Source organism: Chenopodium quinoa, unplaced genomic scaffold (genome assembly GCF_001683475.1).
Source record: "Chenopodium quinoa cultivar QQ74 unplaced genomic scaffold, ASM168347v1, whole genome shotgun sequence".
Classification (NCBI taxonomy): domain Eukaryota; kingdom Viridiplantae; phylum Streptophyta; class Magnoliopsida; order Caryophyllales; family Amaranthaceae; genus Chenopodium; species Chenopodium quinoa.
Window position 1 is genome coordinate 2,895,598 of NW_018745286.1, and position 72,089 is coordinate 2,967,686.

The 72,089-nt window shown below is 37.1% G+C and overlaps 5 protein-coding genes across 6 annotated transcripts; 2 read left to right on the top strand and 3 right to left on the bottom strand.

Moving 5' to 3' along the window:
* Positions 1-1,286: 1,286 nt before the first annotated feature.
* On the bottom strand, positions 1,287-2,486 carry LOC110712039. Its single transcript, XM_021890464.1, has one exon. It carries the CDS (start codon positions 2,484-2,486, stop codon positions 1,287-1,289), a length of 1,200 nt encoding a protein of 399 aa, XP_021746156.1.
* A 1,710-nt stretch (positions 2,487-4,196) lies between these two features.
* On the top strand, positions 4,197-7,853 carry LOC110711858 (mitogen-activated protein kinase 3-like). The gene is made up of 6 exons (XM_021890300.1): positions 4,197-4,581; positions 4,692-4,821; positions 5,399-5,536; positions 6,019-6,351; positions 6,859-7,042; positions 7,339-7,853. The coding sequence occupies exons 1-6, from the start codon at positions 4,400-4,402 to the stop codon at positions 7,506-7,508; spliced, it is 1,137 nt and encodes a 378-aa protein (XP_021745992.1). The 5' UTR covers positions 4,197-4,399; the 3' UTR covers positions 7,509-7,853.
* An 8,258-nt stretch (positions 7,854-16,111) lies between these two features.
* Positions 16,112-40,768, bottom strand: LOC110712113 (DEAD-box ATP-dependent RNA helicase 13-like). Of its 2 annotated transcripts, none has more exons than XR_002509493.1 (15): positions 40,561-40,767; positions 40,082-40,432; positions 39,110-39,282; positions 38,843-39,037; positions 38,088-38,264; positions 34,585-34,973; positions 33,430-33,610; positions 31,208-31,330; positions 31,002-31,118; positions 30,774-30,878; positions 21,090-21,231; positions 20,829-20,894; positions 17,525-17,680; positions 16,649-16,730; positions 16,112-16,531 (listed from the first exon to the last, which is right to left on the bottom strand). XR_002509493.1 is itself a non-coding variant. In XM_021890533.1 (15 exons), exons 1-15 carry the CDS (start codon positions 40,604-40,606, stop codon positions 16,479-16,481), a joined length of 2,361 nt encoding a protein of 786 aa, XP_021746225.1. In that variant the 5' UTR covers positions 40,607-40,768; the 3' UTR covers positions 16,112-16,478. The 2 variants fall into 2 exon arrangements, 1 of the variants encoding a protein (XP_021746225.1); XM_021890533.1 differs by having other exon boundaries at positions 21,085-21,231; positions 40,561-40,768.
* A 19,097-nt stretch (positions 40,769-59,865) lies between these two features.
* LOC110712041 lies at positions 59,866-62,782 on the bottom strand. Its single transcript, XM_021890465.1, has 2 exons — positions 62,447-62,782; positions 59,866-59,895 (listed from the first exon to the last, which is right to left on the bottom strand). Exons 1-2 carry the CDS (start codon positions 62,780-62,782, stop codon positions 59,866-59,868), a joined length of 366 nt encoding a protein of 121 aa, XP_021746157.1.
* A 1,821-nt stretch (positions 62,783-64,603) lies between these two features.
* LOC110712042 lies at positions 64,604-66,076 on the top strand. The gene has a single exon (XM_021890466.1). It carries the CDS (start codon positions 64,604-64,606, stop codon positions 66,074-66,076), a length of 1,473 nt encoding a protein of 490 aa, XP_021746158.1.
* Positions 66,077-72,089: the final 6,013 nt, after the last annotated feature.

Genomic DNA, 72,089 nt, shown 5'->3' on the forward strand with positions numbered 1-72,089 from the left:
AAGTTTTATCACTTTTGCAACTATACATCAATAGAGCTCCATCAATAACAATGCCAAGACATTTAAAATTATTAAGAAGCAGTTCAGAAGCGATGTCATTAGTTTAGAGGTGTTAAACACTTGTATTGAGAGTTTTACAATAATCTCCTCATGCCAAATTTGAGGGGAAAAAAAAACTAATAACTAACCAATGATTAATATATTGCGTGCTTTAGCAAAGATATGCTTAAGAGTCAATCAATAAGGTGCCTCCAAAATCCCAACCTAGCTTCCTTATTCACTCTCACTTTAAAAACTACTCCCTCCTTTTTCTCTAACAAAAAAACTTATCCAATTTAAATTTAAATTTAGAAAAATTTAAAAAACAACACATTGCTATCTATTATATAATTTAAGAGTCATTTTTCCAACTTTGAACTACAGTTACTCCAAACTCTTAATCCTCAACTTCTGTTAACTATACTACTTTTTTTTTAACCCATCATTTTCCATTATAATTTCCTATTCTATAACTTCTACTAAACAAATTCAATAATCCCATAAACATATTTACAAAAATAAATTAATAATACAACAATAATAAAAAAAAACATTGATGATATATACCATTATATATTCCGTGCTTTAGCACAAGTACACTCTAGTATTAGAAATTTAGAATCATCTATAATTTTGAAATTCCTAAAAAATAAAAGAAAATTTTATTCTAATAATCCCACATTTTCGCTGCTAATAATCCCACCTTTTGATTATTATCTAATAATCCCACTCTTAGGGGGCATTATCTTCTAATGGTCCTTTATGACTGGTAACCTATTCTTTGGGTAAGTAAAGGTTTTTTTTTTCTTTTTCTTTTTCTTTTTTTAATTCCTTGGCTACTCACCAGCTTTAGAACGGGAATAGGTTGGGGTAGGGTTTTTCGGGAGTGAGAGTGATGGGCGTTTCACAAGTGATGGACGTTTCACAAGGATGGGCATGGCTGGGATCTGGTGTTTTGGGGTCGTGGGTGTGGGTGGCTAGTTGCAGGGGGGAGGGATGGTCTGCCTAGTCGGGAAGAATGGAGGTAGGAGGAGAAAAGGATAAGGAAGAAGGAAAGGGGAAAAAAATTAAATGAAAAAATATGTTTCGGCGAATTACAAAGTGCCACATGGCATGTTATCCATTCTAGCGGTTACCAACAGGACAGAGACCAGTAGAAGAAAATACACCCCAAAAGTGAAATTATTAGATAATAATCAAAATGTATGATTATTTTTTTTTTTGAAAGGAATGTTAGAGCAATTTTATTAAATTTGTAGATCCATCTCCGCTAAAGATACAATGTTTTGGGGAAAAGAATCAAAGCGTATGAGCTCTGAATGATCCCCTATAAAGTCCCTAGCAATAAGGTGAGCAACAGTGTTGCAACAACGCTTAGCGTGAGAGAAAATACAACTATTAAATCCAGCTCTGCACATCCTAATATCATCAAAAACATTAAAGATTGGGGCATGGCCCTTCGAATTGGGCGAGATGCAAGAAATCACATTGAGGGAATCCGACTCGATCCATATATTTTCGAAACCGAACCTTCTGGCAATGATCATACCATATCTAACAGCAACGGCTTCGGCAATCTCTGGGGACTGCTGGACAATGGATTGAGTAGCAGTCAACACAATAGTTCCATCCTCATTCCTGCCCACAACGCCAACAGCTGCTTTACCTGCACTACCTACATGTGCATCAACATTCAGTTTAAGTACACCTCTTAGGGGAGGAAGCCACACACTGTTACTTTTAATCCCCACCCTTTTCTGAGGATTAAAGACGCACTTTGCATAAGCACCGTAATCAGCCACCCATCTGCAGAGATTCCCAGCCAGCACTGTCGGATTGCTGCGAACTCCTTCAAATAGGAGCAGGTTTCTGCAACGCCAAGCAGCCCATATAAGAGCTGCTATTTGGTAGATACCATCACCCTGCACCTTCTGGTCAAGCCATACCCATCTATCTGCAAAAGATTCCGCAGGCGCCTCATCTACTATCCTCCTGTATTGACTATGTAGCCATATTTCTTTAGCCATGGTACAATCAAACAAAGCGTGTAGGATAGTTTCATTCTCATTCTCGCAGAGTGGGCACTTACTGTCACCAACAATGTGACGTTGCATTAGCCGGCTCTTTACCGCTAGATTACCTTTTGCCGCATTCCACAGGAAGTGTTTAAGTTTTGGTGGACCTTTGTAGCTCCATATTATACACCATAGTTTGTGTAGGCTGTTTGTATCCATAGCCTCAATCGCACCTTTCCTGGCCAGATAATAGCATGATTTGACAGAGAATATACCATTCTTTGATTGCATCCAGAAAGTTGTATCTCTTGTCTCATGAATTGGGAGAGGAAGAGAGAGAACCTGGCTGCATAACTCCTCACCAAGCACCTGCCGAACCTTCATTGCATCCCAAATACGACCATCTTCTGTTAACAATTCACGAACCTTCATCAAACTCCGGAGGTCTTTGTAGGTGAATAGGCCGTCTACTATTTACTAGCCAAATGTCAGTCCAGATATTAATGTCACGACCGTTGCCAATTTTCCATGCCAGACCGTCTCTGAACAACCCCTTGGCTCCCCAAATGCTTCGCCAAATGTAGCTGGGGTCATGCCCTCTGTTTGCCTTCAATACACTCGATTTTTTGAAGTAGCGAGCCTGTAGAACTTTGTACAACAGGGTATTCGGATTTGATTGCAGCCTCCATATCTGTTTAGCAAGAAGCGAGAGGTTGAAACATTTCAAATCTCTAAAGCCTAGGCCCCCAAGAGCCTTTGGACGACACAGAGCATCCCATGACTGCCAGTGGAGCTTCCGTTTATCAACCGTCGTACCCCACCAGAATCTATTTAGGATGGTCTGTATTTCATCGATTAAACCATCCGGGATATGAAACATACTCATCATGTACGTAGGTATTGCTTGGGCCACTGCTTTAATTAGGATTTCTTTCCCCGGCCTCGAAAGAAACAACTCTTTCCACCCATTTAATTTTTTCCATATCCTCTCTTTCAACCCGGCAAATATGGCGTTTTTGGATTTGCCAATAACGGTGGGCAGTCCAAGGTACCTCTCATGCTTATCAACCTCCCTGACCCCCAATGTGCTAACAATAGTAGCCCGTCTCTCCGGAGGAACACATCTACTAAAAGCAATCTCCGTAATTAAAATGTATGATTATTAACAGAAAACCAACTAAAAGTGGGATTATTAGTATCAATTTTTTCCAAAAATAAAACCCAAAGATTGAAAAAGTCACGAGTATGACCTTGGACTTCCTAAGTGAATTGATAATTCACATTTTAGCACTTGACTTATCCAAGAGGTCACACTAATCATACCTTAATAAATCTTTCCTCACATTTTTATTCCAAATCCATTAAAATAAAAAAAGTCCAACCACCCTTAGCAGAAACGGCAATTTTCATGGACCCAAAACAACTACAACCGTTGATCTATGGCGGGCGCTCAATCTCAGCCGTTAGTATTATTTTTATTCCACCAAATACCGCGTCACTTATCCCCCTTCTACCGCGCTTTTCCTCTCTCCTTTCCTCGCATCTGCTAAGCGCTATCAACGTGACTGCTCCCCGTTGTCTCACAATACTTTACCCATTTCATTCGGATATTATACACTTACCAATATACAACTTTGATCATTTATAAATTTACGATATTATTTATTAATTAACAAAATTTATATAAAACAATTAAAATACATCGAGATTAATCCAACAATATTATTACAAGTTTACAACAAAATTTTTTTTAAAAAAAAAAATTACTTTAACATATACACAATTCATATGCTAATTTTTACTATATATTATTATCAATACATAAATGTAATTAACATTAATTAAAATGTCTTCACATTAAGTACAACAACGAGTTTTATGTGCGGTTGTCTACACCATTTTACTGTTTATAAAATAACAAAGTAACCCTTATAATATTGATCGAGTAACTTTTATAACCACTGGCGAAGTAATCCTATAACACATATTAATTAATATATGTAATAAATATCCACATATTAATTTATGTTATTTTTAAATATTTAATTACATTACAGTTAAGATATTAATGATAAAAGAAGTACAATAATGTAAAAACTACCACTATTGCAAATAGGCAAAAACAACTGGGTGAAAATAACGTGAGGGAGGGAGTACTTAAGTAGCATCATCAGACATCAGACTTGGTCTTTCTTCAACGTTATATATATATATATATCACTCACTTCCACCCCACCAAAAATTAGACTAGTCCTCAATCTCATAATCATCATTTCTAAGAATTTTTTTTTTGATTTTTTTTTTAATAAAGAGAGCATTTGAATTTGATCATCATATCATAAGCGATGTCTGAATTTCCGATGGCGGCGGCAGCGGGAGGTGGCGGTCAATTTCCCGAATTTCCGGCAGTTTATACTCATGGTGGACAGTTTATACAGTACAATATTTTTGGTAACTTGTTTGAAGTTACTGCTAAGTATCGTCCTCCGATCATGCCTATTGGTCGTGGTGCTTATGGCATCGTCTGGTAAATTTTTTATCTTGTCCGGAATTAATTGTCATGTTGATATAATAGTGTCGGTTGTTTGGTGATCGATTTTTTTTTCTTATGTTTTTTTTGTGGGTTGTGTTGGGCAGTTCGGTTTTGAATACAGAGACAAAAGAGATGGTTGCGTTGAAGAAGATTGCTAATGCTTTTGATAATTACATGGATGCTAAACGTACTCTTCGTGAGATCAAAATCCTCCGCCATTTTGATCACGAAAATGTCTGTTCTTTGTCTATTTTTTATTTATTTATTCTTTTTTATTTGATCATGGATGCCAAGACTTTTTCAAAAAATTAAAGTTTGCGAAAATAACCCATACATGAGTTGTCCCAACATTAATAAATAACTCATACATGAGTTGTCCCACATTTTTTAATAACCTATACAAGTCACAAAAAAGGTTACTCCGCTTATTTTTATCAGTTGGTTTTAGTGTTAAAATCGCTAGTCATATACTTCGTATATGGAAAAGTTATTAAAATCGCTTGTTTTGTATAGTTCATCCTGTACAAACTCGGGTATAACTAAGAATTTGTGTATGTTTTTTTCTTAACAAAATTTTAATTACTTTAATTTGTGGAATTGGGTTACATGACAGTTGAATGACTTGACAAATTTGCTGGATTATGAATTTAGTAAAAGTTTTACTTGATTAGCATACTTTATTTAAAGTTGACTTTGGAGTATTAAAAAAGGTTCAAAGTTCAAACTTGTTAAGAAAAGTTTGATAATTTTATAGATTTTTTTTTTCTTTTTTAAAGCCAAACTAATAGTTGTTACTGCCTGCTTGAATCAGATCATAGTATTAAGAGATGTTATACCTCCTCCTGTACGAAGAGAATTCACTGATGTATATGTCGCGACTGAGCTTATGGACACTGATCTTCATCAGATAATTAGATCCCATCAGAGTTTATCAGAGGAGCACTGTCAGGTATAATACTCTTTCACTTTTGGACGAAAACTAATTCATTTGTATATACATATGTTTATCATTATAGTGCTAATGGCTTGCTAACAAAGTGGTCATATTGTGCTACTTCTATAAGGCAATGTGAATCACATAGACATGAACACGTAATAGGGCTTGTTCGTTATGATCATTGTATGTAGTACGAGATATATGAAATCTCATACCAAAAGATGTAAACCGAGGATAATAATTGTTGTATATTGACACTTTATGACAAATAATTGGGTACCTTAGAAAGTTAGAAGTACTTTAGGACGTTATTATGTCAATGTACGTTTTGAAGCTTCTTCATTAGACTCTGTGATAAAACAGACAATCACATTATCTAACAGTAAGGTTAACTTGTTTCACCACACCTTTATAAGTATCTTTCAATAAATTCATTTAGTAGTCATATTTGTTGTTTTGGAACTTCACTCACAATATTCCATATATGCTTGCAGTACTTCTTGTACCAGATACTTCGAGGGCTTAAATACATACATTCCGCTAATGTCATACATAGAGATCTGAAGCCAAGCAATCTATTGATAAATGCAAATTGTGATCTCAAGATTTGTGATTTTGGTCTTGCACGACCAACCTCAGAAAATGAACACATGACTGAATATGTTGTCACTAGATGGTACAGAGCACCCGAGCTTTTGCTCAATTCTTCTGATTACACTGCTTCAATTGATTTGTGGTCTGTGGGCTGCATATTCATGGAGCTCATGAACAGAAGGCCTTTGTTTCCTGGCAAGGACCATGTCCACCAAATGCGGCTGTTGACAGAGGTGAGATTTTCGGAGACAAACTAGAATCAATTCATTTTACTCAAAAAGATTGCTTCCTTGCTGTCAATATTATGTCATTTTTCCTCAACTCAGCAAATTGATTCACATTGTTCTAACCTTTCATAATTGAGAATGTGATGTAATTTTAGTAGGAAATCTTCTATAATAACTCATTACTACTCTCTTTTATAAGTATCTTGGAAAGTTTAATCATATTGTTAACTAGGTACGAATATGTGACATTAATTTCAGACAAATCCCGGAATACTATATATCTGTCACTGTCATTTTTGGAGGGACGGAGTATATGAATGCAATATTAAATAGGTTATATACATGCTGTGTTTCGCTGTTTTCTTCCATATGTATTAGAGATCCAGTGATTGTTTTCACTTTGCAGTGATCATTAGACTTTGCGAGTTGCTCACACACCACTAGTTGAGTTTAATTGGTGTAATATTGCCAATGTTAGCTTGAGTACTGATTCAAGTTTCCTCTTCTTTTCAGCTTCTTGGGACACCTACTGAAGCTGATCTAGGTTTTCTTCATAATGAAGATGCAAGAAGATACATACGACAATTGCCACCACAACCTCGTCAACAGTTAAGACAAGTTTTCCCCCATGTCAATCCTTTAGCAATCGATCTTATTGAAAAGATGCTGACATTTGATCCCACAAGGAGAATTACTGGTAAGTTCTTGTCACTTGGGATATTGCATTCTTGAAAGAAATGATCTTTTCCACCATATGTAGAAACCTTGCCTTTTTATATACTCGACATAGCTTGATGATTGTCGTAGTCATTTGGTATTCAACTCTGTTGAAACACCAAAATCGTCGTTCATTGACTCGCATGCACGTGTATAGGGTAATGAAACGAAGAAACTGAGATCTCAGACAATCACATTTATTAGGAGACTTCTCTGATGCTCTTCATTACCTATAATTTTCAGTATGACTAAAATTTTTACTTTTTACTCATGCAGTTGAAGAAGCATTAGCACATCCTTACCTTGCTAGATTACATGATATCGCGGATGAACCTGTATGCCAAGAGCCATTCTCATTTGATTTTGAGAACCAGGCCTTAACTGAGGAACAGATGAAGGACATGATCCATCAAGAAGCTTTAGCACTCAACCCAGGATACATATAGCATGTGCCTTTGAGAATCAACTCTTCTCTTGTATTATATCAGATCATTGCTAATTGACAGCTGCAGGCCTGCAGTAGTGCAGTATGATGGCTTATGATTTTTCTGGTACAGTGATATGTTTGAATTTTTTTATTTAGGCATATGATGTGTAATATAAACATTCAATTTTCGATATCAGCTTCAGTAGTTCAGATTGTTTAAAACTTGCTAGAAGAATATGTAGTGTTGTAATAACTTGAGTCAATGTACCTTTGCTTTTGTTATAACTTGTAAGTTCATCAATAATGGCATTATATTATTTGATTGGCAGCTTATGCTATACAAGGAACTAAATTCAGTTTAAAACAAAGTTCTAAATTCAGTTTCTTATATATTCAATTTCCTAGATACTTCAAGTTTCATTTATTCATATATCTTAAAAGTTATTACATTATATGTTTTTTATTTCCTTTTTATGAAGACGATTTGGCAAACCCTCTAGGTTATTTGTTTTATAGTTTTAATCATCTATATATAGAGTTAAATGAGAATATAATAAAAATGAAAAGGATTTTATATTGAAGGAGCACGACCTATTGAAGGATTTTTTTTATTGAAAGAACACAAACTATCTATAAGCTTATACTCCTTACAAGACTAGAATTAAAAAAGTTAAAATTAAGCTAAGGGCAATAGCAATGTTTGTTCACATGTCACATCAGCATCATACAAACCTATCACCCAACAAACTTATTACCACCATGTGAACACTGCACCAATCAAATGCGTTACTAAACCGACGAATATGATCTACTGTCCAACTTAAATTAATATATGTAACCTTTGACTCCCTGAGAGCTTGAATCGGCGAGATTGAATCCGTGTAAATAGTAACTGCCCTTAAGGAACCCCTGATTGCCCACCAAAGACCTTCCAAACAAGCATTCATCTCAACATGCAGCGTTGATGAGACAGCCTAAATGAAGCTCCGATCCTCCCACAATTCCCAGGTCCCCATGGGTCATATTCTCTGGGCACCACACCATTCCTGACTTATGCGTGTGTTTATTCCAATAACCATTCATCAGTATGACAGTTGGGCAATGTTGAGCACCAGAATCTTGTAGTATAACATGCATAAAACCCCGGAGGCCACTCAACAACCCATTCAAGCATGTGTAAAGAACTCAAATTGTCATTCGACCTTCGTCGAAACAAAACGGACATGTTTAAGGTTAAGGCTTAATAGGTTAGCTTCTCCCATTATTGAATGAATTAAAACTATATTAACACAAGAGATAATCTAGTCAATCTCAATTATTAGGAAACAAGCCTATCAGTTTAGGATTACCTATTAAATAAAACCAAATATCTTGAAGATATTATTCACTAAATCATATATGAAACTAAATAAATGCTCCTAAATATATTATTTTCCTAATACCAGTATGAAATAGGAAAAATGGAAACTAATCATCCCACCTTTGGCTTTTCTGTTCAAAACTATTCCGCTTTTTCAAAATCAGAAAACAATCCCACTTTTGACCCCCCATCTGCTCAAAACAAGCCATTTACCGGTTTGTCAAATTAGTAACCTATTTAAGAAGGTGACTTGACACGTGTCACCTTCTTATTGGTTTTTGTTTTTTTAATAATTTTTTTTACAAAAAGGATAATTATAAAAAGAATTAAATATCCTTTCCCACTTCCCCGACCCCTTCCCTTTCCGGACTGACCCATCTCCCCCTGCCGGGGCTAATTCCTCCCCTTGCCGTAGCAAGACCTCAACCAAACCACAGGCAGCTCCTTTCTCGCCAACAACAACAGCAATTGATGCAAGCAGCATGTCACGTGCTGACTACTTTGCCCTAGTCACGCATCGTGCGCCACTTGCTTACGGTCCATTGTAAGACAAGTCAGGCTTTCTCCCTTGACACTATTCTTTGTGCCCACGTAGCACAACCCTTTGTGCTACTAAAATATATTTGCTAGCACGTCCCCTCGGTGCTAACAAGACCCCTTGGTTGAATAAGCACTCACCCTAAGTGTCTTAGTCCGAATTTACGACTAAGTGTCGTAGACAATTGAGCACACAAGCTATCACCCTTGCTAGTATGCCTGATAACTCACTTGGCACCTTCATGCCTTATTTTCCCTCACACTCTCTAAGTGTTTGAAGGAAAGAGATTGAGTTGCAAGAGAACACAAGTGCTTTTGGAATGCTTTTTGGATTGCTCTCAACTTGAATGTACAAATGAGCCTTGGAGCCTATTTATAGTGCTCCATCCTACTTACAAGGGTTGTCTAGAATATTCCTAACCTTCTCAAATGGAGGGTTCTAGACTACACCAATCTAGAGAGTTCCCACCTCCAAAGGAACATACATGCAAGGAGGTTTCTACACACTTCCTACCTAGAATGCTAAGGACTACCTTAGAACATTCTAGAACTTTACAAGAGTTATGTACATATGTAGAAGAAACTAGAAGACTCCTACTATGTACCAGACCTTCCTTGATTATTCTAGAGTCATCCACTCTAGAATATTCTTCCAAAGAACCTCGTAGATAACTCCGGAACCTTCTAGAAGCATCTCGCGCTTTCCGGACTACCTGCTGCCAAAACTTGTACTTCGGGACCTCAACTCGGAAAACTGTCACCACCACGGTCATCCTCGGCCCAAAATACGATGGACCCCCATATTTGAGCCCATTTGGACTTCGTTTGGGCCCCAAATGGCCCATTATTGTGTTATTGTCACTTGGGTGCTCACTAGGATTTCACTACCTGGGCTAAATAAAGCTCTATAGGGAGAAATACTCAGCTAGGCACCAAGGGCAAGCCCCCTAGCTGCGATTATACCCTGTTGCCTAGTGACCCAAATGACGCCCATGGTTGGCAAGGGAGATGACCCGTGACAAGCAGCTCACATTGCGGAACCTCACACCCATCAATTCACGCCCTGCGCACCTCTCTCCTCAACCATACCCTATGCTACATCTCTGTTCTCCTACCATCTCACCAATTTCACAATCCATCTCCCTTTCTTCTCTCTCTCGCTACCCTCAATTGCAGCAACCCCGCAAATATCATTGCCACACATCAGCCACTGTCAAAGCCGTCCTCGAGCAAACAACAGCCCACATCTCTCCACCATTCCCGCTCAACAACGCAATTAATTAAGATCGAACGGTGGTGGTTTGATGATGCCGATTTTCGATGATGATGAACGGTGGTGATTCAATGATCAAGATTGATGATGGATTTTGATGGTGTTTTGTAATCCCCGTATTTTTAAATAGTTTATAAATGAAATTTTATTTTATTTATAAAATTTATTTGTATTTTTCCAAAATTTAATTTTGAAAGTTTCAAATTATTAATTGGGTCAAAAATTATTTTAGGCTAAATTATTTTATGAATTTATATCCTATCACCGTACCCATTATCATAAAAACAAAGTCTAACCCATTTGTTTATTTAATTGGCTCATTATTTTCATAAGGTCCAATTCTACCCTACAATTCTCTCTTATAAATACTCCATGAATTCCCAAATTTTCCCCATACAAAAAGGTTAGTGTTTATTTCTTTTCCCTTTATTTTCTTTATTTTATTTTCCCTTTATTTTTTTTATTTTCCTTTTCTTTTCCTTTTCTTTTTCTTCTTTCTTTTTCTTTCCTCCTTCCTTACGTGAGATTGGTTCTAACTTTTCCTCACGGCTGCTCTATTTTGCCGCCTGCAACCACGCCGCCTAACTGTCGGCCACCGGCCACCTGACCTTCGGCGACGCTGCCCACAGTCGGCAGCCCCCTTTCCCTCTTCTTCCTTCTTTCTTTCTCTCTTTTTTTAGTTTATTCCAAGCTTTGATCTTTATCAGCTTTGATCTTTAGGGTTTAAAACTTTATTTTTATGGTTTTAGGGCCTAAAAACGTGTTGCTAAAGTTATTTGATTATACTATGTTTAATTTATGTTAAAACTCAAATATTTTGATGATAAATAAATTTTCATATTATTAAAGTTTTAATCTTGGGTTTAAATTGTATTGATTTCATGTGTTTCAAGTCTCTAACTTCATTAAACAAGGGTTGTGGTTATTTTATGATTATAAAGTTTGGAACTTTAAAGTTTAATTGCAAGAATAAATTTTCAGATTTTAGGTTATTGTTTTTGAAGCCTCTAAATGCGTTGAAAAGCCTACTAACTTAATATATAATGTAAGTAGTTTCAAAGATTACTATAATTTTGAGATTTCATGTATAAAATAAATTTTTAGATTTTTAATAAACTTTAAACTTGCTGTAATTTCATATATAAGGGTGTGTTTTAAGGTTTTTATGTAGAAAACTTAAAGAACAATATATAAGCTTTTAATTCTAGCAAAAAGAAAGGTTTTAAAGTATTGTTTAATTAAATTTTGAAGGTTTGTTTGAGTTTTTATGAAACTAATTGAATTCTTATTATATATTTCAAGTTTAGATTGTTGTATTCACACATTCTACTATTAAATTAAATTTTCAGATTTTTAATCTTGATTTTAAAGGTTTTAAATCATGGTTTTATGATGGATTTTTAGGTTTTTAACATACTAACCTGCTACATAATGATTATTTCAGGAAGAGACGACCATAAGGTTGTTTTATAATTTTAAACTAAATTTTCAGATTATGTTCTTACCTTAAAGTTGCTAGAATTTCATGTTATAAGCTATATTTTCATGATTTTAGCATATAAACTTATAGTTGAACTATTAAATTATTAACTTTTGCTATTGGGAACAATTTAAAGGCATTATTTCAATGGTTTATGGGGTTTAAAAGTAGGTTGGTATTGCTGAAAATTATATTGCTTGGGTATTGATTGAATTATTATTGTTTGGTTTAAGAGAGGGCTTTGTAGAAGGCGATTTCTAGTTCCTAAAGTGGTCAACCAACTCGTTTACTCAAGGTACGTACAAGGATACGAAAAACCTTGACTTTAGAAGCATGTTTAAGGACTTGGAAAATTTAGAATCATGTTAGGAAACTTGTAGATTGGTTGGAATTGTATGGTAGTAAGTTTGATTGGTGATTAATGTGATGATTGGTTTTGTTTCATGTATGAGAAATGCGTATTAATTTATCTTGTAAGTATTATTTATGCATTAACTTGCAAGATGAGCTTAGAGGCAAAGGTACGTAAATATATGGTATTGATTTTTTTATTACTCGTTTATGATTATTGAAATGGAATGAATAAAGGGAGAATTAAAGTCTTATAAGACGAGGTTGAGGATTGAGGTGCCTTATGCATTTAAGGTGTTTATACACCGAGGTAGTTAAACGATTCAATACTAAATATTGTTTGTCACTACTAAATCAAAAATTGAATTGGAAATTTGAATTGCTTGAATGATCGATGTATGATTGGTTGTATCATTATGCATTAGAGTCATCACCAATAAACCGGTAAATCACATAAAGTGCAAGAAGGATGAACTATAAAACTCTGGATTTGTGCACATCTAGAGTATTGACAAATAGGGGTTGGGGTACACGGGGTATTAGCCGTGCACTTTTCTAGAGGTCGTCTGATCTACGAGTCTCTTGTTTTCAAATTTTTTAAAACTATAAGGAGTTAGGTGAGATCTCATACTAGTTATGGCCACGGAGTCGTGCCTGCCTGCAATTGGATGTTTATTGATGTTTCCGAAAGGAGGCATGGGGTTTTTCTGTAATTAATGTTCCGAAATGGAGCATGGGGAGATAACCTTGTCTATTGCTTAATTCAATCAATGAATGTAATGAAATGAATTATTTATTGTAATAGCGATGTCTTAGTAATGTTAACAGTTGAGGCATGTGTTTGAGTCAATAATTAAATTGTGTGTGCTGATTGATTTTAGTAACATGATAGGGATTCTTTGCTATATCTCGTAGCTTGTATGTACTCAGCGTTGCTGATTGCGTGCTTTTGTGTGTCTCTTTCCTGGTCATGGCCTTCACCTTTTCAATGACCCTGTAATCCAATTTTTTACAATTGTAATATTGGGGAGCAGATTAATCACAGGTTTTTACATAATCAGAACATGCATCAAGGTGGTGGGATTTTGAGTGGAGTGTTGGATATTTCCACAGTTTATTCCATTTTATAAGTTTGGATTTATCTTAACTCGTTTGATTTATTTACTACTTTTATTGGGTTTTGAATAAGGCCTTAATGGTTCCAACTTATAAGACTAAATTTGGTTTTGATTATTGATTTTGAAACTTATTGATAACTGAGTTAGTTTTTCCGCTACTAAATTCTGAACTAGTCTTAACGTTTGAACACGTGGCGATAGCACGTCAATAATTCTCTTGCAAATTATTAGAGGTATTTATAGGTTTTTAAGAGAGAATTATTGGGGTGTTACATGTTTGAAGCATGGATCAAAGCCCAAGTTGGAGCAGCCAATTCGAATTGAAGAAGAAATAGGGGCGGGGTTTCGTGGGTGGCTGGGTGGTCGGGTTTTCAGGTTGGCTGGGGTGGTCGGGGTGGGTTTCACGGTGGCTGGGGTGGTTGGTGTTAGGGGTTTTGTGGGTGGATGCGGGTGGTCGGGTTTCAGGGTTGTTGGGGTCATGGTTAGTTGTGGTGGGGTGGTTGAGGTTAGGAGAGAGAAAGAATGTGGTGGGGGTGGGGTTAGGTGGTGATGTGGTGGTGCTTATGGAAGGATGGTGGTGGTTAAGGTGTGTAGCCATGATAGAGTGTGCTAAGGTGGGAGATGAGAGATTGAAAAAAATTAAAAAATAAATAAAAAGTAATATATATATATATATATTACCTGTTAAAGAGGTTATAGATTAAAAGGCTCATTTTGAGTAGATGGGGATCAAAGATGAAATTGTTTCCAAATTTAAAAAAGGTTGGATTGTTTTGAGCAGAATAGCCAAAGGTGGGATTCTCATTTTTCATTTTCATACTAAACTTTGCCTTTTCATACTTTTATTTCAAGGAAGATATTGTGAACATAAAAGTATGAAAATAAAGAGGAAGAAAGTTGATTTAGAGTTTTACTTTCATTTTTATTTGGAAAATTTAACAACAACAAATCAACCTTTGCCCCATTCTCCCAAAATGGATCAACCTTTAAATCTTCCCAAAATAAACAAAAGTTTGCATTTTTTTCTCTCAAAATGAACCCAAATGACCAGTAACTTGTACAACCGGTCATTTTTTTTTTAATTTTCCTTTAATTATTTTTTTAATTAAAAAAATTATTAAAAAAAATACAAATAATAATAATAATAAAAAAAGACCACTCTCCCCTCACCCCGCTGCCAGCCGTCCCCCTCCTCCACCTCTCCGACCACCACTCCCCCTCCCCCTTCACGGCTTTCCTTCCCATTTTCGACCATCCCCTTTCCGGCCACCACTCCCCCTCTCCTTTTCCACTGCATTTTCCGACCACACCCCGCTCCCCATGAAACCCCAAACCGACAATCCCTAAATCGAAAAAAAGTGTGAAATTAATGTAAACAGAAAGAAGAATTGGAAGATTGAAAAATTAAGGGTTTCAGTGGGGTGGGTTTCGGATCTTGGTGGTGGTGAGAGGATGGTTATGGCAGGTTTCGGGTAATGGGTTTTTGGATCTTGGTGTTAGTGGGGTGGTTTCGTATGGTGGTTTTGGTGGTTGGTATGGTGTTTTCGGTTGGGTTAGTATGGTGGTTTCAGTGTTTTTACTGGATTGGTATAATGGTTTCGGTATTTTTGGTGGGTTGGTAGGTGGTTTCGGTGTTTTCGGATGGGTTAGTATGGTGGTTTCGTTGGTTGTTATGGTGATTTCGGCGGTTTGGTGGTCGGTATGTTGGTTTCTATGGTGGTTGTTGCTGGTAGTGTACATAGGTGGGGGTGTAGTAAGTGGAAATGATGGTGGTGAAAGTTAAGGGGGTGGCTGGTAGTGGTGGGAAGGGTGGTTTTGGGTTTTTTTTTTTTTTTATATATATATTTCTTTTTTTTTGTAAAAATTATCAAAAAAAAAATTTCTTTACAAAAAAAAAAAAAAAAAAAAAAAAAAAAAACAAAACTTGACCAATGATTCAATGACAAGTGAATTTTTACCTAGTATAACAGGTAAGGTGACCGGCTTGGTTCATTTTGGGAGAAAAAATGCAAATTTCTGTTTATTTTGGAAAGATTTAAAGGTTGGTATATTTTGGGAGAATGGGACAAAAGTTGGTTTGTTGTTAAATTTTCCTTTCTATTTTTCTTTTACCTTTTCTTGTTGTTTTCCTTCTATCCCTTCCCTTCAATGATGCAAAATTGTGGTAAATCAATGCGCGAGTAGTGAGCATTAAGTAGAATTGGATGAGGATTGACTCTTATGTGGAAATTATGGAGAGAATGAGTGTAAATAGGGTTATGCAATCGACACACGCTAGTCAATGCAGAAAAACAGTTGGTAACATCCAAATATTAGGTAAGGTTGTATCTTACGAGAAAATTTTAGTTTAAGATTTAAAATTGCATAAAAATTTAAAAGGTTGTTTTTCACAAAATGATCATTATAAAAGGCTATTTCAGACAAATTTTCCATAATTTTTTGTGCTGAAAATTTTATGCCCAAATATATGTATTAAAAACTGTGCAAAAAGATAAATGAAACATTTAAAAAAATATTTATGCCCTATTATATGCACTGAAAACTATGCAACAAGAATAAAGAATGAAGAAAGTAATAGTAGTAGTTACACAGAACTCAACTTGGACATTCTTGAAGTCCTAACAAACTAAAACATAAACTTCCCTCCATATTTTGGTGAAATTCACCATCTCATGTGTAAGTTGTTGGATCAAAGGTCCAACAGACCACTCTTAAAGGCCCCAATCGCATTGGCTTAATATGACATGAAGATTATAGGATCACTCTATTCCTAAATCCTAACAGAACCAGTACAATGTTAATAAGTTGCAATTACAGTATTAGGCATATATTTTGTACCATCATTAGCTCTTCCTTCCCTTTTTTCTCAATTACAGGCCTTCTTTCCGCCTTTTCTTATCCTGTCTCTTTTGCTCTTTTTGACCTACATGTATGAAACCGACCACCATTAATCTAATATCTTACCGAACAAAAAATGACAATGAAGTAAGCGACCAAAAGGCATCCTAGTTAGCATGTGAGACAGTGAAAGAAATTATACGTTTTTTCGCCTCTTTTCTTTTTCTCCTCAACCTCTCCATGTCTTGTTGCTTCTCTCCAAGCGCATTGAGATCCAGCCGTATCTGCACCATGAAATATTGACATGAAAGGTGTTTAGAATATACATATAATGAGAAAATGCAAGATTTATAGATTTTGACACTATTTAAGTAATGAAGTATGTAAATGATCAAAACTAACAAAGTCAAGGAGTCATTACTAAACAACACCCATTAGAGTAGAACTAAAACCTTACCAAAATTCATATTGACACTCCCAATTTATGATGGTTTAACATTCAACCTTGGATCAATATACTAACCCCATTAACCAAAGACTAGCCAGCTTCAAATGGTACAGCTGTACAAACGCATAAGAGTAAAGGTGGTAGGCGTTTGTTTGGTTTTATATGAGTCACCCTGCATCAATTTACCATAATAGGTCTGGGAATGGCAGTGAAAACATCTACTTGGTCATGGAGATATTTTAACAAAGACATTCACATAAATTGTAACTTGTATTGGTCCATGAGGTACCAAAATTGTAACAACTGAGGATACAGTTACAGGGGTTTAAGGAAAAAAAAAAAAAAAAAAGGTGAGGGTTGAAACTGAATTCCCACGTGCAGAGGGTCTCAACTTATATACTAAGCTAAAATCTGTACAATGTAATAATGACCACTCTCAGCCAATACCACTACAGAATTAGAAATATGAACAAGCTGGAAGGCCTGGAGCACATCAGATTATATAGGAGTTAAAAATTCCAATTAGGTGTGCAAATGGACTTATATCAGCTCATTAGCAAATCAGTCAAATCAATGCACACTAATCTCACAAGATGAGTAGTAGTAAATTATTTTAAATCAGCACATTACCTCAGGACCAGCCCTCCGAAGTGCCTGGAGCGGCTCCACACAATCCTGGCCAATTACAGCTAAATTCTGTTTAGTTTCCCCGTAACTTTTTTCGTTGCTCCAATTCTGCTGAGCTAGCTCTTCTAGTTGATGCTGCAGGAGTGGTGAAATGCCAGCCTGGAAAATAAAAAAGTAGATAGTAAATACACAAGAAATGAAAGAAAAGACACACATACATGATACACAGAGACCTTACAAGAGTAATTAATCAGTATGTTCTTAGTTTCTTCACAAGTCTAGTGTTTGAAAGTGTTAGAACCTTCCCCATCTAGTATGTACTTTATTATAATGTTTTGTAGGCCATAAAGTATTCGTTTGGAAATAGTGATTAATTTTTGTTGTTGTTGTTGATGTTCTAGGTCTTAATGTCATGCTCGTTGTATATTTACGACATGTTGACCTTTGGGAATAGTTAGATTAGATTTTAAAGGTTGTATAAAAATTGTGCTGCTTGTTTTTGCTACCAAAAGGTTGGACTGCCTCAATAGGCTCCACAGTTTTCCAGACCATAACCTATAGAAAATATTCATCAGCTATGTTCCTTTTTTAGGATATTACCTAAAGTAACCCATGTGGGCATTTCAGAAATTTGTCATTCCGACATGGGTATGGAGTATGGACACCCGGACATTAAATTCAAGGAAAAACATGCATAATTCTTGCAAAATAACCAATCTGGAGACTTCTGTGTTGGATAATCATAGTTGAGTAGAGTTTACACAACAGAAAATGTCACATGCAATGGGGTGGTTAGGTAAGGTGCTGTTGGAAAAACAATATCTCGTGCGTACCCAGTGAGCAGTAATTGTCATTGTAAACCTGACCAGTTTTGCATAGGCTACCTTTTATGTTGATTTTGAGTAACCCTTTTGAAGAGTTTCTAAAAACACATGAAAAAAAAGACTTTGACATGGTCACTCATAAAATCAATGAAAGAGTGACTAACAGTTCAAAGCGCAATGAACTTACCTGGTGCATGCCAGACTAGCAGTTTCAGGAAAGGTAAAAGTTAAAATGGCCTTTGGTTCCTTAAGTAGAAATTTGATTAAATAAGAGTTCTATGTATCAGAACATGTCACATGCAATTGGGTGGTTTGCTAAGGTGCTATCAGAAATACAATATCCTGTGTGAACCAAGTGCATAATAACTGTCATTGTACACCAAATCACTTTTGCATAGGCTACCTTATATGTTGTTTTCGAGTTACACTTTTGAAAGAATATTATTGTCACTCAAAACAATCACTAATAAACATATGAAGTTAAGGACTGAGGAGTAACCAAGGCATCCCTACACAATTAATCTATTGCTGTACCAGGTGCATGCAAGATGAGTTGTTCAGGAGTGACCCTAGATTGCCTTAGTTTGATATTTTCCATATTTTACTTTTTGATTACCTATTAACTCCTCAATTCTAATAATCCCTTTTCAATTATTGCCTGAATCTATCTTCATCATCGAGAGAGTTGGCCCCAACTTAATAACCACCATAAATTCCATCCTAACTCCATCTCACCACTTTTTAAAAATCACCACCAACATCATAACGCTCCCATCATTGGCCAAACAACACCTCAACCCTCTGCAAACCAAAACACCTGCACAACACAAACACCACCATCTTCCTCACTTGACAACCACCAATCTGCAGGGTATAAATATAGGTCCTCTTATCAGGGTCATCGCCCGGTGCAATTACAATAAAATTTGGCCCTCTTCTATTTAATGTTTACAAGTAAACGCAAATCAGCAATCATTGCTGATATCATTAACGGAAAATTAGTTTTGTATACTTCATGCTCTTGAGAAATTAACTAAAATACTTATGTTAGATTTAATTTTGTTGATATTAAGTTAAAAACAAGTACATATTTAGTTACTATTCCTTAAAAGAGTACATAACGTCTTTAGAAAAAATAGTATGAAAAAAAAAAGCTAGAATACTTAGTTTAAAATCAATTGAAAATTTTAGAAACAAGTATGTATGTATTAGTCTTTAAAAAGAGTATAAATTTATTTTTTTTAAGAAAAGAGAGATTTTTACCAAAAAGGAAGAAGGATATTCGAACCTTGTATTCTTTTTGTTAGATATTTTTGAGGCCCTTTCAGCTTTTGGGCCCTGGGCAAGTGCATCCGGGTAAGGGTCGAGTCTGCAACCCATAAATTCCACCATCTACATTCATGCAATTGCCGCAAAACATTGAGCAGGACTGACACCCCCATTGCAGCTCTCAACTACCCCCTATTCATCTTCCTCAATTGACTTAACCACCAACCATAGCCTCCATGGCCACAATCTATTGGAGGAAAGAAAGGGTAGGAGATGAAAGCATGACCTCTACCAAGTCGATTGTGAGTTCAGGTAGTGGGATATGACTCAATGCTATAAAGATCGGACGTCAATAGAAATGCTCAAGAATTGGAGCATGGTCCATAACAGCTGATTTAAGAAGGCAACAACTACAGGTAGTTAGCTGTTATTTACACCACTCTAATCCTTTGTTTAACTTCCTTATCCATATCTTTTTTTATGCCTTCTATCTTGTATTAGCATATTTTTACTGTTTTCGTGGTTAAGTTGATATTTGGAAAAGGTATAAAACCTCTAACTGCATTTGACCATTTATATATAGGTAATTAATAATGAAATGTACCTAAGACACCAATTTTTTCCCAGCTCTTACATTTGACATTGAAGTTGGAAACGTTATCATCTGTATTATACATTAAAAGGGCAGTAATTGTCAGTAGCGAACCAAATGCTTGGATGACAGCAGTGGTTTACCTTTTCAAAAACTAGTCGGTAGAAGGAGGGATGGTAGGAAGTCGCTGGGTTGACAAAGGGGGTGGCAAGAGGAGAGGTGGCAAGTCAAAAATGGGAGAGATGGTAGGAGGTGGCAGTGTTGACAAATTGACATTGAAGCAAGGTGACAGAGGAAACATTGATGAGGGTGGCTAAATTGACATTGAGGACTTTATGAGGAGTTGATGGTTTGAAGGAAGACATGTGATGGAGAAACAATATAGTAATATCTTCGTTCATTGGAGAGCCAAGTTGGATAAAAAGGAATCAATATACTTTTTTCAACCAAACAAAAGTAGCTGGAAAAGTATACCACTAATTCACTCAACATATTGACAGCTAGAACAGATGTGTACAAGGACCAGTTGCATGTGGTTTTTTATAATCAAAATCATTCTCATGAAATGCAAAATAGCCAAAGGAAAGTCAGAAAATTAGATTAATTGGCCATAGTATATTACCCCAGCCAAGAAGCGATGTGACAAGGACTTTGGCTGCAATGGACGTGATAGCAACATATTGAGCTCCTGCAATTTCAGAGGAATATGCACACTATGAGCAATCTGCGTATTGTCAATCTTTTTAACAAAAAGAAAAAAAAAATGTCGCCTTAGATGTGAAGTCCATTGGGAGCCGACATCAAGGGCTAATATCCTACAACCAGGACTGCCAACATTTCTGAAGATTGCATGCCCAATTTTACGGATATTTGTAAACTCTACCTGCTGAAGTTTTTTTCATTTGTAAGGAGGATGTTTTCATTTTCCTACATTTATTTACTCTTTCTTCTTCACTGTCATTTTCCTCCACATCCAGCCCTATTGCCTCAGCATTGCGCTTGATCCAGGTCTTATTTGCTTTTTCCTACAACAAAGATTATCAACAGATGAGGTTGTAATAAAATGAAAGCCTCAAATACTAAGCACAAGGTACTTAAGGAACTGACTGCCTTTGCTACTCAGCAATCAATGAATCAAACTACAAGTCCAATTGGAGAAGAGACAAGTTTAATGTGACATTAGCTTACCTACACTATAAAATGCAGCAGATATGTCACAACTGCAATCACCACTTAACAATAAAACAAAGGAACATGTGTATTTAACATAAATTCGCTTGACAAAAAAAAAAAAAAAAAACCAGCAATGTCGCACAGTAGCCAACACAAAATAATGAAGGCATAATCTCAAATATCAAAATTTTAATCCCCCATGATTTTGTGTCAATTTATAATTATATATTATTATAATACGAATAGTTAACCATGATTATATTATATAAATAATTTTTTATAAGAAAATTAATTTGAACTTTATAAAACTATTAAGTACTACTTAAATAAGGAATTTATTTTGTAATAAATATATTTTGACAAGGGTATTATGATAATAGTAGTCTAACTCTAAGTGAACTAAGTCTACCTACTTCTAACCCATTATATTGGAGCCCAACTATGAGTCCTAGTCCCATTTAGACTAGGAAAAGAACCCTTAAGGCATTGTTATTTAAAAGCCTTCACTCCTTTTCCCCCCTAATCTTACGTACTAAACTACTGTTGTTGCCTCTTGTTTCTCCTATTTCACGAACTGCACAACCAGAAAAAAAAAAATCAAAAAAAAAAAAAATTCCTTTGCTAAATCTGCCGTTGCTGCACCCGATGTGTCTGACCAGACCACCGCCACCGCCACCTGCCGCTATCGCCCAGCTAGCCGGACCATCACCTTGTTTTTTTTACCCTCCTCTCCTCCTTTCTTTCTTTCAATATTCTGCTTTGAATTAGTACAGATATAAATTTTTTATGATTATATATATATATATATATATATATATATATATATATACTCCCTCCGTCCCATATTTAAGTTCATGTTTTTCTATTTTAGAGACCCAAAATGTTGTTCCTGTTTCTATTTTTGGATAGTATGTAAAGACCATTATACCCTCATTTTTGTAATTTTATTCATTGAATTTCCTAATTTACCCTTAAATTATCCACTTGCCTTGTACTTTTTTTCACTTTCTCTCTCTAACTTTTGTCTATAATTGTACTTTTCACTTTTTCCCCTATAAATTATCCACTTGACCTGTACTTTTGTCTAACTTTTGTCTAGCTTTTTTCCACTTTTAATGTACTTCGTTCACTTTCTCCTCCCATTTCTTAAATACCGTGAAAAAACACAAATAAGAACTATATATTGGGACGGAGGGAGTATATATATATAAGTTTTATAGTATTCACAACAAGTAAGAAATTTTCAGATTTTATTAATTTTGAAAATTAGGGTTTAAACCTTAATTTTGTATGATTTATGGGTTAACATGCGATTAATTAGTTCAACTAATTACTTTGAGTTTATATAACGTTTTGAGTTTAATTTTCAGATTATTAAAAGTATAGATTTTAGGGTTTAAACCATTCTAAATCATATTTTTAAAGCTTAAACATGTTTATTAATTATATTGTTCATACTATGTTTATGTAAAGTTGAAATTCTATTACTTATAATTCAAAATAATTTTCAGATTTATATTTTATTGTTTTGAGGCTTTAAATCATGAAGTTTGATGGATTTTCGGGTCTTAAGCTCACTAACTTGTTACCTTATGTAATTAATGAGAAAATATTACTATAACTTTGAAATCTTGCATAAACTAAATTTTCAGATTTCGTTAGTATCTTAAGTATGCTGTAATTGTATGAGTAAAGGTGTATTTTAAGGTTTTTAAGATGATAACTTGAAGAACTATTTCTAAGCTAGTGAGTTTAATTAAAGGGAAGGTTTAAAAGTGTTGTTTAAATGGATTTTGAAGGTTTTTAAGTTGTTTAGTATTGCTGTAAATTTGGTTGTTAGTGTATTGATTGAGATCTTGTTGTTTGGTTTAGGTGAAGTCTTAGTATAGGGTGATTTCTAGTTGGTAAAGTGGCCTAACAATTCGTTTACTCAAGATACGTACAAGATTATGAAAAACCTAGAGTTTAGAAGCATGACTAAGTACTTGAAAGAACTTAGAATCATGTTAGGGAACTTGCGTTTGATTTAGATTAGTTTCATCGGTGATTATTATGATCTTTGGTGAGATTTATGAATGATAGGTCTTGATACATGTATGACATGTAAGTTGTATGACATGTAAGTATGTTGGTGTTGAAAGTGTGTTGATTTACCGTGTAAACGTTTATGTACTAACTTGCAAGGTGAACTTAGAAGCAAAAGGGTATGTGAAATATGTGAGATGAACTATTTCACAATTTTGAATATTTATTACTCGTTCATGACTTGTGGTGTGAAATGAGTAAAGGGAAGTTATTAAAGTCTTAAGTGATGAGGTTAGTTAACTTGGTACAACATGTGACTTTCTACAATAAGATATTAAATTAAATAGACGTCTTGGTGACAACTATTGTTTAATTAAGATAAAATGAATTGTATGTGAATTGTTGTATAGTAAGTTCGTTGTGAGAGTTATGTGATGTTTGGTTTAATGAGTTTCAATCTGCACATCTAGAGTACCGACAAACATGGGTTCGTGTTCAGTCGCACTCGTCTACCATCTGAATTTGTGATTTGATGTTTTCCTAAAGGAAATATGGGGTTTTATTTAATTTGTTGTTCCTAATTGGAGCATGGGAGAGACAACCTTGTTTATTATTTGATCTAATATATTAAATCAAAATTAATTAAGGGTCTTAGAGTTATAAAATAGTTTGAATCCTATGATTAATTAGTTATAAATTGAGGGGGCGTTTGGCTGGGGGTAATCATCAAAGGATAAGGGAATGAAATAGGTTGATTCCCTTTGTTGTTGTTGTTTGTTAAGCTATTTTTGTCATTCCCTTTACCCTTTTTTCTATTTCACTTTACCCCAAAGTCTTCCAGCCTGATTTGTTTTCCGACCACATCTATTTGTTTTCCGTTTTTTCCCCTTAGAATCGACCACCACCACTCCATGTCTACGATTGCCGAACCATCACCACGACCTCCTTGCAGCCGTTGATCTACCATACCATCAGGTCCATCCCCTCCTTGCAGCCGTGGATCCACCACCTCTCTTGTAGCCGCTTAACCTTTTGCTTGGTCTTTTTTGTTTTTTATTTTTTTTGTCAAATTTTGTGTTATTTAATTTTCATCATTCTTTTAATTGGTAATATTAAATAGATAATCCTAAATTTGTACTATGTAAACTTTGAGATTTATGTACTTGGAATTAATTTTGTTGATATGAACTTGTTGTTTGCCTTACATTGTTTGATTCTGTACTGTGTACCAAACAATTTCAATGGGATTTAATGACCATTTCATTCCGTTTGTGGAATAGAAACAAACAAGTATAGGAAATTAGGGTCATTCCTTTACTTTCTCCATGTTTCTCTTTCTCGATTCCATTCAGTATACCCTATGCGAACCAAAAGCTCCCTAATTGTGATGATTGATTGTAGTAGCATGCTAGGAATATTTTGTATCTTTGTTTTTGTAGCATACGTGCTTGGTATGTGTGTTTCTTGGTCATGGTCCTTTCCTTTTAATGACCCTATTATGATCCAATTTCTACACTTGTTATATTTACATATACTTGAATAGCTTAGACATGCATCAAGATGGTGGGAACTGACTCGAGAGTTGGTTGTCACTCATAATTCGTTTTATTCCTTAAACATTGGACTTTCTTAAGCTTTGGTTGGATTGATTTACTCTACTTTGAATAATGGCCTTAATAGTTCTAGCTTGTTAGACAAAATTTGAATTTTCATTTTGGGTTTGAAACTTTATTTTGGTTAAATTATTTTTCTGCTTCTAAATTTTGATTATTGCCTTAACGTTTGGACACGTGGAGGTAGCACGTCGGTAATTCTCTTCATTTCAATTAAGATATTTCCACCATTCCCTTGCTGATTACTAACATTCAAACTCCCTATACCCCTTTTTATTGTTGACCTACGAGTCAACAAATTCTCGTCATAGTCTCTCCAAAAGTGGTTCCTCCTACACCCCTTGCAAAAGTAATTTTACTCCCCATTGTTAGGGGTGAAACAAATTTGGGTTAAAACCGAACCGAATAAGAAATATGGTTCGGTTTTTTTTTCGAAAGTGGTTCGGTTTGGTTTTGAAAAAAAAATATTTCGGTTTTCGGTTTGGTTTCGGTTTTAGAAATTGAAAAACCAAAAAAACTGAACAAAACCAAAATTTTAGGCCCAAAAGCCCCAACACTGATTTTAGTCATTTTACCCTAAGTATATAAAGGAAAAAAAAAAAAAAAAAAAACCCTAATCTAACTTCCTCCCGTCTCTCACCTCTCCTTTCCTCTTCTTCACTGTTCTCTCCGCCCTTTCTCTCTCCTTTTCTCAGTTCTTAGTTTCTCACTCTCTCTCCTTTCCTCTTCTCTACTCCGCCCTTCCTCTCTCCTCTTTGATCTCTTCTCCACTATCTATCTTCTCCTCTTTTCCCCACCAGCCCGCATCTACAACAGCGAACATTTCGAGGTTTTTCGAACGCCATCAACTGAGTAGCTAAAGGAAGGCTCATTTCAAACACCATCAACCAAAGGTTTCCATGTCAAATCCGACGATGAAAACACTAGATCTAGAGTTTTCATGGTCGAATTTGACCTTTAAAACCCTAATTCGAGGTTTTTCCGTGGAATGTGAGGTATGTCCTCTTTTTCATAATTTTAATTTGGTTTGAATTTTTTTTTCCTACTTTATTTTTATGGTGGTGTAGATTGAATTGCGGTGGTGGTAGGTAGTTTTCGGTCGATCTATGGTTAGGGTTTGGGTGGAAGGGATGAAGGGTGGTGAAATAAGGTGGGTTGTGGTGGTGTTAGGTAAGGGAAGTAGTACGCGATAGTGGTGGTTGGGTAAGGGAGGCAGTGGGCGTTGCTGTGGGTGGTTAATGGTGGTAGTTTCGGTGGTTAGGGTGGGTGGTGGGCGGGTTTTAGGTGGTCAGGGTGGTGGGTGGGTGTTGTTGGTGATAAGGTGGGATGGTAATAATTAATACCCTCTTAAATTCTAAATTATTTGCCTCATATTTTAATTAACTTGTTTAATTATGTTTGTATGGATTGGTTTGGTTTGGTTCGGTTTTAATTGGTGTGGTTTGGTTCGGTTTTTTTTAGCAAAATTTGATGTTTATGAAGCTTGATAGGAAAATTCGGTGCGGTTTGGTTTTTTTTAAGAAAACAGAAATTTAGGTGGTTTGGTTTGGTTCGGTTTCAAAGCTAAAGTGGTGCGGTGTGGTTTGCAAAATCAAGAAACCGAAATATGGTGGTTCGGTTTCGATTTGGGCAAAAAACCGAACTTTCACCCCTACCCATTGTTGGTATTGGATGAACCACTAATGTTTTTGTTACTCTTCTCGAGTTCCCAATTCTAAGCCTCTTAAAGTTATCAGAACTCCCGGAATCCTTTCTCTTCCCTCTCGCCTGCATTTCTAGCATTTAGATGGTGCATGTGTGCAGCTCTTTCATATACCTTATCCAAAGTCTTAAAAACTTTTCCGGCTAGATCCTTTTGCAGTTGTTCGATCAACCCCGTTCAAACCTTTGAGCCTTCAACTCTCAATCGGAACCTCTAGGGCAAACCTAGCTAGAGTCATAAACTTATTGTATTACTTCGAGATTGACATTTGACGCATCTCTAGATTTATGAACTCTTGGGCTTTTTCTTTCTTCAAAAAGGGGGGGGGGGGCGTAAAATTTATCCTAAGTGCAGTTTTACAAACATCCCACCCAAAATTTTGTTTAGCTCTAACTGTAGCAGAATGGCCACTCCACCTAATATGAGCTTCGCTTAATTGACTTTCATACCCTCATATCACTGCAGCAAATATCTTGTCAAACTCTCGTATCCAGTTTTCTAGAAAGGTAAGGTAACACCGGTGGCCTTACTTGGGCTAACTTCTTCAACATTTCAGCGTGAGGGTCAGCGCTAAAATCTAGTTTAAATTATCAGCTAACATTCTTATAGTATCATCTAGAGCAACGTTCTGTGTCATTCTAGTATCCTAGTTCTACGCCTGAAAGAAAGTAAGTACTCACTAATGTTAGACACATAAAGACACTTAGTCATAAAATTACCTTCCTAAAACTACCCAAATCTCACCGAAATAAATTAAACTTCAAACTTATTTTACAAAGAAATAACACAAATACGCTTTAAACCCAATTTATTTCAAAAATACTAAAGTAATTTACGAAAACAATTTTCTAACTCTTAATTTAGTAATTTATATCCAAAATACTTAGCAAATAAGTTAGGCACCTAAAAAAAGAAAGTATTGGCTTAAATTAAATTTAATTACCACTAAAGCCAATTAATTATTTTTAGGCGCTTGCTAAGGATTATGGATATAAATTACTTAATTTAAAGTTGAAAATTATTTTCGAAAATCACTTTAGTATGTTTGAAATAAATTGCTTTTAAAGCATATTTGAATTATTTCTTTATAAAATAGATTTGAAGTTAAATTTATTTCGATGAAATCTGGGTAGTTTTAGGAAGGGAATATATGATAGACCATAGACCTTATCTATGTGATTTGTAGCTACTTTTTGTATTTTGTCTTACTACCAATGATTATGCAAGTTGTTTATTTTATAAATTTAACATATTGCATGACGTCGTTCTAATTGTAATTCTTTTATGGTGTGCATTTGTGCTTGCCCTCTTTTGAATGCTTGTTTTGTTGGGAGTACGAAAAGAAGGGTGAGTGTTGTTCCACGTATGGCTAATAAGGAAGCTAACAGCCGGATACACTTTGGTGACCATGGAGAGGATCTTATCTTGCGATAAGTCTGAGAAAGGATTGCGAGGACATGTTTGAATTTAAGATAGCTAAGAATAGGGAGCGAAAAATTAAAACCTATAAGCGGATTTTTCATGAAATGCCTCGAATTTTGCCCTCTAATGACGAATACAATCTAGAATGGATGATGGGAGGACCTATGAACCCAAATGCTGGGAAAAGAGCTACTAGGAATCAAAACCCAATTTACAAAGCTATAATTATTGAAGACTTTTAAGATGAAAAAGGACCCTGATTTCGACGTAAACACTTATAATGAGAAAAAGGACAAGAACTGTAATGTTATCCCTTGAAAATTATACTTATTAGGATGGAGATTTAGTATTAATAATTCATTTATTATAAATAGTGGTTATTAGAACTTTTATTATAAATAATAAAATAGTTTATTGGATTTTAATAAGTAACTAGAGCTACCGAATTATTGATTGGGATTAGAATTTCCACTTGAATTATACTTCTTCCATATTTTTAATACTTGCAACACTTCCCTAAAATGGAAATGTCACAATATTTACAACACACTATAAATAGAAAGTTTTTTTACTAAAAGTTGTACAATTACCCTTTATTTTAATCTCATGGCTCACTAAATTATACTCTTAACCATCTCTCACCTTCATTTTAAGTGTACTAAATCATATGAGCCCCACTTTTCTTAAATACCATCAAAAAGTTTGTGTTACAAGTATTAAAAAACAGAGGAAGTAATAAAGAAGTCATTATTATTATTATTGTTATTGTTATTATTCTGGTTATTATTATGTTGTCTTATCAATACCAAGTATATTCTTGGTTATTACCAATTATTCCTTTTGACATATTTTTCTTTTTGCAACCAAATTAAGTGAGAATTACGCAGGACGTGAAATTATTTTCTTATACTCTATTTTATTGAATTGCTTCATCTAAGTGTTGAATTGTGTTCTTGTTTGATTGAACTTTGCTTGGGACAAAAGGGTGCATTGAATAAAATGCCCTATTGAACTAATTTATGTGATATAAATGTAATTTGTAACTAAGTGTCTATATGTGATTAGCATTTTGTGGTTGAGTAAATACTTACTTTCTTTCAGGGGTAGAGCTAGAAAGGCACAAAACACTGCCTAAGTTGAGGCTATAAGAATGTTAGGCAAGAATTTAAACCATAATTGGGCAGAGTAAGGCCAACTGGTGTTCAAAGGTGGTGCTGAACCTACCTTTCTAGAAAACTGGATACGAGAGTTTGACAAGATATTTCCAAGGGGTATGAAAGTCGATCAAGTTGTCATGTACCTAAAGGATGAAGCTGATATTTGGTGGAGAGACAATTCGGCTATGGTTAGAGCTAAACCAAATTTTGGGTGGGAGGTTTTTAAAACTGTTAGAGGGGTAAATTTTAACCCCCATTTTTGAAGAAATAAAAAGCCCAATAATTCATAAATCTGTAGATGGGTCGAACGTCAATCTTAGAGTATTACAATAAGTTTATGACTCTAGGAGTTGAATGCTCAAAGGTTTGAGCACAGGTTGAAAAGTTTTAAGACTCTGGATAAGGTATATGAAAGAGCTGCACACATAGGCAAGAGTAGGGTTGGGGAGAAGAGAAAGGACATCGGGAAGGTAACTTTAAGAGGTTTAGAAATGGGAACTCTGAGAAGAGTTACCAAAATGTTAGTGGTTCATCCAATGCCAACAACGGGGAGAGAAAATACTTCCACCCTGGGAGAGACTATGACGGAAATTTGGTAACCTGCAGTGTAATAAGAAGGGGTACAGGGAGTTTGAATGTTACTCTAAGCAGAATTAGAAGGGGAATGGTGGAAATGCTTAACAAAGGCCAAAATATTTCTACAATCAGGGAGGCAAGGGTAATGGACTAAACAAGGAGAATGGAAAGTCTGGGAGTCGTAACAAACAACACTAGCAATAATCGCACTAGCAATGGCAACAATGGCATCAAGATGGTGGGAATTAAGTGGAGAGTTGGTTCCTTGGTTGTCACTCGTAGTTTGCTTTATTACTTAAACATTAGATTTTCTTAAGCTTTGGTTTGTATGATTAACTCTAATTATTATTTGGATATTGAATAAGGACCTTAATGGTTCCAACTTGTTAGACTTAATTTGAATTTACATTTTGGGTTTGAAACCTTTATTTTGATTAAATTAGTTTTCTGCTGCTAAATTATATTTAATGCCTTAACGTTTGAACACGTGGTGGTAGCACGACGGTAATTCTCTTCATTTATTCAAGATATTTCTAGGTAAAAAAAGAGAGAATTATTGAGGGTTTACAAAAATGATCTTGTTAACACTAAGAGGCAACAAAACAGTCCTAACCAACCACAAAAACCTCCACGGTGATGTATACTAACTTAAATAAAATATTGGTTCCATTGAAATTCTTAAAAATGCATTAAAACAATGCCATTCTCTAGTAAACCATCATAATCTATACCAGCATTAGAAACATACACAATAAAAGTATAAAATTCATTGTTTAAACAAAACCCTTCATTTAAGAGGCGGAACACAATCAGGAAACTCAATTTAATTGTAAACCATCCAAAATTCCAAACTATAATCATCAAGCAAGTAAAAACATAACAGTAGATGAATAGTTTACCTTTGAGTCTCTCCGCGAAATCTTATCTATTTGGCAAGCAAGAGATAAACGCTTCTGAACTTCAGGCATGTAGGAGTTTTGGATAGGAAAACGTTTAAGTGATTCCTGCATTTACGGAAAAGACTCAGTAAGGAAAATCAATCTAAAATCTGAAAGTCAAATAAACTTTCCAAAAAAAAATATGCATCTATCTTCCATTCACTGCCATAAATATTGAAAGATCCAGACCTTGCCAAAAGATTTGCACAAAGAGGAGAACTTTGCTCTATCATTTGATGAGACTAGTAACACACTGCATCCATCAGTATTAGCTCTAGCAGTTCTTCCACTTCTGTGCACATAAACCTAAGACAGAAAGAATAACCCAGTTTTGTAAATGTAATTGAATTTAAATTTGTTTTGCAATTGAAGCAAGAGAAGAATGTTCCAATTACTTCTGCTGCATGTGGAAGCTGATAGTGGATAACAGTACGAACTCCGGGTATGTCCAGTCCTCTAGCAGCACCATCACTAGCAACAAGTATTCCATTCTTATTCTCACGGAAGCGATCAAGTGCCTGTGTGAACAGCTCAAAGGAAGCACTTATCAACAGCAAATTTTTTGAATTCATAAGATATCCATGAAGTATCCGTCTATTTTTTTTATCTATCAATCAGTCTCCACAGTGTTACCATGAACCAATCTCCCACCCCACCTTCTTCCCTAGAAAAAGGAAACCTAAAGAGGGGAAAACACTATGTCCAAACATACAAAAAGGTAAGAAAATAAGAAAAGATATCTGTACATGTATTCTATAATTACGATCAGCAATGTGTCCAAACATATAGCATCTCTCAAGGGTCAGTTAATTTACAAAGTATGATTAGCAAAGTCAAATTAGTTCAGTAAAACAAAAGGCACAAAAGAGAGGAAACAGTGAAACCACCCCCCTCTCACCAGTCACTACGCAGAATAAGAAATTATTAGTAACAAACATTTCCTCAGTTCTTTTTAATTGAAACGTAATCCTTCTTGGATATTTGAAATTAATTGCAACATTACTTTAAAAGTACACTGATTTTCTCTATTCGTCTACTCATCACACTGGTACCATATTTCTCAATCTATCTCTCATAAAATACCATGCATCCCCCCACAAATAGAACAGAGGAAGCATCCTAATGAAGCTATACAACAGGCAACAAATACAAGTATCGAGGATTACCACAAATATAAAGACCATCAGTAAACAGAATAGTTACACTAAGCCCCTAGCTAGTTCAGGGTTTTTAAAAAAATGCCGTCCAAGGCCACATTTACCAAAATTTTACAGTGTAAGCCACCATATATTGGCATGCACATCAACACAACCTGCCAGTATCGACTTCCAGGTCACTCTGAATCTAGCTGCGGTCAGGCCGGTCACTGATCCCTAATCTTCAACAACTTTTGGTTGAGTATTTAGGCACTCTGGAAAATACACCTCCAATATTTCACACTAAGCAGTAATCTTGTTAACCATTCCCATGTATTATCAGGAGACAAACTTGCCATCACCTGTTTAGTGGTGCTACCTACATCCCCCTCCCTCCCCCAATCCTCGTCTCCTTCATGGGTAACTCAGTGATATGAACAGAATCCAGCACCAAAATAATCATCAAAGATAATCTGTGAATCCTATGATGACTTCACCTCCATACATATACCACATTTTTACAGAGTAAGCTACCATGCAACAGCTAACATCATCCCCAAATGATGAATTTTGGAAATCTGTCTTGCCAATCAAAGCATAGCAAACCATAGGACAGCTAATAGGGATAAAAAGTTCCACAACAATCATAAATTTATATTTTATCAACTAGTGCCATTATCAAACACCACAAGATATTCAAATCTTGATTACCAATGAGTAACAATTATTAAAGCAATTCCCTTTTGTGAACAATCACAGCTTCCAATCTCCCAAACCCACGAAACATCCACCAAGTCCGTCAAAACACTATTTTCATAACAAAGGATTCAGCAATAATTTTCTTGTGTAGTAGAAAGTTCAGCAAACAAGGGACTTTTTTAAATAAGCCTCACTACCAACTAATCAAAGTTTCAACAGAATTGATTTAATATCACATTCTAGAATACAATTTTATAAGGTTTAAGACACCATCGGCCAAGCTGTAAAATCCAGTAGCAAATGTTATGACCGGGACCTCGAAACTATCATACAACTTCAATTGCTGACAATGTCTACCAGATTATTAAGAGAGCTTCATACATCAACAGCCCTTTTGTGGCTTGATCATATATTTGTGGAGAGCATTAACTAGTATGAGTATCACCCATATATGCAAGTTGAAATTCATTTAGAGACAAATGCGGCAATAAGGACTTAAATCTCAATTCGAAGATACTAAGAGTACCAAACCCTTCACCCAGAAAAGAAAAAAGGTTGGATAGGATAACAGGTACCCTTGGCGTTAAGAAAAGAGAACCTCACTGCACTAGCCCCTTGAGCCAAGGGAAAAAAAAAAAAAGCATCCTCTATAAAATATTGACAGTAATACTTACTGTGACGGTGGTCACTACCAAAAATGTCACAAAAATGACAGAACCTATTATTTATTATAATAAAACTTAAAAAAAAAAAAAAAAAACAAAGCACGGCATGAGACTGACCTTTAACCGAGCTCGCTGCTGCATCTCACCATGAAGGATACAAATGTTGATTTGAAGGGTGCGTAAAAGAGCAGCAACATGGCGTAATGCAGTGATTGATGAGCAGAAAACAATCGTTTGGCCTCGACCATGAACACACAAAATGTAATACAAGTAGGCATCCTTGTCTTCTTCACTACACCTGAAATTAAATACTTTGCGAATCAGTCTAACAAAACGACAATAACTAAAAACAATGGTTAAAATCAAGATTATTACAAAATAAGCAGCACACATACAATTTATTAGAAACCAATTCAAAGGGTACTGGGTATTTCACAATCACCAACATAATAGACAAGGAGCTAAGTGAGCATGAAAGATGAAACACATATACATTATACCAGTATTGGACATCCATCTGTCCGAAATCATATGAATTTGATATGATGAGTCTCAAGTTTAATATTCAGTTGGATATGGAGCTAACTAAATATGGGAGATGTTGCACCACCCCATTGCAATTAGTCATCCACAGGATATTTTATATTAATCTTTTCTTAAAATTATTAATAGGTTATATTTGTGGACATTTATAAGCTAATACTCCATAAAGCTAAATATAATAATTATAATTGATGAATTGTTCCATGTTACTATGAATACAAGTTTCCAGAGTTACACCAATTGAGAGCTTCAATTAGCACACCACAAAAGTCTTTGTGCACTCCCACTCGAGAGTCGAGACAGCATGATTTCCATCAAGACTTTCTTTCAGAAGGAAGCATAATAGTAATTTGTAGAAAATGCATAATAGTAATCTGTTCTCAAATTTTAAATTCTTTACATACTTTTTTTGAGGTGGGCTTAAAATTTAGATTCTACATTATTTGATATGTTAGTTATATCTACTAGGTTAAACACTAAATTATACAATTACTATCAGTGAAGGTACAAAAAAATAAAATTAAAATAAAAAAGCTTCCACATGGTTCAGAGGTTTTCAGTTAAAAAGTTTTTAAATATCCATTGGGTCACCCATAGGATATGGATGTGTGGATAGATGAAATAAAGCTCATGGTAATAAATATGGAAAAAACAAATATAGCTCCGCTTAATCCATATCCAATCCACTGCCATCACTAATTACTCAAGCACATGAGAAAGACAACATACTCAAGGAAGCACTCCACAAGATTACTGGTCATTATCGATTCACTGGTCAAATCAAATATTGCAGCATCGGGTTTCATTCCTGCTCTTTCTGATAGAGCTTCTAAAGAGGACAATCCATCAGTAGCTGGCTGTTTTAATTTAAGGGTTCCACGTTTTAGCTTTTTGCGAAAGTCACGAGATAATGCAATTGTTGCAGAAAACACAAATGTTTGACGTTTCTTCCTCTGGAAATTTGAAATAGTTGTGCAATTCTCCACATCCTGGGAGTACTTTTCATTAGCTCCAATAGATCCAGGAAGCATGTCAATTATTGACTGTAGTTCTTGAAAATGCCCATTCTCAATCATTCGATCTGCTTCATCCAGAACAAAGAAAGATAACGAATGTAACTGCAAATACAGGATCAAATATCTGGTTAATTAAGTGTAACTGCAAATACAGGATCAAATATCTGGTTAATTTAAGGAAAGACCATATTTTGCAAGACTAATTAATTTATAGCATCAGGAAAACACATCTATATCTATACTTGTAATTTTTTTTTAAAAAACCAAAAAATGTGCCACGTGACTCCCATTAAGCACTACAAACGTGCCACATCACCTCTGTAATATGTATTAGATGTGAGTGACAAACCAAAAAAATGCTTATACAAAGGCTTTGAACTTGAGACCAACTTAGCCCATTTGATATGCTTTCATACCCAATAAAAATATAGTTACTATGAAAAAATGAGTGCTTAATTGTACCTATTTTCTATTTTGTAATGATCATAATTCATAAAGCAATATAGCAACTTTTAGTTTTGAGGTAATGCAAAGTAGTATCTTTTTTTTTTCTTTTTTTTTTTTAATTTGATGAAATATAATAATTTTATTTTTTTGTTAAATAGTCAATGTCATACAAAACATTGAACACAGTTCTCCTAATACAAACAACCCAAAAACATATAGAACAAAAGTACTCAAAAAGATACACCAAATAAGTCTAATTTCAAAATAAGAAACTTTCAAGATAAAAAAAAATAAAAAATAAAAAAATTATAAATAAATAAATAAACTAAGAAAAACAATCAAACGTGCTTATGAAACTAAACAAGTACAAAGTAGTAAGTCGAGGCTTTACTCGAGCTACACACTAGTTGAGCTATCAATACTCTACCAAACAAAGGCATGAGGGAGAAGGATTCTACATAAACCTACCAACAATTAGGAAGAAGGGGAAAGTTCCAAGTGGAGCAAACATGCCATGTCATACTCTCCGAGAAAGAAAAGCTCTAAATTTATATAATATATAAGCTTCAACCCCCTCGACATCTCTTCCCTTCATTTATCCTAGTAAACTCTAGGACAACAAATTTTGAAAATTTAGCCAATTTAACTTTAAAATAACAATTGCTTCATCACTAGAAATATAGCTTCTGCTCACATGCAATTTTTTTTTTAATTGAGCATTGATACATTAAAAAATTTATTGAAGCAATATTTTTGCATTTTCAAATTATCCTCGTCTTCTTGCCTATCTATCAAAACCACAATATTTTCCTTAAACAAATCCTGTTTTAGTTAACTAAGCTTTTAAAATCTTTCACTAGGCAATAACACTTTGTTTGGATAGAAGGAAATGGAAGGAAAGAATGGAAGAGAAAGGGAGGGGAACAAACTCTCTTGTTTGGGTAAAGGATTGGGGAAAGGAAGGGAAAGGAGAGGGAGGCATCCTTTTCCCTCTCTGTTAAATTAGCAAAATCCCTACAAAATTAGAAAGATTTGGAGGGAAATTGAAGCTCACCTTCCCTCCCTTTCTTTTCCCTTCCCTTCCTCCTCTCCCCCCCCCCCAACTTCCTTTCCTTTCCTATTTGCTATGCAAACAAAGCGTAAATATTCTTAAACTTCTTTATCACTATCTATTTTAAAGCAATTCTACCAGTGTGCCACCCATGTTACCTGAATATGGGTTTGAGTACCTAATACAGGTGCAGATCCAAGTGTCCAATACTCCAATACAAAAAAATTAATATATGGGGACACTGTCCTAAATTTGGACACGGTTTTGGGGGTAAGGCAAGTTTGATTTTTTTTTTTTTTGGTTTTAATAATATAATTTTGTGTTGGTTGAGTCTCATAAAAGAAGGCATCAAAGACTTATAATATTAGCTCCCAGACCCATTAATATAAGTTATAAATTTAAAAGGCACAAGTGCCCAACATAAAGCCCAAACTAATGACTGACCTCAAAATCTTAAACCTTAAATCTGAAGCATTAATCAACACCCATAAAGGTTGTAATTCAAGCTAACGTTGTTAATTTACCAGCCGTGCGGAGAGTAGACAAGAGAGAACCATCGAGCACTACACAGGTGAAGACAGTCAGAACTCTGACAATCTCAACTGACTCGCCTCTCTCCATCAAACAAAACCCCTAATGTCTTTTAGCTTGTTATGTTGGATTTCTTCTTCAATGACAGGTATATGGACAGTACTGAAAAGCTCCAATTATTAACTAGATCTCCCTCCCTTCTCACTGTTCTTCTGGGGGGGGGGGGTTGTTATTCTGCTGATTTATGGTTAGAGTAGGCAACCGTATCCGATTGCAAACTGGCTTACCCCCTAAAGTCTGTAGCATATCCAGCAGCTCTTCTGATATGATTCACCCTGTCCTACAACTCTACAATGCAACAAGGAACATGCTATCTATTTGTCTAAAGTTCCGAAGGAACTACTATTATTAGTTCTATATCACAATGATTTTCAATTCCTTAATTTATTATTAAACAATTGGATATGTTTATTCCGAGACATGAGGTTTGCTAAATGAAGTATTCTAAAAGACACAGCAGCAGGGCAAGGTTTGTGCAAACGGACATCCATTCCATTAATAAAATACATAATAACAAACGTACACTCCAACAGGCAAAAAAATTGAAATGCAAACACAGAAAACACAAATTATGACTCACAAAAGGATCTAGACTTCTAGAGATTGCAGTTATATTGCCCAATTCCCAAATTAACAGCATTATGAATGTAGTTCCTCTGTATATTTAGTTGCAATCTGGGAAAGAGGCATAGGGTTTCAGAAGACCTTTGTGATGAGGAGATAGGTACAGATGGTAAGTGCCATGTGATAAGAGAGAAAATAAGAAACCAAAAGCTAGAAGTTATGTTGCAACTAATTCCCAAAAAAGAATGATGCAACTAAAAAACGGATCAAGAAGTATATTTTCGGAATAAGTTAACATGTCTGTGCTTTCTTCAATAATCTTCTTTTGAATATATTACACTCCAAAATATTCAGGCAGATTTGCAGGTTTAAAATGTGCAATGAAGCCAGTAAAGTGTCTACTAGGACTGTGAACAAGGGAGAGGAACATTTCCAGATCCCGAGAGCAAGACTTCAGCAGACCACTTGTGTAGTTTATGTGGAAATTATTTCTATGTATATATCTTGAGGTGGTTCTATTGACTTCTATATGTGTACCATGTACATCATAACTGCAAACATACCTCAGCTAGGTGCTTTTCTCCCCCTGACATAAGTTCCCACAGCCTCCCAGGAGTGCCAACTATAATTTCAGGCCTAGCTTTTAAAAGCCTCTCTTGCTTCTCTGTTGACATTCCACCGACAATAGCAACCACCCGGAAATTGGTAGATGTTGCTGCTGCTTTAAGATGATCAGTCACCTGTAAAAGAAACAGTCAAACACATATAAAAGTAAAACAAATAAGGTCAGCAATAACTGCAGAGCAACTATCAGTCTATCACTACTTCAAATTATATTGTATATAGATTTTAATATTTGACCTTGACTAGCTAAAACTAAGATTATATATAGATGTTGATTGTTTCTCATTATATATAGATGTTGATTGTTTCTCTTGGGAGAGACCTGCCATCCAGAATAGTTGATGGAAAAATTTTCATAGTTGGTAATTGGTGCTAGGAGTCAAGATGTTTATCTTTTACAATGAAGAAGATAACTTGATAGGAATAAGGGGTAGAATTCATACATGCTAGGAATCTTCTCCAAAAGAGCAAGCCCACAAGAATCATACAGCCAAGACATGAAATCATCACAACTCAAAATGCCCACATCTTCTATATTTAGTATTTACAGCTATAATACCACAAGATTCAGAATTTTAATTACAAAAGTTCTCTGTTTCGAACAAAGTACTTCGTATAGTGCATGCAATAGGAGGAGAGGGCAAGATTTGAGAAGTGAATAATGGCAATGATCACAAATATTATAATGAAGCACCTGAAGGGCAAGTTCCCTTGTAGGAGTTATTATCAAAGCTCGGATGAAGCCTCTTGGTGCGATTATCTCAGCAGCATCTGCATCATCTAACATCAGCTTATCCACCTTCTCTTGCTCATCAAGAAGGCGTTGTAAGATTGGCAAGCCAAAGGCAAGTGTTTTCCCGGATCCAGTCTCTGCAGCACCAATTACATCCTACAATCCACAATAAAAATTAGTAACAAGATCCACATCTACTCTACAGTACCCTCACAAAAAAGCACAAACCTTTCCCTGATGTGCAGCAGCAGGTATACAGGCCTTTTGAATTGGCGTCGGATGTTCAAATCCAAGCTTGTATATTGCTTTCATGAGAAGTGGATGAAGCCTGAGCTCATTCCATTCATTAAATTTATCTTCATCGACCAACTCTTCATCATTTTCAGTGTTGGTTTCGGTAACTAAGATCAAGAGAAATGAATTAGCAATTAATCGCTAACCTTTTCTTTTTTTATTTGTTTATTTTATTTTTTTTTGATAAATAGAAGCAACTAATCCTTTGTCAACTCAATCAATTTGAAACAAACAAACTGATGATAATCATCTTAAGTTTCCATTCATTGAGGTGATGACCCAAATTTCGGAATATCAAGGTTAATATTTCCAAAAATAAATGAACTATATATTAACAGACAATTACCACACATTTATCTACTCGTAGTATTATTTTTCCACATTTTTCCCAAGTGAACTATAATAAGATCATACATTTTTTACCCTTCTACATGATTTTCCTCTGTAATTTAAGATCCCAAACACTACATCACTGACATCCAAGCTTCTATAATTGAGGCACAAACAACCTCCACCCAAATGTACTTATGTACCATGTACTGCCAATGGTTTAGCGAGGTTAAAGACATAGAAAGCCCAAACACTACATCACTGACATCCAAGCTTCTAACCAGTGAGCACTAACACTGAAGCTGATTACAAGATATCCTAGCAAAGCTGCTAAATTGGTCCAATCAATTAAATCTCACCCTAAAGTATGGCTTCAAGCATTTGAACTGCCATTATTACTAAATAACAAATCAAAGCTCGGAAAATCCGATAGGCATACACTTATATAAAAACAATGATATAATTAACACCCTAATCATGGTTACATGTTTAGCAAATTCAGCATAACAAAATGCCAAATAAATTAATAAGACTGCTCGAATGCAATAGAATTAACATAGCATAGCGCATATGCACCTTGTGTTTGCACTTGCTTCGCCTTCTTTTTCTTCTTCTTCAGTTTTACATTAGACTCTTTCGTATCTTTCTCAGCCGCGATTTCAACATCGCCATCGTTAGCTTGCGTTGGCACTTGTTTCGCCTTCTTTTTCTTAAAAATTTTCTTCTTTTTCACATTACCAGCTTCCACCACTTTATCAGCCTCAACTTCAACATTATCAACATCTTTCACTCCAACTTTCTCCACTCGTTTCCTCTTCTTTGTCTTCTGAGACGGCGTCTCCGGTTTTTCCTCAACATTACCTTTTCTGAATTCCGGAATTGCAAAATCATACTCGCAATCATCAATCTCTTCTAACGACACAAATCCTACACCAAATTTCCAAATTCAATCCAAGCTAAAAGAATTTCCGATGAAATTTTTCATATAATTAATCAACAATAACCTAATTATAATATACCATAGGTTATACACTACTGTAAATAGTTCAACGTACCATATATTTCATCATTGGCGGAAGCGCCCGCGCGAGCGCGGGGCATGGTGAAGATGGTCGGAGTTTGGTCGGAGGTTGTCGGAGTGTGATCGGAGATGGTGGGAATTGGCGGTGGGCGAAGTTCGGAGAGAAGGGCGGCTGTTGGGGTTTAAGAGGAGAGTGAAGAAAGGAGGATGAATTTTACGTAGTATTGCAGGGTTTAGCAGGAGTGTGCAAGTGTGCACGGTAGCACAGGGTACAATGGTAATTTCACTTGTCTGAGCTATTATAATTTGAATTTTAAAAAAATATTAAAAGAAAGAGAAAAACAGAATATGAAGGTCCTTTTCACGAGAATGTTGTAATTAAAAATAATGGAGAGCGAAAGAGCTGTCGAGTGAAGAAACCGATCTAATGCGTAGGTCGAATAAGAAATTCAAACACACACAGGAGAATCTCCTAAAAAAATTCTCAATTAGTCTGGTCAGGATGTCGACACTGAAATGGTGCAGAGAAATGAGGAGGATCCATCTGAGGTTCCTCCCCCCAATCCGAAAATGTCATATAGCAATATGGCTAGAGGAACGAATGGTGTTGGCCTTTTGGGTGCCAATAATGTGAATTTGGATGCTGAATGGGATTCAGATGATGATATCCCATTAGAATATGAATCAGATGATGAAGCGTGCCCCAATTTTCTTCTAACAAAAGAAGAAAAGAGACGTCTAAGGCTGCCATGGCAGAATGCATTAATCATTAAGTTATTTGATAGAAAACTCAGCTATGAGGTTTTTATCAAACGCCTGAGATTGAAGTGGTCATTAAAAGGGGATATCACTTTAACTGATGTGGGATTTGCTTACTATGTGGTTCGATTCACTAATATGGAGGACTACCATTATGTCCTCACTCAAGGTCCTTGGATCATTGGTGATAGTTATTTAACTATTAGAAAATGGGTGCTGAATTTGTAGCTGATGAAACTCCTATCAAGTTCTTGACAGCATGGGTTAGAATTCTTCAATTATCCGTAGAGTATTTTGACAAGAAGTTCCTGCATAGGATCGGGTCAAAGATTGGCAGGGTTATCAATATAGATAAGAATACAGAGTCCATGAGTAGGGTCAGTTCGTTCGCTTTAGCATTGAAGTTGACTTATCAAAGCCCTTGCTCTCCAAATGTAGGCTTAATGAGAGGGTATGGAGGATTCAATATGAAGGACTGAAGCAGATTTGCTAAATGTGGTAAGCTAGGCCACAAGGACAATGATTTTTCGATGGAGATTAAAGTGGATGATAATGGAGAAAGAAAAGTTGTCAAGATTGGAGAGGCAAGTCCATCGCAACAAAATAAACCAAGGCCAAAGGAATGTGACCAGTATAGATCATGGATGCTCGGCTAGAGAAACACTCGCAAGTATATCCCTAGGAACAAAGGGGAGGAGGCTAAGAAAGTAGCAGATGATTCGAAGTCTAAGGAGAATGGGTTGTCGAGTTTAGACAAAGGTAACCAAAAGACTAAGAATCAGACTTAGTAAGATGCTAACTAGAAGGACAATGGTGCGATGGCTAGTGCTGGCCCAAGTGGGTCTAGATTTCAAATTTTAAACCAAGGTGAGGATATGGTAAGCTCAGACGAAATATTTGAGAAGAATAATTCAGTGATAATCAAGGAAGGTGAAGTCAAATCTTTGACTTTTGATAACTGTCATGTGCTAGAGGGGGTCGTTAATTTAGGAGAAGATAATTCTATGGGCAGAAAAGATAATTCTTTGGAAATTATTATACCGAATGAGATGGAAGTGGATATCTCAGAAGAATCACCAATTGATTTAGGCCAATCTCTTCAAAAGATAGACAACATTATTAAAGGCAAAAATATTAGACAAGGAGAAAGTCGGGCGTATTTAATGGGAAACTTGAGTAATTCAAAACTAACTTCCTCTTCTAATGGAAATTTGAGCCTAGGGGCAAATAAGGAAAATATAGACCCAGGAGTTGTAGATTTGGTAGGAAAGATATTATTGCTCCTCCTAATATTCAAAAAGATTTGCACAACAAGGGTACGAGCATTCAGTATTCAATTGCGACTCATACACCCTCTGCTCTCAAGGATTCTTTCAATTCGAGTGTGAGAATCGATGAATCCCCTCAGACCTCCGATCACTTTGGTGACAAAAATTCCCCCATCTTACTCAGCCCTAGTGGACTATCCGATGGATGGTCCGACTCTAGTAATGGTGCATCCCGTAGTGAACAAAGCGGAAATCCAAGTGAATTCATTCCTGCCACCGGCGCATTGTCCCCCGGATATGTTGATAACAGTAGCAATTCCAATTGAAGTAGATGGTCCAATAGAGGCGTTAAGAGACGCCTTTCTAAAGACAAGGTCTAACGTTCCGTTGAACGTGTATGATAGATTTCCCCATTTTCGAATTTTAATATGTCTTTAAAGATTATGATTTGGAATGTTTAAGGAGTGGGCAATAAGTTAGCTGCTATTCGCGAGCTGATTAGAATAAATGATCCGACAATTTTAGCGTTGGTTGAAACTCAAATTAGTGGTGATCAAGCTCAGAAAATGTTGACATGCTCAAGGCTTTAGTGGAGGGATATGGCTTTTCTAGAGAAGAAATATGATGACCCTTGGATGTTCTCTACTATCTATGCTAGTCCGGATCGGAGTCATCTTTGCGTCGTGATTTGTGGAGGGAATTGGAGAATATAGGAAGGTCTTACTCGGGACCTTGGCTCTTAGCAGGTGACTTTAATGATACCACTAGTATGTCAGAGAGAGTTGGGAATGGTGGTTCGGAAATGGTTCGGCGTTGCAAGGAATTTTTCAGATTGGATAAATTCGAATCACCTTATTGACTTGGGGTGCTCTGGTCTGGAACATACATGGAGTGGGGGTCTTTCTCAAGCGACTTATAAGGCTACTAGATTGGATAGGGGCCTTGCTGATGAAGATTGGAGGCTTAAATTTGCTGAAGGTGCTGTTAAAAATCTCACCAAACTAGTGTCAGATCACTGTCCATTGCTTATTGATACTAATGGGTTTGCACCTCTTCCGATGGCCCTTAAATCATTTCAGTTCCAAGCGGCTTGGTTAAAGCATGATAAGTTTGAAGATTATGTAGGGGCTGCATGGAATAATAATGTTCCTCTTATTCCTTTCCTAAAGGAGTTTGTTGAGAAGTTAAAGATGTGGAATAGGGATCACTTCCACAACATATTTCTTAAGAAGGTGGAGCTTTGGGCTAGCCTTGAGGGTATTCAAAAATCTAGAGCTAGAGGAGCCCCGACCCGTATCTTGAAATTGGAGGACAAACTTGAAAAAAACAAATGAATGAAATTCTTGAGCAAGAAGAGCTGCTGTGGTTTCAGAAATTGAGGGCCCAAGTAATTGTTGATGGTGATCGTAATACACGGTTTTTTCATCTTTCTACAATTATTAGAAGAAGAAGAAGAAGAAGAAGAAATCATATTGAAATGTTGCAAGACAATGTGGGGAATTGGATCTCTGATTCAACCCAAGTGAAAAGGTTGTGGTGGAGTATTGGCACTCTCTTTTCTCGGAAGAAACTAGTGGGCCGGCCCATAGTCAATTGTTATTGGACTACTTTCCCCAATTGAGGACTGATTGGGAGAATTTGAACCGCCCTTTTGCTAAATATGAGATTCAAGCAGCGCTAATGAGTATGGACCCATATAAGGCCCCGGGCCTAGACGGCTTCCAACCCATATTTTATCAAAAGTTTTGGAACCTTGTCAACCCAAGCATCACGAGAGCATTACTGGATATTTTGGAAGGGCGTAGCTTCCCAGAGGGTTTATCTGAGGCATATTTGGTTTTAATCCCTAAAATCGAAGTGCCCCAAGAACCTAAACATTTTAGGCTGATAGGTTTGTGTAATATTATTTACAAGGTGGTGACTAAAGTGCTTGTGAATCGGCTGAAACTGCTTCTTCCTACCCTTATCTCTCCAACTCAATGCAGCTTCATGCCTAGAAGACAAATCACTGATAACATTATCATTGTTCAAGAAATGCTACATACGATGCGTAGAAAACAAGGGAGAGTTGGGTACATGGTGGTGAAAATAGACTTCGAAAAAGCCTACTCTAGGTTGAGGTGGCCCTTCATTCGTGAATCTTACTTGAACTAAGGCTTCCGGAAAAATATAGTAGATTTGGCGATGATGTGCATTAATTCTGCGAAGTTGAGTATTTTGTGGAATGGAGAACCGACTGAGTATTTTGTCTCTTCTCGTGGTATAAGACAAGTAGATCCGTTATCTCCTTACATTTATGTGATATGTATGGAGAGATTAGCCCATCTCATTAATAAAGAGTGTAGGTTGGGTGCTTGGAAACCCATGAGAGCTAGTGTTGGTGGGCGCTTATTTCCAACTCAGCTTTCGCCGACGATTTGATTTTGTTTTGTGAAGCAAGCCCGGGTCAAGCAAAAGTCATGAAGCAGTGCTTAGATGAATTCTGCCGATCCTCTGGGAGTAAAGTGAGTGTTGATAAAAGTCGTATTTATTTCTCAAGTAATACGAACTTAGACTTTAGGGATGCTATTTGCCAAGAACTTGGGATGGAAGCAACGGAAGACTTTGGTAAATACCTTGGTGTCCTAACCACTAATGGAAGGGTTACCAAGGAGAATTATGAGTTTTTGGTGGATAGGGTGAATGCAAAGTTACCAGGTGGAAGTCGAAAGTCTTATCGATGGCTTGAAGAGAAACCTTGATTCAATCTTCACTCTCGTCGATACCATATTAAGCAATGCAGACTACCCAAATTCCGAAGGGAATTTGTGACAAAATCGATGCTAAAACAAGATGATTTTTATGGGGTAGCATCTTGTGTCTTGGGACAAAATTACTTCTCCAAAATCTGATGGTGGGTTGGGTTTGAGGTCCATGAGACAAGTTAATGCCGCATTTCTTGCAAAGTTGGGATAGAGAGCTCTTGCGGAGCCCAATTCCTTGTGGCCGCGTGTTATTCGACACAAGTACTGTAAAGGGCTATGTGATGCTAAGATGTTCGAGCACAAGAGTGAATCCTCCAATGCATGGAGAGGAATTGTAGAGAATATGGATATTCTTCGCAAAGGAATTGATATAACTGTTGGCAATGGAAAATCGACTCTTTTTGGAGACAAAAATGGGCCACGAAAGCTCTATTGATCAACTTGGTTACTGCTAGTCCTCCTACTGCTTCATTGGATCGTACAGTCAATGAAATGAGGGATATGAATCGAGGGTGGATTTTCGAGTACTTTGCGGATTACTTGCCCTTCGATGTGCTTCAGCAAATTCAATCGCATGAGCTAGTAGAAGATGATGAAGCTGCGGATAACATCTTCTAGAATGGTTCCCCGTCGGGGGGATTTACCATCAATTCAGCATTGCATATCCTGAGAATAGGTGGAGATGGTGATGTGATTTACAGTGGGATAGAATCTGGAAATTGAAGGCTCCACAAAGAATTCGTTTCTTCCTATAGCTTGCTTGTAGTGAAAAACTCATGACAAATGCAAATAGATTTCTAAGGCACCTGACCTATGACTCTAGGTGCTTGTTGTGTGGATGGGTGGAAGAGAACATTAACCATGTTCTAAGGGAGTGCCCTGTTGCTAGGTTGGTTTAGTGTAAACTAGGGAAGGGTTTAGATTTGGATTGGAACAACACTTCATTCCAGACTTGGATTATGAGCAATTTGAAGACTTCGGATACTCAAGACCAGGAAAATTGGTCGTTGATTTTTGCTACCACTTGCTGGTGATTGTGGAGATGGCGTAATGAAAGGAGTTTTGAGAGACAACCGGCCATTCCAGTTGAGCAACTGAGCTTCACTATGGCTTCGGGGGGTGATATCCGCAGGGCTTATGAAGATAATCTGCTTTCTAATTAGGTTAAGAAGCACAAGAGGGTGGAGGTTCCTATTAGGTGGAGCTATCCTCGTGAAGGTTGGGTATGTTTAAACACTGACGGGGCTTCAAGAGGTAATCCGGGCCCTTCTGGAGCAAGGGGTGTGACCCGTGGTTATCGAAGTGAGCTGTACCAAATGTTTGCTATGAATTATGGGATTTGCTCAAATACGAAGGCTGAATTGTTAGCTATTTTGCATGGGCTTGCTATTGCTTGGAGCGGTGGTCGCCGCAAGGTTCAAGTCACAATTGACTCTGAAGCTATTGTTCGAATGTTGGTTGATCCTACTCTAGCCAAATCTCCTTTTATTCATCTCATTAATAAATATAAGGCTCTCATTGATCGTCACGGTTGGGAACTTATAATTGGACATTGCTACAGAGAAGCTAATCGTGTGGCAGATTGGCTAGCTAACTTTGGAGTGACGTCGGTGGAAAAAATTGTCTTCTTTGAGGCGGTCCCGAAGGATCTTCGAATCGTTTTATTGGAGGACTTGAGGGGAGTTTCGAGGATGCGGTTGGTTCCCTCTGATCCTTATCGTAGTAGTGTGTGTGTCAATAAAGAGCTGTTGCTCTAGGCTTTGTTTTTTGTTAGTTTTTCTTTGTTTTTCTGCTTTTTTCGTTTGTTTAGTTGTTTTTCTCTCCTTCTAGTTTGTAGTTCTTCTTTTTTTGGGGCTTGCCCCTCGAGTTCACAAAAAAAAGGTCTTTTTCACGAGGAGAATTCTTACACGATGTTTGGTTTGCGTAGGGGAAACAGAATGAAACTCTTACAGGGAATCACGGTGAAAGGAAATGAATGACCTTAAACCCGCATAGTTGTATGGGTTTGTTCTTGAAACGGAATGAAGAGTGTTCTTACATTCCTATTGTAACTGTTTGTTTGAATTAAAGGATTAATTTAGAGGTCGTTTGGTTTGCACGGGGTAAACATAATGAAATGAATAAAGGGAAAGAAAGAAAATAGAATGAAAACCCTTACATTTAATATGTTATTTGTTTTAAAAAAACAAAAGGAAACAAGTAACTTGTCCCACTACCACATGACCCCATATTTCCTTCAATTTCACACCTTCTCTTGCCACCAACCAGCCACCCCACCACCACTTGACGCTCCTCGGTGCACCTCCTGCCCCCCCTCCCTTCCCCCACCCCCGCAAAAACCTAAAAAAACCCTCCCCCTATCCCCGTAAAACCATCAATCTGCCCTCCCCCCACCCTCAAAACCTTAGGCACTAGCCCCACCCCACCCTCAAAACCCTCCCCCCCTCCCTGTAAAATCACTGGTAGCCTTTGTGAAGTATTCATTCACCATATTTCTTAGGTTGATCAACTTTATTCCACGTCCACTACAACATGTTTGCAAGGAATATCACTCACTTTCCATGCATTTCATCTTCATGTTCTTTTCTTATAGGTTGAACACAAACGTTTCTTGTGTTGTCTCTTGTCTAATGACCCCGAAGCCAAAAACCCTACCACTATTTCCATGGTAGTGACAAATATAAAAAGATGTAGCTAAATGTGTCACATACAAAATACAACCATCCCATGACAACAATAAGTTCTTTAAATAGCTTAAATTTCAACTAAACTAAAGCTTCAAAAAAGTAGCTAATTTACAAACATATGCTAGCTATTCACAGTCCCCCTAAGCTCATAACCCCCTACTCTTCCTTGAATAAAGTTAATCATCCTGAGCAATATGGTGAATGAATTTGTTTATTTGCATATAGCCCTATTTAATGTGGTCATCTAACCTCATTTTGCCAATTAACAACCGTGCTCAAAGAGCCTTCTCTACAAAAATAATGAATAAAGGTGATCAAACAATGTACTCTTTTAGTCAAGAGTATCCTTTCTCAAGCCAACAAACCCAACAAAGTCAAATGCAATATCAAGCCAAGCACTGCATGTATGTTACTAATGGACTTTGTTTTTTATAGATTAAACATAATATTTTTAAATTAAATGTTGAATATCTTACATATTCATAATATAAGATCTAGCCAGGATAAGGAGGAATGACAAGTATTAAAGTAAACTACTAAACTTCAATTCATTACAGTCAATTCATTAAAATCATTTCTTGAATGCAAACCAACAAAAACTACACACAGTACCAAAATAATGTTCCAAAGTTCACAATTAAACCCAAAATTAATCCTTGCAGCCCTTTTTCATCTTAAGCAATAAGTAATCTCTCAACGTACGTTTCTTGTATACAAGTTAGATTTCTTTAGTTCCTTCCTCATCCTCTTATAACTTCATGCTTCAATTCTTGCTTCTCCTCCATCAACCCCAAAATCACCCCAGTTTGCTAGTATTTAAGATCTCTTACATCCACTCATCTAAAGAACTTGCAACCCCACATTTCAATATTTACATCATAGTCATGACATGCATAAAACCTTCTTTTAGGGTTGTCTTTGTCCATATCCTACTCTTTGACACTAAAATCCCACAATAATGACACTTATTAACACTTGTGTTCATTCAGAACTAGTCCAAGCCATTTCGCTCTCAGATTAAATTTTAATAAACAAATCAGAATCATAATTCTTTGAGTAATTTTTTCTCTAATTTTATTGCAGAATTGGTGTTGTTGATGTTTCATAGGACTATATATAATGTAGATGTTAGATTTTCAAATTTTTAATAAACAGAAAAGTTGTAATGGTAGTGCATTAACAGTCAATATTGCAAAGTTTAGTACTCTGCAGTAATTATGTCAGAAATTTAGTGCCATGCTTTGTTAATGAGTTGGAGCGAGTTGCTACCTATTTGAGTACCCTATTAGCAATTTGCAAAAAATTGTATCTCATATGCAACTTTGGCAAAGTTTAGGGCATCTCTTTTACGTTAACTTGTTAGAGGAAAAGATAAAGGGAGTGGAGAAAGAGAATGGAAATACGTAGGGGGTGTGGGGAGTCAGTGATATTAAGTATGGTGATCAATTGATACCAATTAACAACATCGATCATGTTTATTATATCTACTCAAGCATAGATATAATGTTATTGTTATTGATATGTTGGAGTAGATATAAAAATCGATATATTGGAGTAGAACTATGTATATTATTTCTAAGTTTATTATATCATTAATACTTATACTATATTTATATATATATATCAATTCCAATTAACATCATCAGTTGCTAAATTTAAATCTAGAACTATATGTATATTTAAATGGAAAATTTTACAACAATAATCCCACCTTTGAGCTATCTTCTTAAAATGATCCTGTAGACACCTGATTGTGTCTCCCCAAAACCAAACCCAGTGATGAGTACCTTTCACGCCTTTGATTATCGAGTAAGGTGAAAGAGTTGAAGATTCTCGTGAATTCCCTTAAGCCTTGACCATTTCTAACCTTTCTTTAAATGTTTTAATCCAAAATCATTATTTTGTGTCTTTAAATCATTCATTTTGTGTCCTTAAAATCATCCATATCGTGTCTTCTTTATAAACGTCTAAACCAGTCTATTATGGTTCATAATACTGGTCCACTTATTGTGTAGTTGGATGGGGTTTGAAAAGAGTTTTCCAACGATATACTATAAGCCCAAATCCGACTTATAACGAAGAAGTTATGGCCAAAATACTAAATCGAGCCCAAACGAGCCTAACCTGCGACCCAATGACCATGTGGAGGGTCCATTGACCTTAACCTCATTCCTAATCCAATTAGGATTTATTACAAGTTTCTAGAATTCTCTACAAGGCAGTTTTCGATTCTAAATCCCTTAGGGTTTATTGTTATCTTCTGGAATCATCTAGAAGGTTCTAATTTATCCGGTTTTCGAAAAGATAGATAATGATTTAAGAATTTTACTTTGGGTAAAACATTTATTTTTTTTAATGATTTAATCCCGGTCAAACTAGAATATGTATGGGAATTTGATTAATCCAATTCCATTTGAAGTCAGATTCCGTAGGAATTCAATCTTTTCAAAAACCATAGTTGAGCGATAGCGCCATCGCGCAGCGACAGGGTTGTCGCGCTGCGATAAGCCTACGGCGCCGCGACAAGGCTATCATGTCGCGATGGAACCTGTTTTACTTTGATTTGATTTTTGACTCTTTTTTTATCGCTTTGATCCTCTTTTTTCCTTATAAATAGAGGTTGTTTCACCCCATTTTCATTCACCAACAGTCATCATCTAATCCTCTCTCTAAGCTAAGAGCTTATTCTCTCTCTCTTTCTCTCTCTCTCTCTCTCTCTCTTTCTTTCTAGCCTTAACCTAAACACATCCTAACACCTTCTTAATATTCTCTTCAATCACGCATCATACTTCCATCACGAGCTTCGAACACTCCTAGCCAATCTCGAAGTTGCCTTCGACCTCGACGTGAAAGGTTGATAGTTATGAGGGTTCGGTCCCAACTCTATATTTTAATTATTATTTGATTTATTTATTTTGATTTAATCTTTCTTGAAGTTACTAACGTGTGTATTGTTTTGATAGAAAGAGGTACGAGGCATCACAGTAAGTAATTCGATTACTTAATTATTCTTTTGATATATAAATCATGTTTAAGATGTTGATTTTGATTCCTAGTATCATGTTTAGGTTGTTTCTAATATCATGCTTTCTAGTATCATGTTTAGACTAAAGCTTTTATCTTTTATTTAGTGACATGCTAGGGTTTGTTATTAATTCGTTTAGTATCATGCCTAGGATCTTGCTAATCATGTTTTAATGATGTTATTATGATGATATTGTTGTGTCAATTATGCATTGCTTGATTATTCATGATTTATTGCTATTGCTTGATCACGCCCTTTCCTTCAGGTTTAAAGGGAATTTGTACTTGAAATCACGCTTAATAAGATAATTAATAATTTGGTTTTAGGCTTAATATGAATTCAATTCAAGTGATCACCAATATTAGATTTGTTAGTGTATTAAACTTCAACCAACATAGATTAAACAGGTTTAGGGCTATTTTGTTGTATGAATGTTGATCGGAAAGCGCACATGAATATCATAAGAATTGAGTAGAGGCTGATTTAGGGCAGGTTCAATCTCGTTTAGGTTGGATTCGTACCATCATCCCCAAATATCCAGTCATGATTCCGGACCACTATGGAGTTAGCGATCTCCGTGATCGTGAATGGGGTGTAACCTTCACACCCGTGAATGTTTACAAGTTCCTAAAACTTGTTGGCGACTCTTTTATCTCTAGCTTCCTTCACTTTGGACGCCACCATGCCTAAAATCATGATCACAATGGGGCTCAAAGTTGATGTTTGAAAAGTTCCATACAGTTTTTGGCGACTCCACTGGGGAGGATTACTATTTTGATTCCTAAAATTTATTTTGGCAGTCGACTTAGAATGAGTGGATGAGACTTGAATGATTCTAGATATTCATGTGCGCAATTTTGATTAACATTGTGGCATAAGCATAAAAAGGTCCGCGTTGGAATGACCATTCGAAATGCGTCAAAAACAAAGGATTTTTACACGTAGGAAAAGCTGGAAATATCTTTCACAACTAGAACCGAAAAGATACTGCAAAAATCGAAAAATCGTAGAACACAGAAAACTAACGCGATGCACAAGAACTGTCACGAGACGGTAGGGTCCATCGCCAAGCGACAACTTTATCGCGGCGCGATAGAGTTGTCTCCGTGTGACAGACCCTATCTTCTCATGCCGAGTTCTCGCGACATCGAGCTAGGAGTCTGCCTTCTTGTTTTGACCACTCGACGATTCTACTTCCTGATTGAGTTTTTCCTTCTTTTCTGAACCCATATGTGTTCTACATATGGCCTTAGCCCCTGGGAATTCATGCTCCATCCACCCTAACGAACGTTCCGTGCAACGGTGGGTGCATCTGAGATTGTGAATTCACGAAACCATGCAAGCAAGTCTAACTTGCGTGGTCCCATCCATTGTGCCAATCCTTCCAAAGGTAAGGCTTCCGCACGATGCATCCGGACTCATAACCATGGACCCTTTTTGACTACCATAATCCTTGAACTTTAGAGAACTAAAGCCATGGTTAGGTTGCAAACTCATTGCATCATGTTGTGACTACTTGACTACTTGTGCATTCCTTACTTGTGCGTATCTTACTTGTGATTAAACTAACCTTTTATGTTGGCTTGTTTTTGTAAATAAAGTCTTAACCAACTAACCAATGACTAAAAATGGACTTTGCTTAATTAATTGGTTAATTAATTTGAACTTATAAAGTCTAAACATACTTGACTCAGCAAGACTATAGGCTTATACCTTCGAGAGAATTACCGAAAACAAATTAAATTAATGCTCCGATCACATAATTAGTCCAGGGTAATTACACGAGTCTTGAACATGTCACTTTCACTCACGAGTCAATGCACACACTTTGTATAAGTCTTTCACCATGACCATGTCTAGAGTCTTGTGTGCGTTTTTTCCTGTCATTTTTTAGGGGGGTAAGTCGGATATTATCCTCCTAACATAAACCATGTTTGCTAAAAAACTTGATCCCCATACTTGATTCCCAAAATATGTACCCATTTTTTGCTTTTTCAACCTAAAGAGTCAATTTGAGTCAAGTCATTAAAAGAGTCAATGGCTTAATTTTACAATGCTTGGTCAAGGAGAGAAGGGCGTTTAATCAAGGACAACACTTTTGTTCAAGTATTACTCTTTGATAAACTGATTCGGCGCAGAAAAAAGTTCGTAATAATGGTCAGTCAAGAAGAATTCGAGAAGCTTCAAGACACCATGAATGGACTTGCTGAGATGCTTAAGGGACTCACCACTCGAGTCGACGACCCTAACAATCAAGTACCCGTCAAAACCATCAAGCGCATGGAAGATAGCTTGAGTCAAATCTCTAATGACTACAAGTATTTTGGAATAAGTTCTAAGAGAGTCTCAGTGGATAAGGAACTTCTTCCGCAGAAGTTCTCTGCCAACAACATTCCTAAGTCAAAAGCTACTGACAACCCATACTTCCACTTGAGGGCCTTTGAGACAAGTTACGTACTACATAGTGAAGCATATATATATATACACTAGCGTAAACTAGGTTAGCGTAAAGCATACATGCAAATACATTCACGTGTAAACAATTGAGAAATTATTTTATTCTTTGCTTATCAATACATTTAAGAATTACAGTATAGTAGTTCAGTAAAACTTTGAGTCATTTTTAATTTTTCATATTCTTTGCTTATCACTTTACTCAAGAATTAACCACTAAGGTTGAGCAGCTTAGTTATCAATTTGCTTTCTCTTTAATTAATTACTTTATACTTGTTCCTCGATTTACACGTTGGGGCCATCACTAGAATATTGGTTGATCAATGTTCTAAGTCTTTTTTTCTCCGTTTTGTAATAATCGTAACAATTATGACTATTATATTATTCATATGCTTAAAAATAATGGTTGCTGTTTAGGGGATTCTTCCCCGCCACGTGGTCTAATCAGCACCTGCCACGTGTCAGCTACGTGGACCAATCAAGGGCTGCCACGTGTCATATTCCAAGAGGTCCAACATGGGCCAACCAGGCCACGCCATGTGGCACATAAGGTTGCTAACTTGGAAAACGGCCAACAAGACCCGAATCCCGAGGCAAGCCCAATCAGTCTTAGGTTTCCCATTTAACCTAGTATTGGGAACGTACTTTGAGGCTATATAAACAGATAATTAGCCTCCATTAAACAATGAATTCAACTAATCCAGAGATTACCCCACGCGCATACTTCTTGCTAGACCTTACTTAGCATTAATTGCACACCTTCCAAGGTTGCCCACTGCAACTAGCCTGATCTCTCCTCTCCTAGGAGGAACCAGGTCACCTTTACTTCCCGCACCTTTTACTCCTAAACACGTTCTAACTTGATTGTCGGAGGCGGAGCTCCCACCAACCGGAGTTTCCGTTGTTTTGCAGGTACCGGCGCACGGATCCAGTCCCGGAATTGTAACTCTCCCGCAGGACATCAAAAAACCCCAAAACCTTTTGGCGCCGTCTGTGGGAAGAGTACTTTCGAGATTGCATCACAGTTTGTACCGTTTCTAAGTGAGAAGTGTCCCATAGACGACCCCTTGGTCTACTTAGGACAATGAAACTGAGGTCGAGACTCGCACGGCCCCTGACGGGACCCTCAGAGCTCGACGCACCCGTCCCACCGAAAGGAGGGAACAGGAGGACTTCCCGGCTATATCCAGTAAACCAGCCGGTCCGCCGCTTGATCATCAACAGGCGGCCGAGGGATCTGCCCCTATCACCAGAAACGAACTCATGACCTTCATGAATAGTTTCAAAGGGGAGATCTAAGAGCTTATCAACAAGAGGACGCCTATTCCACCAAAGGAACAGTCGGCCAGAAGACCCTCCCAATCTGGGAGGAAGAAGCTTGTAAAGGATCGGGAGGCGACTCCTTACCCTAGGCCGAGGGAGAGGGAGGCGCTAGTGATCGACTTGACTAAGTACCGCTTCCCCTCACCAGGGAAGAGGAAGCCCTTCCATCATGTTCAGCCGGACGGGTCAAAGAAAACATACTCCGATGCTCGAATGCTGCTCGAGCAGAAGAAGAATGACCGATTGTCAGAGTCGGCCTCCACGTCTGATTTTCAAGACAGTCTACTTAATACCTCCATGAGATATTCAAAATCAAACTATGAGAGCCAGATGGGCGGCACCTCCTCTCGTTCTGGTTCCCAAAAGCATCATGCGGTACCGTATGTGCCTCCCCAGCCATACGTTCCGCAATCTCAATATTTCTTGCAGCCTACTCCCTTTGGAGGACAGGCGGCAAGGAATGTCCAGCCCTTGGACTGGCAGCTTCGGCTGCTCAAGCTAGGAGAACAACCATCTGCCTTCTCCAAGGAAATAACAGAGGACGCCCAGCCGGCCAAAGTAAAGAATGCGTTGTTAGGGGCCTATGACGGCACTGCCAACCTTGAAGACCATTTGATGGCGTACACCAACCTTATGTACCTCCAAGGGTTGGATGACGCCACATGGTGTAAGTGTTTCCCAGCCACATTGAAGGGCATCGCCAAGCAGTGGTTCGGCAACTTGCCGACCAAGTGCATTAATAATTTCAAGACCCTCGCCTACCTGTTCACTTCAAACTTTTCAATGAACATCCCTGCTAAAAAGACCACCCTTGACTTGGGGGCCATACAGCAGGGAGTGAAGGAAGGGCTGCGCTCCTACATCAAGAGGTTCAATCTAATGAGAATTCAGATATAGGGACTACTTGATGAAGTAGCTTACACGGACTTTTTCAAAGGTCTGAAGGACGGGTCGAACTTCAAATTCGACCTCGTCAGAAAGAGGTGACCACCCTCCAAGAAGCAATGATGGAGGCGGACGCCTACATTCAGGCGATCGATCTCTGCAATGTTGGAAATCAGTCGGACCACAAGAAGTCCGACAAAAAAGAGAGTCGGCCAAAGCAGTCGGCCAATAAAGAAGATAGAAAAAGGAAAGAAGTCTGGGTGGCTGACTTCTCCGAACAGCCGTCCTAGAAGAAGAAGAAGGAATTCAAACCATACTCCCCCAAGTATGAGTTTAACAAAGATAGCTATGCCATCCTCAAGGAAATCAAGAATCGGATCTCAATTGAGAAACCGGTTGCCATGAAGAGTTCCGTCAACAATCAGAACAAAGATAAATATTGCTATTACCATGAGGACATTTGTAACACCCTAGTAATTCTCTCTTTAAAACCTGTAATCACCTGTAATAACCTGTAAATACTTTTAATAACCTGTAATAACCTGTAAGAGAATTACTGACGTGTTACCGCCACGTGTTCAAACGTTAAGGCTAGTTTCAGAAATCAGCAGCGGAAAACTAACTTAGTTAAAAGAATTAAGTTTCAAAACTAATAATCAAAACCAAACTTAGTCTTACAAGTTGGAACCATAACGACCCTTATTCAAAACCCAATAAAATGGAAAGTAAATAGAATTAGTGTCAAAATAAAATCAATTTGTGAAATGAAATAAGCTAAGAGATTAACCAACGCTCCACTCAAAATCCCATCACCTTGATGCAAGTTCAGTTTGTGTAAAAACCGGTGATTAATATGCTCCCCAATTTTACAAGTGTAAGAATTGGATTATTACAGGGTCATTGAAGGGCGAAGGCCATGACCAAGAAGAAACATACAAAAGCACGCAATCAGCAACGCTGAGTACATACAAGCTACGAAATATAGTAAAGAGCCCTAGCATGTTACTAACAAGCATTCTGTACACTCATAATATAATCATTGACTCGAACACATGACTCAATTGTTAATCATTACTAAGTTTTCCCTAAATAGCATTGCTCATTTCATTAATTTGATTGGATTAAGCAATTGACCGGGTTGTCCCCCTATGCCCCATTTCAGAACATTAATAAAAGAAAACCCTATGCCTCCTTTCGGAAGACATTAATAAACATCCAATGGCAGACGGGCGCGACTCCGTGACCATAGCTAGTATGAGATCTCATCTAACTCATTATAATTTTAAAAGTATTTGAAAACAAGAGACTCGTAGATCAGACGGCCTCTGAAAAGTACACGGCTAATACCCCGTGAACCCAACCCCTGTTTGTCATTACTCTAGATGTGCACAAATCCAGAGTTTTATTGCTCATCCTTCTTGCACTTAACGTGATTTACCAATTTAAACTTGGTGATGACTCAAATGCAAAACAACACAACCAATCATACATCAATCATTCAAACCATTCAAGTTTCCAATTTAATTCTTAATTTATTAGTGACAAACAGTATTTATTAATGAATCCTTTAGCTACCTCGGTGTATAAACACCTTACACTAGACGAAAAAGGTAAAAAGGCACCGGTTCAAACCCCCCCTTTGGCACCGGTTTTGAACCGTTGGGGATTTGAGGGGTGCCAAATCTATCAACTAAACCATTTAGCACCGGTTAACCGGTGCTAACTACTTGATTTTGATTGCCGCGCTTTTTTATTTTTTGGTTTTAATTACAATTGGCACCGATTAACCGGTGCCTATTCTGCCCTTAAAAATAAAAAAAATTTGCAATATTTTACACTTCAAAATCAGCAGAAACATACACCAAAATTGTTTCCCTCAAAAAAAAAAAAAACCAGAATCGTATCAGCATTAATCACCAATGAACACCAAAATCGTAATATACATGAATATATATATCAAATAAATTGTTATTTTACAATTTATAAAAAAAAAAAACGTAACAATGAACAACAACACACAAAAATCCTTGAATCTTGAATCCTTCGTCTATGAGAAATCGCTGCAGTTGTAATACTATCTGCATCAATTAAATTAAAACAGCAAAAATCAGAAAAAATTAAATTAAAAAACCAACAAAAAACTACAAACAAAAAACCCAGAAAAAACCAAGGAATTCGAACCTAGAAAACCCAAAAAAAATCGAAAAAAATTCGAACCCAGAATCCCTGAAATTTAAACACAGAAAAAAACAAAAAAATTCAAGAAACTAAGAAACCGAGAAAAAACAAAAAAAAAACCAGGAATTCGAACCTAGGAAAAACCCAAAAAAATCGAAAAAATTCGAACCCAAAAACCCAGAAATTTAAACACAGAAAAAACCAAAAAAATTCAAGAAACTAAGAAACACAGAAAAAACAAAAAAAAAACTATGGAATTCGAACCTAGCAAACCCAAAAAAATCGAAAAAAGTCGAACGCAGAAACCCAGAAATTTAAACACAGAAAAACCAAAAAAATTCAAGAAACTAAGAACGAAGAAAAAACCGAGAAAAAACAAAAAAAAAACCAGGAATTCGAACCTAGAAAAACCCGAAAAAATCGAAAAAATTCAAACCCAGAAATTTAAACACAGGAAAAACAATAAAAATTCAAGAAACTAAGAAACCAAGAAAAAACCGAGAAAAAATTCAAGAAAATACCTTGCATGGTAGTTATAATTGAAGACGGCGTTATAATTCAAGAAAAATTCGAACCCAGAAACCCAGAAATTGTTGTGTTGTTGTCGTTGATGAACGAACAGAAAAGATGAGAGAGAAGATTAAAAGAAAAAAAAAGAGAAGAGAGTGCGAATAAGAGAAAGAACAGAGATAAGAGAAGAACAGAAAGAGAAGGAGGAGATAGAAAACTAAAGGCGGATGAGAGAGAAAGAGGGGTAGCTTAGGTTATAAGGATTTATAAAACTAAATGGACACCGGTTAACCGGTGCGAATCCAATATTTTTTTTTGTTTTTTTGTCTTTTTAATTCGCACCGGTTTGAACCGGTGCCAATTACAGGAGTTGGCACCGATTTTAGTTCGAACCGGTGCCAACTCTCAATTTTTCAATCCCGCCCATTTTTTTGGCACCGGTTTTCAAGAACCGGTGCTAAAGGGGGGTGCCTATTTCATTTTTTCTACTAGTGTTAAGTGCATAAGGCACCTCAAATTCTTAACCTCGTCTTATAAGACTTTAATTCTTCCTTTACTCATTCCATTTCAATATAAATGAACAAGTAAGCAAAATAATTCATTCCATATATCCTTGTATCTTTGCCTCTAAGCTCACTTTGCAAATTATTGCATAAAAAAATGCTCATAAGGAAAATCAATGCAAATTTCTCGTACATAAATAAAAACCAATCATCACATTTATCATCAATCAACTCATTACCAAACAATTTCAACCAATCCACAAGCTCCCTAGCATGATTCTAGGTTTTTCCAAGTCCCTAAACATGCTCCTAAAATCAAGATTCCTCGTATTCTTATACGTACCTTGAGTACACGAATTGGTTGGCCACCTTAAGATTAGAAGTCACCTTCTACGGAGTCCTCTCTAAAACAAAACAACAATAGTTCAATTAATACCCAAGCAATACAATTTTACAGCAATATCAAACTACTTTAGAACCCCTTAAACTATTGAAATAATAATGCCTTTAAATTGCTCACAATACTTAAAGTTAATAATTCAAAGTTCAATTACAAGTTTGTATGTTAAAATCATGAAAATATAGCTTATAGCATAAAATTTCAGCAACTTTAAAGTAGGATTATGATCTGAAAATTTATTTATAACATCAATCCTTCGTTAAAAATCTAAAACTGCCCAAAAATCATATTTAGAGGCTGAATTTGGCCACGAGAAGGTGGTGCTCACTACTAAAGGTAGTGAGTTTTGATTAGAGCGTCGTTTACACACGAAAAACATTATTTTTTTTTTTGCAAAAATCAGACGAGTCAGAGTCAAGACGTGATTAAAACGTGATTAAGAGAAATTACGAACGAAATTCAGAAATTAATTACAAAAAATTTAGAACTTGCTGTTGAATTAAACATCATCATATTCATAGCAAAATCACAACAAAATCATGCTTAAATTGAATCACTTTAGCAACACATTTTTAAACCCTAAAAATCATGAAAAATCAACATTTAAACCTTCAATTCTCGCATAAACCAAATCTGAAATTATATTCCATAAATAAAATAAAGTATAATTCATAAATTTGCAATCTTTTATAACTCATAACATAATCAAACCATAATAATTATTAATCATTGAAAAATTCATATAAATATCAAAGCTTTAAAGAAATTAAACAAGAAAAGAGAAAGATAGAAGAGAAGGGGAAGTGGAAGAAACCGGTTGGGCAGCGGTTTAGGGTAGCAGTGAAGGGTCGCCGGTGGTGGAGCGGCGACGGTGTACGGGGCAGCAGCAGCGCAGAAGGAGAAGCTCTCTCTTTGTGTGTGTGTGTGTGTGTGTGTGTGTGTGTGTGTGTGTGTGTGTGTGTGTGTGTGTATCGTGAATGGAGAAGGGGAAGCAAGGGAAAAGGGAGTAGAGGAAGTAGTAGATGGGTTTATATGAGGGTTTTGAGAGAAGAATTAAGAAGTTTACTTATTTAAAATGAGGGTATGGGCTTAGGGTTTCTTGGTTTTTTTTTTTTTTTTTAAATAGTAGTGAAGCAATATTGCTATTAAAATATATGTTATCGTTTTTATTTTGTCAATTCTTTCCAAAATATTTATATAAGTATAAAATTATTATAAAATATTCGTATACATGAAAATATATAATTATTATTTATTAAGAAAAATATGGGGGATTACAATCTACCCCTCTTAAAAGAAGTTTCGTCCCCGAAACTTAACCCAAAATCCATAATTTCTCAAAAGTATTACGTTTTTGTATTGCTGTAAATTGCTTGTTTCTCAATCATATATATCTAACAAACTGAGCTCATACTCGATGAACTCATACTTGGCTAAAGTTTAAGTACTTTATTAGCATGCAAACACAACAATACTTTCCAATAATAAGCAAAATCATGCAAACTTAAGTCAATAAATAGCATAAATGGGGTAAAAATGCGAAATCACACTGCATTTCTGATGGGCGTTAGAATGGTCGTACATTCCACACTCAATCAAACACATTTATTAACAAACACCTTACAAACCAAGCATAATGACAAGTAAGAGTTCGGTCCACAAGGAACGGGATATGATTGCCAAAGATCTTTACACTTAAGCTAACTCGAAGTCAATTGATGAATTGGGGTTCGTCAAGAAGACAAACAAACTATGGTTCTAAATCAATGAATTAAAGATACTAGGGAATGAGATCCACTCAACCAAGGCAAATAGGTAAACGGGGAGTAAAATAGACAAGATATAGCAAGGACTATATGTAAAATCAACCTCATGCAATTAGAAAACAACTCACACTACTAAACTTAGATTCCTCATTAGTTTAGCAATAGACGATACATAATCAAATTACAATAAGTAATGACGTACTCAATTTACACTTCCATGTCAAATTAGGCATATCATACTATCAAGCTCCTTAGTCAAGGGTAGCTAAACCTATCATGAGGAACTAACAAGCAATCTCATATAATCAATTTAATTGCAATTCAAACATCAATGCTTCTCCCACATTTGCATAGTTAACCCAAAAGGTCGAGCTTCACCCAACCCCTAGCAAGAAGACTACTCACAACTCATGTTTATCAACATGCAATCAAGAATTAGGGTTCTAAATACTTCAATAATTGGGGAAAAGTGGTTAACAATTGAAATAACTATCATCCAATAACAAATTACCAAGAACTAGGAAGATTTAAATAACATGCAAATACCAAATAAAATCTGAAATTAAAAGGAAGAAGGTTGGAGAAATTACTAATTGAAGCTTCAAATGTTGAATACAAATTGCCAAACTTTGAGAATAATTCTTGAATTTCACTAATACAATGATTTGATTTGATGAAAACTAAGCTAAATTAATCCTAAGGAATGTTTCAAACTAAGGGAGGTTTCTGAAAACTAGGCTACTGTCCTGCTTCTCCCGTCCTTTTAAACGATCACAAAAGGACCTTAAATAGTCCGTACAAAATTGGCTGAGATCGGGAAAAGGTCCGACCGAACTCTGGGTAAGTTCGGTCGGACTCAGGGTAGGTTCGGTCGAACCCTGTGTAGGTTCGGTCGAACCTCCCTGATCCTTGTTTGGTCGAACTTTTGAGGTTCGACCTCTCCTGCAAAATTGCTGAAAACAGGTTTGACACTGCCTTCACTGCACCCTGGAGGTTCGGTCGAACTTTTGAAAAGTTTGACCACACCAAGGTTCGACCGGACCTTCCAGAGGTTCGGCCACACCTCCTCTTGCACTTCCTTTTCTTGCTTCCTCTCCTTCCCTTTTGCTCCTCTTGCCTTTGTCCATGGCTTCCATGCTTGGCCAAGGGGCCTCCCACCGTGCATAGGACCGTCACGGAACCTGCAGAAGATACCAAAGTTCACGAGAGCATGGGGATGATAAAATAATGCATAAAGATTATCAAAATAAGCATTACTTTTCATCAACACAAAAAGAAGCCATAAGAGGACAATGAGGTGAAAACCTAAGAAAAACAAAGAGGAAAAAGACCTAAATACTACCCCTACGAGTGACATAAATGTCACTCATCAATTTCTACCCCTCTTAAAAGGAAAGAGTTACGCCCTCGTAACTCACCTCATCAAATAACTCGGGGTATTTCTTTCTCATCTCTTCTTCGGCCTCCCAAGTAGCCTCTTTGTACTCATGGTTAGACCAAAGGACCTTCACTATCTTCACATCTTTATTCCTAGTACTTGGCACTTTGTGATCTAGGATTTTCACTGGTCTTTCTTCATATGTCAATGATTCATCTAGTTGAATCGTCTCTGGTTGCAACACATGGGTTTCACTAGGCACATACTTCTTCAATTGGGAAATGTGGAATATATCATGCATTTTCTCGAACTCCATCGGCAAAGCCAACTTATAAGCCACTTTTCCCACACGTTGTAGAATCTCATATGGCCCCATATACTTAGCACTTAGTTTCCCTTTCTTGCCAAATTACATCACGCCTTTTGTTGGTGAGACCTTTAGAAAGACCTTATCCCCAACATTAAACTCATCATTTCTTCTCTTCAAGTCGGCATAACTTTTTTGCCTATCTTGTGCTGCTTTAATTCTTGACTGAATCAATCTCACCTTACTCACCATATCCTCAATGAAATCTGATATGTTGTGTTTTGTGTATATTATTTGACTTGTTCTTAGTTAGTTTTGCTAGTTTAGTTGAGTATTTGAGTCCGTTTTGGCGTATTTTGCTCTAGTTTGGATAATCCGATGCTTTTATGGGTAGTTTTGTTGTTTTTGATGATTTTCAGGAATAATGGAGCTAATTTGGATGAATTATAGATCCAAGAAGTAAGTCAAAGCCCATGGAGTTTGGAGATTGAAGAAAAGTCAAGAAAATGGCGTTTTAGAGGTAGGCACGGCCGTGCCTCCCCATTAGGCACGTCCGTGCCTCTGTGTTTGAAGCTGCGCCAAAGGAAGACCCTGGGCACGTCCGTGCCTAGCAGAAGAGGCACGTCCGTGCCTAGGTAAAGAAGCAGGCATGCCCGTGCTTAACAAGGAGACACGCCCATGCCTAGAGAAAGAAGCAGGCACGTCCGTGCCCAACAGTCAGGCACGTCCGTGCCTGGAAGACAGAAGCTAGATGAATTTTGCTACGCCCAGAGGCATGTCCGTGCCTAGCAAGGGGCACGTCCCTGCCTCCTGGGATTCTTGTGCGTCAAGGCTTAGCCGTTTTTCTTATCTTTTTAGGCTCATATAAATACTTTTTAGCCTTGTTTTTCTTGATTATTAATTAAGCCTTATTTTATTTTTCTATTCTCTCCTTAAGATCTAGTTCTCCATTATTATTTTCTAAGTTTTTGTAATTCAAGATTCAAGATTCAAGCCTTCTACTTTCAATTTTATTCAAGATTTGGTATTTATTTTTCACCCTTTGTTATTTAATTATGTTTTCATTATTTATTATTGTTTTTGTTTCTTTAATTCAAGATCTAGTGTAGCCCTATTATTATTGATGTATGAATTAAATCTTTAAATTCTTTAACAACTTTAACAATTGAATTGCTAAATTGATTGTGATTATGCCAATGCTATGTTAGACGTAACTATAGTATTGCGATTATTCCATTGTTTTTATCACAGCGAGAGTTGGGTATAAACGGATTTGAGTAAATCAATTTAGGGTTTGATTCTCAACACGAGAGTAGTTGGGTTTGATAATTGGGAAGTGAGAGTAATGTGTTTAATGTCTCTAATATGCATGATACCATGAGAATAGGATTGATTGTATGTTAGGGAAACCATTGATACTCGAGAGAGATCCTTGGTAATTATTAGGGTTTACTTTTCCCCGTTCAATTGAAATCGTATGTTAAGGTAGAATTTCAATTACATCGATAATAGTTGTGGTGAAGCTAGATCTTGGATGTTTTTAATTGCTTGATTTAATCATCTTAATTAGTTTATTTTCGAATTTTTCCTATATTTTAGACCCTTAGTTATCGATTATACTTGATTTTTGCTTAGTAAAGATTCGAGTCTAATTAATTGTTTCTGAACTTTAGTCTATTGGGATCCGACCCTTACTTGCCAGTCTACATTAGTATTGATCTGTTAGGTTATTTTTGATAGGTACGCGACACGCCTACCAAATTTTGGCGCCGTTGCCGGGGACTAACGGTTTCATTAGAATTATTTGTGATTCATCTTTACTAAGTTTATTTCGTTGCTTCGGCTATTTTCCCTTGTGTTTTTGATACCTTTCTCTAGTTTTTCTTGTGCATGCCCACATGTAGCTCAGGTTCAGAAGATCTTGAACCATTTGATTCTGAGATTGAGGCAACTATAAGAAGAAGGAGAACAAGTAACAGAAGCAGGAGAAACATGGTAGACCAACCAACTAAATCCCTCTTGGAGTACGGTATTCCTGATATGACTACCGGAGTCCTTTCAACCATCATAAGACCACCAGTCACGGCTCAGCACTTCGAGCTCAAGCCACAGTTCATACAGTTCATCTCCAATAATTCATTCACAGGGCTACCACACGATTGCCCCGTAAGCCATATAGATAGCTTTTTGGAGAAATGTGACATTATGAAGTTGAATGGTGTTACAGATGATGCAATCAGACTACGCCTTTTCCCCTTCTCACTTCGAGACAGGGCAAAGGAGTGGTTAAGAGATGAAGGCACTGGCTCGTTCGATACATGGGACAAGTTAGTGAAGGCCTTCCTAGTGAAGTTTTTAGGGAATGAGAAGACTGCAAGATTGAGGAATGAGCTACAAACTTTTAAGCAGTCAGATGATGAGTCTCTCTATGAGGCTTGGATGAGATTTAAAAGATTGCAGAGACAATGCCCTCACCATGGCATTCCAGATTGGATTTTGATGCAAACCTTTTACAATGGCATGACTCATGAGTTCCGTATTTACATAGATGCTGCGTCAGGAGGTTCTCTCTTGACAAAGAACCCCACTGAAGCTAGGGAGCTCATAGAGAAGATGGCGGCTAATGATAACTATCATCCTGGAGGCCGAAACACTGTGAAAAAGGGAGGTAAACTTGATGTTGATGCTTTAACTATGCTAACTAGTTCTGTGCAGGCACTAACAAGCAGGTTTGATAAGTTCCAAGTAGGAACTTCTAACACCCCACAGGAGTTGTGTCAGTTATGTAATGTGCAGGGTCATGTTGCTCCAGATTGCCCACAGATTTCGCAGAATACGGAAGAGATGTCAATCGAGCAAGCCAATGGTTTCTACTCCTCTAACCCAAAGAGACCTTATGACCCTTATTCCAACACCTACAATGAAGGATGGAAACATCATCCTAACTTCTCATACAAAAATTCCCAAGCACAACAAAACCCTCCACCACCACCTCCACCCAACACCTACAACCAACCACCACCTGGTTTCCAACAGAAAACACCCAATGCCCACCAACCAATGCAACAACAACCTCAGAAATCAAGCCTAGAGGTGACATTAGAGAGCTTTATAACCGCAACAAACAGTGCCATCCAACATCAAAATAGCTCTATCCAACAGTTGCAGGCTCAGGGTAAACTTATGGAGAATCAGATAAGCCAATTGGCCAACCAATTTAGCCAAGCCCTAAAGACTCCAGGAACCTTCCCGGGCCAGACTGAACAATCTCAAAAAGGCAAAATAAATGTCATCACCCTGAGGAGTGGAAAGCAGTTGGAAGATCCTCCTACTAAGGAGCCATCAAGGGAGGTCATTGAATAAGTAGGTGCAAGTGAGAAGAAAGTAGAAGATGTTAGGGTCGAGGAAGCATCAAGGGAAGCACCACCAAAGCCACTTGCTCCATATGTGCCTAAGGTTCCTTTTCCTCAAAGGTTAGCACAAGCTAAACTTGAGAAAAAGTTCAGTAAGTTCCTCGATGTACTTAAAAAGCTTCATATTAATATTCCATTTCTAGATGCCATATCTGAAATGCCTTCTTATGCAAATTTTTTGAAAGATGTGCTATCTAATAAGAGGAAATTAGAAGAGAATACTACAGTTGCTTTGAATGCAGAGTGCAGTGCTATTTTGCAGAACACTCTCCCTAAGAAATTAGGAGATCCAGGTAGCTATTCAATTCCAGTGAAGCTTGGAGATATTGAGATCAACAGGGCACTATGTGATCTAGGTGAAAGTGTGAGCCTCATGCCACTGTCTATATGCAAGAAGCTGCAAATGGGTGAACTCAAACCCACACGCATATCTCTGCAACTTGCAGACAGGTTAGTGAAGTTTCCTTTGGGTATACTAGAGGATGTACCCCTCCGAGTAGGTAAGTTCTTCATACCCTGTGATTTTGTTGTGATGGAGATGGATGAAGATGTGAATGTTCCCATTATACTAGGTAGACCTTTCTTAGCTACTGCAGGTGCAATTATAGATATGAAGAAAGGTAAGATTACTTTTGAGGTAGGTGATGAGAAATTGGAATACTCACTTTTGAATGTTATGGGTGCTCCTTCTATGGGAGACACTGTTTGTCGGGTTGACGTGCTAGATGAGCTGCAGAATGAGCAACTTCCCTTAAATCAGAATGATGATGCTCTGGAACATGTGCTACTAGGGAAGGAAGATGATGTTGGAGATTGGCAGTCTAGAGAATACATCAGGTTACTTGATGATGCAAGACACAATCCAAATGAGAACCCGATCAGAGAGACATTGGAAGTAATGAGTATTGGGGAGAGTTATAAGCCTCCCGAGGTAGAGTTGAAACCCCTCCCCTCCAACTTGAAATATGCATATCTTGGTCCAAATAACTCATATCCTGTTATTGTCAATGCTGAACTCAAAGACACAGAATTGGAGCAATTGCTTAACGTTTTGAAAACATATAAAAGTGCCATTGGGTACACCATTGATGATATCAAGGGTATTAATCCTTCTTTATGCATGCATAAGATCATTCTTGAGAACGATCATACCTCTTCTGTAGAACCTCAAAGAAGACTTAATCCTAAAATGATGGAGGTAGTTAAAAAAGAGGTTCTGAAATTGCTTGCTGCCGGTATAATCTACCCTATCTCTGATAGTAAGTGGGTTAGCTCTGTACAAGTAGTACCAAAGAAGGGAGGTATGACCGTTGTTAAGAATGACAAGGGTGAGCCAGTCGCCACTAGAACTGTCACAGGATGGCGAATGTGTATAGATTATAGGAAGTTGAATAAGGCCACCCTGAAGGATCACTTCCCCTTACCCTTTATCGACCGGATGCTTAAAAGGTTGGCAAAGCATTCCTTTTTCTGTTACTTGGATGGATATTCAGGTTTATTTCAAATTCCCATTCGTCCTTGTGACCAGGAAAAGACTACTTTCACATGTCCATATGGCACCTTTGCATATCGCAGGATGCCATTTGGATTATGTAATGCTCCTGCCACTTTTCAGCGATGTATGATGGAAATTTTCTCAGGACTCATAGAAAAATCTATGGAAGTATTTATGGATGATTTCTCTGTCTATGGAACAACCTTTGATGTATGCCTTGAAAATCTGAAAAAGGTGCTCCAAAGATGTAAAGAAGTTAATCTAATCTTAAACTGGGAGAAATGCCATTTTATGGTTCAACAGGGAATTGTTTTAGGTAATGTTGTGTCTAATAAAGGGATTGAGGTTGATAAGGCCAAAAAAGAGGTTATAGAGCACTTACCCCCACCTAACTTTGTAAAAGGAGTTCGAATTTTCCTTGGTCACGCAGGTTTTTATCGGCGTTTTATTAAGGATTTTTCGAAAATTGCTAGACCTCTAACTGAGCTCTTGGCCAAAGATGTCCCTTTTGTCTTTTCTGATGCTTGTCTTGAAGCTTGTAACAGGTTGAAGGAAGCTTTAATCACTGCTCCAGTCATGCAACCCCCAGATTGGAGTCTGCCATTTGAGATCATGTGCGATGCTAGTGATTATGCGGTGGGAGTCGTATTGGGGCAAAGGAAAGAGAAGAAGCTTTATGCCATATACTATGATAGCAAGACTTTGAGCTCTGCTCAAATGAATTATGCCACAACTGAAAAAGAGATGCTAGCAGTTATATATGCTATTGACAAGTTTCATTCTTATTTGGTAGGTTCCAAGGTCATCATTCATACAGATCATGCAGCATTGAGGTACTTGATGACCAAGACACATGCCAAACCCAGGTTGATTCGATGGATTCTACAGCTACAGGATTATGACATCAAAATCAGGGATACCAAAGGAACAGAGAATGTCGTTGCAGACCATCTTTCTTGTCTTCTCCTTGAGCCTGAAGATGGAGATGATATCCCTTTTGATGATTCTTTTCCTGCTGAACATTTATTAGCTTTATTACAGACTGAATCCCCTTGGTTTGCTAACTTAGCTAATTTTCTCTCCACAGGTACAATGCCTCATGGCTATTCTTCTCAACAAAAGAAGAAATTCTTTTCTGAAGCAAAGAGATACCACTGGGACGATCCTTTCCTCTATAAGGAATGCGTAGACACCATGATCCGTAGATGCGTTCCAGAAACCGAGGTAAGTAATATTATTTCACATTGCCATGACTTACCTTGTGGTGGACATGCATGCCCCTCGAAAACAGTTGCAAAGGTTTTGCAATGTGGATTTTACTGGCCTACGATGTTCAAAGATACTTATGCTTATGTCAAGGCATGTGATAGATGTCAACGGACGGGCACGATTTCCAAGAAGAACGAGATGTCGCTTAATAACATACTCGAGGTCGAGTTGTTTGATGTGTGGGGGATAGATTTCATGGGTCCGTTTCCCTCCTCTCATGGCAACCGTTACATATTTCTAGCTGTTGATTATGTTTCAAAGTGGGTGGAAGCAATAGTTACTCCAACCAATGATGCTCGTGTGGTAAGCAAGTTTTTCAAGAAAGTTATTTTCCCTCGTTTTGGTTTACCACGTGTTTTGATCAGTGACAGGGGAACACACTTTTTGGAGCATCGATTTGAGGCGATTTTGAAAAAATATGGAGTGCACCACAAGCTTGGAATTGGTTATCACCCACAGACAAGTGGCCAGGTAGAAGTGTCCAACCGAGACATCAAGTCCATCATAGAGAAAACCGTTGCGCGAACAAGAAAGGACTGGTCTGTGAAGCTAGATGATGCACTATGGGCATACCAAACGACCTTCAAAACACCAATTGGTATGACCCCATACAGGTTTGTCTATGGTAAAGCATGTCATCTTCCCGTTCAGCTAGAACACAAGGCATTTTGGGCCATAAAAAGCTTGAACTTTGATGCCAAAGCAGCGGGAGAGAATAGGTTGTTGCAACTCAACGAATTGGATGAGCTTCGTCTTGATGCTTATGAGAGTTCGAAGCTGTACAAAGAGAAGACAAAAAGGTGGCATGACAAGAACCTTGTGAGAAGGGAGTTCAAAGAAGGGGATTAAGTCCTTTTCAACTCTAGGTTAAAATTATTCCCTGGAAAGCTTCGGTCTAGATGGTCGGGACCGTTCAAGATTAGAAAAGTCTTCCCTATGGCACGATTGAGTTAGAAAACACAAGAGGGGAACCCTTCAAAGTCAATGGACAACAAGTGAAGCACTACCGAGTCGGTGATCCCATCGATGAGGGGGTGGATATCACACTCTCGTCCCCATCACCAAGCCCAAAGAAGCCATACGGTTGAGCTAAAGACCTTATAAACAAGCGCTAAATGGGAGGCAACCCATTCTCTAGTTTTTACTCTTAGTTCGTTACTTTTCTTTATTATTTTCATTTTTTTTCTTTTGATTTCTTTGGTTTGATTCTTGTGTTTTAGTTTTTGAGTTGTTTGTGGTTTTTATTTAGGTGAAAATGAGCAAAAAGAAGAAGAAACAAGGAGTAAAAGCGCCAAAAGGAAGGAAAAGGGAGAAAAATCAATTTCTGCAGAGGCACGTCCGTGCCTCTGAGGTAGAAAGTTTAGGGGATGAATGTTTAGAGAGGCACGTCCGTGCCTCCTCACTAGGCACGTCCGTGCCTCAGGTTTTCTGTATTTATCTTATTTTATTTATTTTCAAAAAAAAAAAAAACTGCATGAGCAGGCACGTCCGTGCCTGCTCAGAGGCACGTCTGTGCCTCTGAGGCAGAATGTTTTGAGAACTTGATTACTGAAGAGGCACGTTCGTGCCTCCTAGCAGACACGTTCGTGCTCCCCCCGAAATAGAGGCACGGGCTTCCTCACTCTTTCATTCACAATTTCTCCACTTTCAAACTCAAGAGCTTCTCTCTCCTCTCCTTTCACTCAAAATTTTCGGCCTTCCCCTCTTCAATCCATCACCCAAACTCACAAATTTTTACATAATCTTCAACATTATCATCTTTCTACTTAATTCTCACACTCCATTATCAACAAAAATCATCCCAAACACAATTTTGCCCAATTTTTTATGAAACCCTAGATTCAAAAATCAATTTGGGGCTTTTTGATTTAAAGCTCTTTGGAGCAATTGGAAGGCAAGGAAGGGATTCAAGGGTGCTATATACGTCAATTGTGGATCATTTGTGGGTATTTAACACCCACCATACCTTGGGTAATCCCTTTTCTCACACTTTCTCTCTCTAGGTTTTCATGAATAACTTGTTATAAATTGTTCATAAAAAATGTTAGAGATTGTTAATCGTGTTTGGTTTGTTCAATTTGTTTGGATATTTGTGATTATATGTTGGTGTAGTGTGATTGAAAAACTATTATTAAGCTTGAATCATTGTTGGAGTATTGTTGAATTATTGTGGACTTTTGTGAATTTATGGTCGATTGATTGCTTGTTTGTGTGCTTGAATTGATATACATTGATTGTTAATTGAACTCATGGCATCCTCATCTCACCAAAGAAGAAATAGGCCTAGGAACACCTCTTCCAAAAGCCTTAGAACCCCACCCGTTCCACAACCTCCTCCCGTACCACTTGCCCATATTCCACCCATCGAGACTTTTGGGATCGATTTTAAGGGTAATGAAGAACACTTAAACAATTTTCTTCGCATTAGATCACGACCCTTAGTGCCTACATGGTTTTTTGACCAAGAGGCTATGGAAAGCTTGGGTATGGGAAGTGAGGTTCAACGCATTCTTAGCCGTCTAGGATGGGATGGTTTCTTAGCCAAACATGCCAACACCTACTCCAATATCACCTACGAGTTCCTTTCTACCTTAGAAGTCCGTCGTAAACCGGACGACCACACTCCTAGGGACGTTTCTTTCAACTTGTTTGGTGAACGTCACACCCTTACGGTGAGGGAGGTTAATGTCTTGTTAGGCTTCCCCACCTTCGGCCAAATAGGTAGGCCAAATTACAGTAGGTTGACTGGCTATAGTGACCTTAACATGTGGCGGGATTTGACTGGGCTAGATGACTACGACCCTAGCCATTCTAAGACCTCATGTATAGTTCACCCGGCCATGAGACTTATATGCCGACTCTTTTGCTGGACCCTTTTTGCTAGAAGTAACATAGGAGGAGTTTGCTCGGCCAAGGAACTCTATTTTCTATGGCATTTGCTTTGCCACCCCGACCCCACTGAGGCAGACGACATGATTAACCATGGGGCATGGTTTTTAGATCACCTATATAATGTAGCCTTGGGGTCCGGGGAGATTGCTATAGGTGGTATGCTTTCTTTGTTGGTTGTTGGCTATGTGAAGGACTGGGCAGGTATCGACCAGTACAGGGTTGGAGGCCCCACCACGTTGAGCTTTCAGAGCTTCCAGCAGATGTGCTGGGTGAAGAGGCGCCGCAACGCCCAAGGTTTTGTGTGGTT

Coding starts and splice junctions, on each gene's coding strand:
- LOC110712039 (XM_021890464.1), bottom strand. CDS start 2,486: ATGAAGGTTCGTGAATTGTTAACAGAAGATGGTCGTATTTGGGATGCA.
- LOC110711858 (XM_021890300.1), top strand. CDS start 4,400: ATGTCTGAATTTCCGATGGCGGCGGCAGCGGGAGGTGGCGGTCAATTT. Junction 5,537..6,018: donor TATCAGAGGAGCACTGTCAG/GTATAATACTCT, acceptor ATATGCTTGCAG/TACTTCTTGTACCAGATACT. Junction 7,043..7,338: donor TCCCACAAGGAGAATTACTG/GTAAGTTCTTGT, acceptor TTACTCATGCAG/TTGAAGAAGCATTAGCACAT.
- LOC110712113 (XM_021890533.1), bottom strand. CDS start 40,606: ATGCCCCGCGCTCGCGCGGGCGCTTCCGCCAATGATGAAATATATG. Junction 40,433..40,560: donor CGCCAATGATGAAATATATG/GTACGTTGAACT, acceptor AATTTGGTGTAG/GATTTGTGTCGTTAGAAGAG. Junction 31,331..33,429: donor AGCAGCGAGCTCGGTTAAAG/GTCAGTCTCATG, acceptor CTGTTCACACAG/GCACTTGATCGCTTCCGTGA.
- LOC110712041 (XM_021890465.1), bottom strand. CDS start 62,782: ATGGGGCCATATGAGATTCTACAACGTGTGGGAAAAGTGGCTTATAAG. Junction 59,896..62,446: donor ACCCCGAGTTATTTGATGAG/GTGAGTTACGAG, acceptor ATATAATTTCAG/ATTTGGTTTATGCGAGAATT.
- LOC110712042 (XM_021890466.1), top strand. CDS start 64,604: ATGCCCACATGTAGCTCAGGTTCAGAAGATCTTGAACCATTTGATTCT.